Source organism: Halichoerus grypus, chromosome 7 (genome assembly GCF_964656455.1).
Source record: "Halichoerus grypus chromosome 7, mHalGry1.hap1.1, whole genome shotgun sequence".
NCBI classification, from domain to species: Eukaryota; Metazoa; Chordata; class Mammalia; order Carnivora; family Phocidae; genus Halichoerus; species Halichoerus grypus.
In genome coordinates, this window is record NC_135718.1 from 55,807,656 (window position 1) to 55,864,058 (window position 56,403).

General features: G+C 45.2%; 1 protein-coding gene across 1 annotated transcript; it reads right to left on the reverse strand.

The window, feature by feature from the left end:
- Positions 1–2,406: 2,406 nt before the first annotated feature.
- On the reverse strand, positions 2,407–45,417 carry HKDC1 (hexokinase domain containing 1). Its single transcript, XM_078077638.1, has 18 exons — positions 45,056–45,417; positions 40,032–40,194; positions 34,373–34,521; positions 34,145–34,264; positions 30,356–30,451; positions 29,197–29,296; positions 26,569–26,752; positions 23,529–23,684; positions 22,266–22,499; positions 20,912–21,216; positions 18,701–18,846; positions 18,488–18,607; positions 15,296–15,391; positions 15,020–15,119; positions 13,425–13,608; positions 11,262–11,417; positions 6,489–6,722; positions 2,407–3,325 (listed from the first exon to the last, which is right to left on the reverse strand). The coding sequence occupies exons 1-18, from the start codon at positions 45,116–45,118 to the stop codon at positions 3,178–3,180; spliced, it is 2,754 nt and encodes a 917-aa protein (XP_077933764.1). The 5' UTR covers positions 45,119–45,417; the 3' UTR covers positions 2,407–3,177.
- Between the last annotated feature and the right edge of the window lie 10,986 nt (positions 45,418–56,403).

Here is a 56,403-nt window from a genome sequence, read left to right on the forward strand (position 1 = left end):
CCTGCTTGTGCTCTCTCTGTCTCTCTCAAATGAATAAATAAAATCTTTTTTTAAAAAAAAAGATTCTCTCTCCCTCTCCCTCTGCCCCTCCCCCCACCATGCTCACACTCTCTTTCTCTCTAATAAATAAATCTTTAAAAAAAGAAGCATTATGAGAAAGGATCTGTAGGCTCTGCACGATTGCCAAAGGGGTTTATGGTGCACATGTACACACACGCATACACATATATACTCCCACACAGGCTGAGAGTTCCTGATCTAAATGACGAAGCACGTGGTCAGGAATTGTGTTCTCCTCTTGTTCCTGTTTACCATATTGTATTGCAGGTATTTATATGTCTTTCCTTCCTTGCTAGCATGTGAATTCTAATAAAGCAGGAGTGCTACCTTCTATTCCTTTGGGTCCTCGGTGCCTAGAACAGGGCTTGGCATTCACTGAACGATCTTTTATAGAGTATCTCATGTGTATAAGGCTCAGGTCCCATTGGGGGAGGCTAAAGAATGAAGAGATTCAAGGGAGAGCAATAAATTCATTCACATACTTGTTTGAACATTCATTCATTCATTCATTCATTCATCCATTTAGAGAATTATCTAATGGCTATTCAATGCCAGTCACTGTGGTAGGCTTTGGGGAAAATAGGAAAGATGAGATCCAAGTCCTTATTCTCACAGAGCCCCCATTCCAGCTAATGGGAAGAAGAATACACAAGATTTCTGAAGACAGACAAATGGGAATAAGGTCACTTCTTCTGGAGAGTCAGAGTCATGGGGAAAACCTAGTTCTTAAATCTATCAGCTCTTTTTAGCCAAAAGGTTACTGGGAGAAACTAACCACAGGGTAGAAATGTAGACTAAGATGCCCCTCCTAAGAGGAAAAGTCGGGTCCACATGAGGATGATTTACCTTGTTGGTGTGGCTGCTGGTCTTGCCTAGTAAACTTTGAGGAGAAGTTAGCCTTCCATTGCCCCTGGTGTTTCAGGGGCTGGCCTGTCCAAAGACAGCAAGATGAATGTGTGCCCTCTCAGCACTTCCGTTCTGATTCAAAGATTCTATGATGCTCTTAATTAGTCAGAATGTGCAAGGTTGCCTAGATACCTTGGGGGTTCTTTTTCTGGTAAGAGCCGAGAGCTGGATGAGCTCCTCAAACCTGCCAAATATGTGGTGAGGCACCAGATGTGGGACAATGTAATGGTCCAAGTGCCTGCATCTCTGGGCCAGATCACCCATCCAGGCGGGAGGGCGAAGGCAGAGACTCCCATCAGAAGCAGGAGGAAAAGGGATTGGGGGGCTGGGTGTGTCTTACCAAGGAAACAGAGAACTGGGGAGAGATAACAAGGGCAACAAGGTTTGGGGTTGATGAAGACAAAATCAGATAAGGTGGAAGATTTCCCAAAAGTATAACTTCAAAATATAAAAAGATAAATTCAATAAATCCATACAACATCTCCCCAGAGAGGTATAACCTTAAAATACGAAAAAAAAAAAATTCATTTTGGTAAATCTAGGCCCCACCCACAGAAGTATCTCTCTATATGTTCACTGAATGTATGAAAAAATATTTCCTAGGGAACCTCAGCTCCCTCATCTGTCCTCAGCCCCAGCTGGCCTCTCTAACCCTCCTTCAGCCTCCTCCATTCTGTCTGTCTGAACATCCTGCTTCAACAAATGGTGACAATTATCACTAGGAATTAAGTACATAAATCAAAATAAAATCAGCCTGGATGATCTGGGATATTATTCTCTTCAGTCTGTAGCCCATGATAATGGCCTCTACATTTTCCAAAGAAATTTTCTTGGAACACTTCATTTTTCAATCATGCCTCCATCTAGTAAGTGTTTAATAAGAACAGCATCTTCCTGGGTTCACTGGAGCAATACAAAAATGTATTTAACAAAGAGCTTTCAGTCTCCTAGGCTAGATGAGAAACACATACGGGCACCTCTGTGATGAGGTAGGAAGTCACAGGTGGTTCGAATTAATGGGTGGGGGGGAGGTTGAGAAAAAGCAAGGACATCCAGTGGGGAAATGGTCAGGGACAGGTCAACTCCACTTAGTTCTGGAGGCTAGAATGCAGACTAATGGGACTGGTGGGGACGGCTGAGTTCCAGTGAGGTAGAAGTCAGCTTGGAAATCAAAAGGACCTCCAGCCAACTTTAGCTGTTCAAAAGCAAGGGCTGTAGGACCATGTGGTAAATGCCCAGGCACGAGAAGTATTCGTTCAAATGAGATTTGGATAAACTGTTAAAGGTATTATAGAAGATATTCCATATATTTCCCCCTGTTGGGAAGAAGTCTGGGCTAGAGGGATGCTCTCAGAAACTTCAGTGTCCCTTATTCCACCAGCGGAGCATGAAGTTAGCAAGCGAGCCTCCCAAATGAAATATTGATACCTCATGCAAAGATTCTTAGGAAATCAAATATTTTTTATTCATTTACTGGATTTCATATACCTAACAGTCCTTAAAACAACTACCCACAGTAGCAACACAAACCACATGTAAAATGAAAACAGGTGCCCCACACGGCACCCCTCCCCATCACACATGCAATACTGAGCAACAAAATCCTACAGGTGCTGACATAACTCACTTTAAGCATGAAAGGATTTCTGCAGGGCTGCCTGGCAGCCAACCTTCTTCATCCTGGGGCTGATACTCCCAAGTCTTTATTCTCTTTCCATGTTCCAGGTCAGCATGATGAGTTAAGGACAAGTTAGATTAGATCTCCAGTTTATTACATGAATCCCTATCCTTCTCAAATGTGCATCCACAGGTGAGGACCCAATCTACTACAAGCAATGGCTGAAGCTCCCCGGTGGGGAGCCAGCCAGCCAGGCCACATGGGCAACAGCCACAGGACCCAAAGCCATAGAGAACTAGCAGCTCCGGCCTCAACTGAAAATTTGCTAAAAGGGGATCTCAGGCCCAAATGCTTTGATTTTACAAGTTGGCCCATCTCTGGCCCAAATATGCGAATCAGAAATATCATTTAATGCCCCTGAAAAAACACCGAGTAACCAAATGCTAGGAGTACCCGAGAACCCGGGGTTCTCTTTCGGCCATCCAGAATGTGAAGTCAGCTAGAAGCTTGCCTCTGGTCCCTGACCAACGCATCTGCCGGAGGAAAGGCAAGCCAGTATCCAAGGCACATGGGGCCCAAGCCCGAGGGGGGTCCTAGTCCTCCTTCTGGGCCTGCTGTAACCTCTTGGCCACAGCAGTGATCAGAGCGGCTCCCTTTCCACTCCCATCTTCGGACAGCATGAGCGTCACATCACATCGAGGTGCTAGTTCTTTCACAGTTTCCTGTAATATCCGAGAAAAGCTATGAGAGAGAGAAAGAGAAACATCATCAGCACTTACATATGGGATCAACATATTTATGAATGATTCCAATCTAGTTTGTTCCTTCCAGCTTGCTTCTCCAGGCTGTAGAACGGCTTCCTATACTGCTTGCTAACGAGCTGTTTTAATTGTACCTTTTATTGAGCAGCTACTAATGCCAAAGACTATTCTAGGTGTTTTATATACAGAATATACATATAGTCAAAGTGTAATAAATAACAGTTTTTTGGGGGGTTTGGGTTTTTTTTTTTTTTAAAGATTTTATTTATTTGACAGTGAGAGAATGAGCACAAGTAGAGGGAGCGGCCAGCAGATGGAGAGGGAGAAGCAGGGAGTCCGACGCGGGGCTCGATCCCAGGAGCCTGGACTCATGACCTGAGCCAAAGGCAGACGCTTAACGACTGAGCCCCAGGCACCCTTAAGTAACAGTTTAAAAACAATTATTAGGGGGCGCCTGGGTGGCTCAGTCGGTGAAATATCCAACTCTTGATTTCGGCTCAGGTCATGGTCTCAGGTTCATGAGATCAAATCCCACATCCCTCTCCCTCTCCCTCAGCTCCTCCCCCCTGCTGGCTCACTCTCTCTCATAAATAAATAAATAAATAAATAAATAAATAAATAAATAAATAAATAAAATCTTTAAAAAAAGAAAAAGAAAAAGAAATGATCACTTGGTTTTTGTCCCTTGGTCAAGTTTTGGTTCAAGAGAGAGGCTTGTAGGGACCACATCAGAAAGAAGTGATTCTTGGGCGCCTGGGTGGCTCAGTTGGTTAAGCGACTGCCTTCGGCTCAGGTCATGATCCTGGAGTCCTGGGATCGAGTCCCGCATCGGGCTCCCTGCTCAGCAGGGAGTCTGCTTCTCCCTCTGACCCTCCTCCCTCTCATGCTCTCTGTCTCTCATTCTCTCTCTTGCAAATAAATAAAATCTTAAAAAAAAAAAAAAAAAATTAAAAAAAAAAAAAAGAAATAAGTGATTCTTCTGGAACCAAAGTAGTGAAAATATTCTTTAACTAATTTTGCTAGAATTAGAGTTCTTCAACTCTACACTCCATAGTATATATCACTTCATAAACAATCCCAGCACAATGGACCAACTTAAATAAAGATGTTTATCCAGGGGGTCTCATTTGAGAGGACAAGAAGTTCTGTTTCTACATCCATTTTTATTTCTATAATCCCAATTCTCTTATACCTAAAATCTCAACATTAAGCATATACTCTCTTTTGATAAGATTGGCCTATTTCCTTTAATTTTAAAATACAGATAAGCCTTAAAGTGTTAGGGCGCAGATGTGGGTGACAGAGGGAAAGCAGTGTGAAGTGCTGGTTACTAAGTAGGTCCAAAACCCTGCCTTTCGGCACATTGACCTTGGTGGTTAGATTGGCCATGGGATGCTTTCTGGTCAATAAGTTATGAATTAAGATTTTAAAAGTCTATATGATTCTAGGAAAGTAGTTAAGAGTTGACAGAAGACAGCACAGATCAGAAAATTCAGGTTTAAAAAAAAATTTTTAACTGGAGTGGTGGGGGGTGGGATGGTTGGGGTGGCTGGGTGATGGGACACTGGGGAGGGTATGTGCTATGGTGAGCGCTGTGAATTGTGTAAGACTGTTGAATCACAGACCTGTACCTCTGAAACAAATAATACATTATATGTTAAAAAAAAAAAAAGAAGAGAGTAGGAAGAGAAAAATGAAGGGGGGGGAAATCGGAGGGGGAGACGAACCATGAGAGACGATGGACTCTGAGAAACAAACTGAGGGTTCTAGAGGGGCGGGGGGTGGGAGGATGGGTTAGCCTGGTGATGGGTATTAAAGAGGGCACGTTCTGCATGGAGCACTGGGTGTTATGCACAAACAATGAATCATGGAACACTACATGAAAAACTAATGATGTAATGTATGGTGATTAACATAACATAATAAAATAAAAAATTTAATTTCCTTTGTCATTTTTTCATTAATAAAACAAATGAGACAAATGTAAAAATAAATAAATAAATAAGTGATTCTAAGGGGAAAAACAAGAAAAGATACCAGTCCCTTATTTTGGATAAATTAGTCATCATCACAGGAAGAGCTAACGATCCAGGATTACAACAGTATATTCGTGTATATGTTTCAGTGTGATTGGAAATTTTTATGAACTTGTTAATACTTTTCCTCTTCACCAAAACAAAATGTTAAACATTAAATAGGGGCGCCTGGGTGGCTCAGCTTTAATGTTGACTTTTTTGTGACATGCCACGCACTCTACAGATACTGTTTAACTTCGTCCTCACAACAACCTATGAGGTAGGTAAGATTTTTGTCATCATTTTACAGATTAAGAACTGAGGTTCAGGGGTGTCTGGGCGGCTCAGCCGTTAAGCGTCTGCCTTCGGCTCAGGTCGTGATCTCAGGGTCCTGGGATCGAGCCCCACATCGGGCTCCCTGCTCAGCGGGAAGCCTGCTTCTCCCTCTCCCACTCCCCCTGCTTGTGTTCCCTCTCTCGCTGTGTCTCTCTCTGTCAAATAAATAAATAAAATCTTTAAAAAAAAAAAAAAAAGAACTGAGGCTCAGAGAGGGTAAGAAACTGGCCCTAGGCCTTCCAGCTTCTTTTTTTTTTTTAAGATTTTATTTATTTATTTGACAGAGAGAGAGAGAGAGACAGCAAGAGAGGGAACACAAGCAGGGGGAGTGGGAGAGGGAGAAGCAGGCTCCCCGCTGAGCAGGGAGCCCAATGAGGGGCTCGATCCCAGGACCCCGGGATCATGACCCGAGCCGAAGGCAGACGCTTAATGACTGAACCGCCCAGGCTCTAAGTGATGGAGCCAGGATTCAAACTCACATTAATCCTTCTGTCCACTGACTCTGAGCTAAGAAAGTTATAACCAGTTCACACTTGACAAATGCTCTGTGCTGTGCAAAATATTCAGTTCTCATTACCTCCCTGTGAGGTCAGATGGGAGTACTTAGTACTAATCACTTGTATTTGTTGAGCACTTACTCAGCCCTACGAGGTAGAGATGACTACTGCCTTGAGGAGCATGGGGTTCAGAGAGGATGGCGAGCACTCCCACGTCCTACCCACTAGGAAAGAGAGCCACGCGGGCTCCCAGCTCGTCTGTTAGATGCAGTGGGGGCCTCTCTGGGGCACTCACTGCGGGTGTAGCTTGTACAGGGTGCCGTCCACTCCCACGGTGATCTTCAGGTACTCCAGCCCCTGGTCTTGCCTCCTCTTCTCCACGACAGCGGCCAGGCCGGCGCCGTAGAGCTGGGCTGCCCGCCGGGACACGGCTCCGCACACCTCCTTCACCACAATGCTGTCCTCACACGTGCTGTCCAGGCCGAGCTGCTGCAGGATCCTCCTGACCTGGAGGAGGGCCAGCCGATCGCTGCGGGCAAGCAGAGCAGGACGTCAGGACCTGCTTCCTGGGGCCCTGGACCCTGCTCCGCGTGCCTCACAGCCCCCACATCCCTAGATGCCTTAGGCGGAAGGAGGAAAAAAATGATCCAGGCAATGGCTGCGTTAGAGCAGAATGCCACAGCAGCTGGGACTCAAGGAAGCCTGAGACTCCCCCCCCACCCCCAGAAGTCCCACCATCTTTAAAAAATAAAGTGTGGCCCCTCTAGTGTTAGGCGTGTTCAAACCTATTATCTCACTAGAAGCTATTCTTAGATTCAGCAACCAACACATCGGGTGTACGTTTTCAGAAGATGAATCTGAGGTTCAGAGTTGCTAGAGACCTACCCACAGACAGCAGAGAGCAGGGATTCAAGCACATGCCTTCTCACACCAAGTCTATCCTCTCCCCTGTGCATGCCAGCTCCCATTACTCTGGCCCTGTTCACCTGGAGGCCAACTGTCTTTCTACTTAATTTTTCTGATTTTCTGTTTTCTCTTCCCAACTAGACTACATGCTCTTTGAGGGTAAGGCTGTATTCTCAATAGTAACCCGCATAGGGCTGTGTACATTCAATGGGGAAGTGAATAAATTAGTAAACAAAATACAATCAGCACCTCAGTGAACAGGAACCCACACACAGGACCATAAGCACATAAGCACAAAACAGAGAAGCACCTGCCATGGGGACAGGCTGGCCTCGAGTCTAGACCCTGATTATCTCCCAGTGAACTCCTAGAGCTCTGGCTTCCAAGCTAAACAAGGTAAAATTATATCCTTGACTGTCTCAAGGAATACATAGGGAAGAAGAATGTTATTAAGGGAGAAAAACTGAGAAATAACCTGTCTGGCTAAACAGTGGATTCAGCAGGTAAATGGTGGTGTAGTCAGAGAATATAATCCTTTGTAGACCCTAACAATGAGCTTGAGTGACAATGGTTAATGCTATGGCAAATGTTCATGACATATAAGTTAAAAAAATAGATAATAAAATACTATGTGCCATATGATCTTGGTTCGTTTTTGTTTTTGAATGTTTGTCTTTGTGCAGAAAAAAAAAATCAGAGCAGAAGGAAATCTGTTCAGATGCTGGTAGGATTACTGGTAGTTCTTATTTTCTTCCTTTTGCCTTTTTTTTTTTTTTTAATTTAAGTAATCTCTACACCCAGGACACCTGGGTGGCTCAGTAGACTAAGCGTCTGCCTTCAGCTCAGGTCATGATCTCAGGGTTCTGAGATCGAGCCCCGCATCGGGCTCCTTGCTCAGTGGGGAATCTTCTTCTCCCTCTCTCTGTTCATGTTCTCTCTCTCTGTCTCTCTCAAATAAATAAATAAAATCTTAAAAAAAAAATAATCTCTACACCCAACTTGGGGCTTGAACTCACAACTCCGAGATCAAGAGTCATATTCTCTTCCAACTGAGCCAGCCAGGTGCCCCTTCCTTTTGCTTATGAATGAGTAATATTTGTATAGGATGGAAAAAAGTGGATTTTTTTTCAGTATGTAAAATAATAAAACCTGAAATTCCTTCCACAGTCTAGCCCATCACAGTTTACCTAGTTCTTTGACGTACATTCCCCTGCTCGACCCTTGGGTCAATCACTGGGGTTAAACAGTAGAGCATTTATCTTCTATAAGGAAAGAAATTGTCATCCAGGGGTGCCTGGGTGGCTCAGTCGTTAAGCGTCTGCCTTCGGATCAGGTCATGATCCCAGGGTCCTGGGGTCGAGCCCCACATCGGGCTCCCTGCTCAGTGGGAAGCCTGCTTCTCCCTCTCCCTCTGCCCCTGCTTATGTTCCTTCTCACTCTCTCACTGTGTCTCTCCCTGTCAAATAAATAAATAAAATCTTAAAAAAAAAAAAAGAAATTGTCATCCAGAGAGGTAATGCGACTTGCCTCAGGTCACACAGCACAAGCAATCTTAAACTCAGGCTTGGAGACTGTAGAAGCCCAGGATTCCCCCCAGGAATCCCTGTTGCATCCATTGGACAATGTGCTTTGAAATGGGCCACAGTCAGCATAGCACCTCCCATTCCCAACTGGCAGGACATTGGATATGATTTTCTTTTTATTCCATGAAGTTTAAAAATAAAATACCTCGAAACAGGAAATCAAAGCAGCCAAAGCAGACACCTTTTGTGCGGCAGAAGCAAATATTTCTGGAGGCATATAGGTCCTGCTAACTTATTCTTGTCCAAGAACATCTTCCTTTTTATTCAGGCAAAAAAAAAAAAAAAAGGCAAGGCAAAGATAGTCCATTTGAGGAAGAAACCATTTGCTCCCACAGCAAAAGAGGATCCCTCTGGTCATCAAAGGTGATGACTTTTAACTTACACTTTTGAATCTAATGGGTTGAAGCCAGACAAAAAGGATGCTGGACATCTGCTGAACAACATCTCAAAAACACAAAATTGCCGCTGCTGCTACTGATTCGACCACCATCTCCTTAGACGGCAAGATCTGTTCTGCAACAGTCCATCTGACCTCTCTCATTAAGGACACTGCTTTCACTTCTAAAGAGTTTTCCTTTTCTCCCAAAGTGATTTTTGGCTGGCCATAAAGACCAGTAAAATTAACTGAATGAATGCAAATTGACAGAAATTCCAAATACCAAACTTCTGATAGAACCAGTGCTGGTAGGAAAAGCAGTGAAACTGACATGTTTGTACATAACTAGTGGTGGAAACTGGAACTATATTTTTAAAAGTGTGTCCTTAGGGAAATACTTCTTTTAACCAAACGCTTCTACTCCTAAGGAAATAATCTGTGAGATGCGAATGATAACACAAAAAAGAAATACAGTGGTGTTACACAGAATTGCGGAAATCCATAAATTACAAGCTAGATATCTTATACTAAAGGGAAAGTTTAGGGGTGCCTGGGTGGCTCAGTCGTTAAGCACCTGCCTTTGGCTCAGGTCATGATCTCAGGGTCCTGGGATCAAGGCCCATATCGGGCTCCCTGCTCAGCAGGGAGCCTGCTTCTCTCTCTCCCACTCCCCCCTGCTTATGTTCCCTCTCTCGCTGTGTCTCTCTCTGTCAAATAAATAAAGAAAATCTTTAAAATAAATAAATAAGTAAAGGGAAAGTTTAGTAAATTACAGTATAGCAATATAATGTAACATTAGGCAGCCATTTAAAATGATAATTACACCAAAGAGTTGAGATGGGGAAGTTTCTCTTTCTAGAAGTATTCCAGCTAGAAAATGTAGGAGTGTTAGTATTAACTTGTCATCATTTTAGAATCACAGATCTAAGCAATGAGCATCAATGACTGCTAAGATCATAAAAGACAGACAGACAGACAATTCAATGCCACCTATGAAATATTCTTGTCCAAACTTCAATAGTGAATCTAACCAGGCATCTGGGTCTTCCTGTGAGTTTGCAAGAAATACAAGGGAGAGGAAAATGCTAAATGCTGTAATCAGCAAAATCTAGAACACAGGAAACTTCTAGGATACAATGACAGTTTCTTCATCAAATATATTCCAAGGGGAAACAAGAGAAGTCTATACATTAAAAGAGATTTTTAAAAGACATATCAACCAACTGCACTTTATGGACCTTGTTTGGATATGGATGCAAACAAAAACCATTATTTTTAGGCAATTTGGAAAATAGAAACACTGGCAGGATATTTTGAGATTAAGGTTTATCATTAGCTATTTTGGATGTGATGATAGTATATGGTTATGGGTTTTTTATTACTTGTTTTTAAGGATTTTTTGTTTGTTTTGTGTTGTTTCAATTTTTTATTTAAATTCTAGTTAGTTAACATATAGTGTAATATTGGTTTCAGGAGTAGAAGGTTATGGTTTTTTCAAAGAACTAATATTTTAGAAATACATTTTAAAATATTTATAGATAAAGTGACATAAAATGTGAGATTTGTTTCAAATCAATCCAGTTTGGGGGTGGGAAAAGCAGGAGTATATTAACGGACTGAGTTTGGCTGTGAGTTGATCATTGTTGAAGGTGGTGATGCAAATATTAGATTCATTTTACCATTCCCTCTACTCTTATATATTTTTAAAATTTTCGTAATTATTTCAGAATTATAACTGAAAATTGTCATGTACAAACACTAAGTAAATAATATATAGAATGATATGTGTGGTATGATTGCAATTATGTTTACACACATTTAAAAACTTGAAAGGTAATATGCAAAAATCAAAACAGTTATATTTAATCATGACCAAATGGGTGATTTTTTAAAAGAGTTTTCTTTCATATTATGGACACATCATCTTTTCAGAAACAAAAGAGGATCATTTTTTAGCCGAAGCTCACTCCCGTGTAACAGTTTAGGAAGCTCAGGGCTCAGGCACGCGGCTGGCCCTTCAGCTGTGTGCTGTGGTCCCTGATGCAGCTAGAGAGACAGAGCAGCTCTAGGAGGAAACCCCTTGCCCAGCCAGGCTCTTACTGTTTTTATTTCTAAATCCCAAGTCTGCTGGACCCCAGCCTGACAGTAGCACATCCCAGTCAGGGCCTCTCACACTGAGCAGGTGAACGTGATCCCACATCACCTTTCAATCTGGGACAGGAACTTGGTTTCAAAGATGCCCCTGGTCCGGAGACGCTCTGAAATCTGCCCGCGGAAGAGGAGACCCTGCTTGGTCAGGTCAATCAGGATCTGCCGCACAATCTCCCCCAGGTACATCCCACTGGTCATTTTCTCGTATCTGTTTGGAGAATAGGGATAAGGTTGACACAAGCAGGAAAATCAGCACTGGTGAGTGGCTCACAAAAGGACCTTGGGTCTGGGTATGGATGGCATACCACTGGCATCCAACAGCTGCCTGGCTGGAGTGGTTCAGAGTGGGTAGTAGGCCCAGAGAAATGCAATGCAGAAGTCTGTGCGATATGGGACAGCCAGTCTTTGGAGCCCTGTTGACCGGGAAGAAGCCAGGTCCCAGCGATGCCCCGTACTGGACGCATGAGCGAGCACAGTGAGCCATCATTCATAAAACAGAGAGCAAAAGCTTGATCTCACAAGAGTGTCGGGAGGCCAGCATCTGGTACACAGCGGTCACTGAGCAAAAGCGAGTCCCTTTCCAGGTCCCAAAGCCAGTTCTCCTTGGCTTTGTATTATAAATCTGGTTTACTAGATTCCCCTTGGCTTTGTAATTGAAGAAATCTGTTCCATTAGAGATGCTGCTTCATGAAATACTCTACTTAAACCGCACACACCAGGGGTTCTTTAAACATGTTGGAAGGGAGCCAAGCCCCCCTTTCTACCAGGCTGTGAGCTCCACGAGGGAAGGAGCAAGAGGAAAAGGGACTTTGTAACCAGCAGGCACTGAGCAGGCACTGTGCACGGGCATGAGAGACAGCGTTACTAACAGTGATGAGGAGCTGGACCACCAAGGCCTGGAGGTCAAGTGGGAAGCTGTGTCTGAGACTTGTGTGCTGGACCTGTATTCGCTTTACTGCTCAGGACCTCAGCAGTCTAAGGAACCAATACTCAAATAATAGTGACAGCGAAGCAAACTCAAATGTGTTGCCCCCTTAAACTCTCACTCTAAAAATGTGAGCCTCCAATGGATTCAGACACAAAACTAAGTCAGAAGGCACTTACCCCTTGAGAAGAGCCATGATGCTCGAATGCCCCAACTTGGGATTCAGAGATAAGGTCCCTTCTTTTTTGGAGCAACCCCTAGTTCAGCTGGGCTTCCCACAACTCACCTTCCTTCCAGCTATGAAGGCTAGTGTCAAAGGAAGACCAAGGACCATTAAGGCTGGTCCTGGCCTTGCCCAGGTATCTTCCTGTACAGGATTGTTGGTTCCACAGTTACCAAGGCATCTGTGGCCCACATATCCCATTACATTTCCTATCTGTTCAACTTCGCCACTGGGATATCATCATCATGATAAATCTATATTTTCATCTTATTTTATATACTAAGACACTGAGTTTCATTGTGACAAAGACCATATGGCCTGATAGTAAAGCATTTACAATCTGGTCCTTTAAAGAAAAAGTTTGCCAACACCTGCTGTCATGGATGGGCCTGAGTTAATTATCAATTCCTAGCATGCTAACTCTATCTCTACCTACCCCTTTCTCTTTGACTCAAGAAGCTAGATGAGAACACAAGTGAAAATGTACTCAATTTTTTTTTAAAGAATCATTCATTGATTTCAGTATTTTTAGTAGTATGGCTGGTAATTAGAATCCACCTCCCCAGTGACTGTGACCCATGATGGGACATGACATCATGGTTGAGAACCAGTACTCCCATCCACCACCTGCTCACACTTCCCCACCCCCAGAACAACAGAGGTCACCAACCTGGTAGCCAGACCTTGAAAGGCTGAGGATGTTGACCTCTAAACTGGATCTACTAGCAGCCCATCCCGAGAGGGCCCACTAAGTCAGCATGCCCCTGCTCTGTGACACTTGGCCCACAGTGAATAAACTTGGTGACCATGTCTAAATCACTTCCAAAGCCACCACTGGACCTTATGGTACCTTATGGTGATTAGAAAAAGCCACCCCTTCTTTCTACTTCTTGGAAACTTGTCCTGTATTTTGCTTTTGTTCCAATAAGACACTTCACTGACCTCTGATGGGGAATAGTAATAAAAATACAAAGCTATAGCAGCTATGATATGAATATAGTACCCCCCTGATCTGATAAAGTCATACACTGCACAACCACATAAATATACACATCCACCCTCCTCACCTCTGTTTGCCAGGGTTCAAGGACCCCTCATCCACCTTCTTGTCATATCGGGTCCAGATGTCGTCTATGCAGCCGTTATCTCCAAATGCTCCCCACTCCGTGTTAATGCACATCTTCCCTTCGTCCCCTTCCACCAGTTCAATGTTCCTCATCTCCTCCATGTAGCACATGTTGCTGCCTGTTCCTAAAAGGAAGCATGGAGGGACTTTAGACTTCAAAAACATCACCAGGTCCTAAAGAGGCAGAGGGGGGCAGCGGAGAGAAATTTAGGCTTGAAGTCAGGTATGACTGGGTGTGAATTCCAGCTTTACACTCGTAACTAGGGGACCATAGACAAGTATCTCATCTTTTAGAGGTCCAATTTCTTCTTCTGTAAAAAGGAAATAATACCTGCCTTATAGGCTTGTTCTAAAGAAAACAGTGAGATGCTTCCTCCACATAGTAAGTGGTGCCTGAGAGAACACCATCCTCCCCCTCCTCGTCACCACCATCACATTACATCACCATCACATTACATCCTCATCCTCACCATTACTGTTAAGCTACAGGTACACAAGATGGGCTCCCAAGTAGTCACAGTTAGCAACCAGAGCTAGAAGGGACCATGAGGAATTATCTAGTCTTGGAGAGGTAAACATTGGTATCTGTAGGCCACTTTCTTTCTCCTTTGCCCCTGACCTGGTCTCAGAACTATTCTCAGTGCAACAGTCCAGGCAACTATTATATGCAATCAAACAAATCTCACCCCTTTGCCCTCCTAATCCTAGCCCCGCCCCCCCAACAGATGAGGAAACTCAAGCCCAGGCAGAGTAAGTAACCTGTCCATTGTCACAAAGCAGGTAAGAGCTACAGTGAGATGAAACCTCTTAGTTGGCATTGGAGGTGTCTCACTATATCCCCATCTCCTTGTTCTATCCCCTGCTCACCATCGGGAAGCCCAGACAGCCAACTGGAACAACTTTCCCAGATTCTGTCATTACTAACCTGTGCCTGTCCCTTGGAATGCTCATCTCCATCTTCACCTGTTCAAATCCTACCCATCCCCTCACCAATTAGAGAGTCAGCCCCCTGAAATCCACCCTTGCCCTTAATCACTGCCAGAATTCTCCCCAAAGCCCCTTAAATGCCTATATCACGTGTCAGGCCACTCCCTTCCCTTCTAGGTTTCTTTCCAACTCTCCCCCATCCTGCACACCCACAGCCAGAAGAGGTCAGTTAACAGAGGAGGTGTACATTGGAGCTGATGAAAATCAGCCCCAAAACAACAGTGGTCTCTTTCCAGTCTGGATAATCTACCCTAAGGCCCTAATTTGAAAACCCCTCTTTCTACGCTATTCTCCTTCCTCAACAAAAGGACAACGTTGGCTTAGGACCCTTAAGGAGAAAGATATGAAGTAAAAATTTAGAAATTAGGAGACCTGGAATCCTAATCTTAACTTAATCTCTGCCTTGGACAAAACTGGCTTTAGAAGCTCTGTGTAATGGAACAATGCTCCACCCAACCCCACCCCCACCCCCGGCCCCACACTATGTGAAAAGGAAACCATCAAAAGATCAGACAGGAGTAGGCTAATGGGACATGCCTGACCACTTACCTGCAATCAGGCCAATCTCACAATTAGGATCTTCATAGCCACAGGTCATCATGGTCCCCACTGTGTCATTTACAACTGCAACTATGTCCAGGTCAAACTCCTGCAAAGGGAGTAGCCATACTATAAGTAGGATGTGCATGCCAAACAGGCTCAGGCGGGGCATATCAGCCCAAGGGGGGCAGAGACCAGAGCCATAGGAATGGGCACAGGATGGCAGAGCAAAGGGGCCTGGGAGAAGGTGCAAGGTTGGTCATGAGCCTCAACACCATAACATACATTTCTCCTCTTGATGGCTTCCCTGAGCATGTCCACCATGTCTTCCCCTTCACAATCAGTGGCCTTGAAGCCTTTGGTCCACTCAATGAGTGTTCCCTGAAAGAAAGGAGAAATTTATTTGAGCAATAGTTTGCTGGGACCACTACGCTACCTCAACATCAAAGAGATGCAAAGTGCTGTGGTCGGCTGCTAGTCACTGGGCCTGGATCATAGTGATTCTATGTCTAATTCGGCCAAGGACAGATTAAGATGTGATGAAAGATAAAAGCTACAACACGTCCATCAAAGCATGGTTCCACAATGAAAAACTAGAGGCAGCCTATCGTTCCAATGATATAGATCTATTATCTTGTGCATCGATACAGGAAATGTTAAACAGTTATAAAAAATCAGGCTGTCAGGGACGCCTGGGTGGCTCAGTCGGTTAAGCGTCTGCCTTCGGCTCAGGTCATGATCTCAGGGTCTTGGGATCGAGTCCTGCATCGGGCTCCCTGCTCACCAGGAAGTCTGTTTCTCCCTCTCCCTCTGTCTCTTCCCCCTGCTCGTGCTCTCTCTCTCAAATAAATAAATAAAATCTTTAAAAAAAAAAAAATCAGGCTGTCAGAGAACATTGACTCTTAGAGAAAGATGTTCACCATACACTGTAAAGTGAACACAAATTAAACAAATACAGACATTATTCTTTTAAAAACCACACAGACACACGCACACGTGCACACACACACACACACATACACACTCATATGCAGAAAAAGGTGTGCAACAATGCCCACACCAGGAAGTTGACAGGGTTCTTTCTGGGTGCAAGATTATGGGTGCCTTTTAGTCTTTCCTTTTTGTGTGTCCATATTTTCTAGTTTTCCCAAAGTTCACATGTATAATTTTTATAATACTGAGAAAAAGTATTTTTCATTTTTTTTAAAAGAAAGCCCAAGATTACATTCTTAGCCGGAGGCAGGAGTTAGTCTAGCCTCAGAATCCACAGCCTAGGGCCGGGGGTGGGGTGAGGGCTGGTCACGCTGGGGCGTCTAGGCCCGGAGAGCTCCTGGCATAGGGGAGGGGGCTGGCAGTGCCCCCACCCCCGTGGGCTAGATGGCCATCTCACCCTGGGGCCCTCGGCCTTGGTCTCCCTCCTTCTCTCCACAGTCCTTGGGAGGTTTGGCTCCCTCGTTCCTTCCCTGGTGGATGTATGTAGAACATCAGAGATTCACCCCCAGTTGAAAATCTTTCGTCTTAGTTGCAATTACACAAAAATAATATTTTTTGAAAGTCTTTCTTTTTGCTCCCTAGCCATTGTGGCTTTGCTCCCAGCTGTCCGTTTGTCTCCCCCTCCCTCTTAACTGTGTATCCATGAATCTGTCAGAACCCCTGGGAGAGGCCTAGAGACCCGGTGTCCTGGTCAAGAGGAGCGGCTGTGCCTGGGCATGCACGGATCATTCAGGACTGTGGACAGCGGCACACGGCTGTCTGAATGGTGTATTAATTTTCAATGGCAGCAGTCATACAGTGATATGTCGCCCTTGTAAAAAATTAAAGTGTTACTGATAAGGACAAAGTCCCCTTTAACTTACCATCCCCCCAGTCTGAGAGGTAACCTCTACTATCAGGCTGATAGGACTCCCTCCAGACCCTTCTCTCTCCATTTACATGTATTTTAAAATAAATTCACACTGTGTGTGGACTACTGTAATTTGGTTTTCCCACTTAATAATGTATCTTCTAGACCTTTCCGGGTCAGTTAATATGGATCTGCCCCCTCCCTTCACTGAGTGGAATATTCCTCAAATATAACTGCATAGAAATAAAAAATACCGGGCGCCTGGGTGGCTCAGTTGGTTAAGCGACTGCCTTCGGCTCAGGTCATGATCCCGGAGTCCCGGGATCGAGTCCCACATCGGGCTCCCTGCTCGGCGGGGAGTCTGCTTCTCCCTCTAACCCTACCCCCTCTTGCGCTCTCTCTCTCTCTCAAATAAATAAATAAAATCTTTAAAAAAAAAAAAAAAAAAAAAAAAAAAAAAAAAAGAAATAAAAAATACCTATGAAATAAGTACTATTTTATCCCCGTTTTTCAAATGAGGAAACGAAGGTCCAGAGAGGTTAAATAATTTGCCTCCGGTCACACAGTCAGTAAGTGGAGAAGCCAAGATTCGATGAGCTTCCAGACCCAGGCTCTTAACCACCGCGTTCACTCTGCTGCCTCCAGTCAGGTGGGCGGTGTCTGTGAGGCACTTAGAACAGTGTCCGGCACCGAGCACGCACTATGCATGTGCCTGGTAAATGCAGATCAGGTAAGTAATTCCTTATGATTGCTCTACCAGAGTTTCTTTAGCCATCCTCCACTGCCATGTGAGCGATTTCTCATGTTTCCTTATCAAAAAGGGGGTGCTATAGTGAACATCCTTGATCACTCCTTCTCGGCGCACGTTTGAGAAATGGAATCCTAAGAACTGGATCTTCTGGCTCTTAGCATTCTGGCATTTTTAATTTTAAGAGAGCCAGCCATATGACCAGATAATTCAGCCCTTTGAACCCCTCTCTCCCCATTCTCTGAATAATAGGGTGGGAAGGAACTGCTTGCATTTGTGTTTCCATGGTGTTCTCAAAGCCCTGAAGAGATCTGTTCCAGTTCTGATTTTGTACCGACCCATCAGATGAGACCTGCGTGGCTTGAGTTTCTCATATGCAAAATGAAATGGGATAAAAAATAGAGTGTAACGCATACAATAAGAATATTATTTCTTGATTTTGGGGTTTTAATTATATATATGTAGGTGTACTGTGTATTATAGCCAAGATGGTTCCAGGACATTGGTTCTGGGTCCTGGTTTCCCCAAGGGTAAAGTGCAAGAGCCTGGGCTCTCAGGCCGGTGTCCTGGGTTGGAACCTTCCACCACTGTTTATAGGTGTGGCAACTTGGACAACTGACTCAACCTCTCCGTGCCTCTGTTTTTCTTAACTACAACGTGGCAATTAAAGATAGTGTGTATACATACAATGAGCTATTTCATAACAATGAAAATGGAACATAAGAAATAGAAAATATTAAATGGTTCAAATGCTTAGTTATGTTTCCCCAGCTGCCCTGAACCTGAGACCCTTAAATTAGGCAACAAACAGTGACCCAGAGGTACTGCGAGGTTCCTCTGGTGGACAGCGCACCGGGCTGTCTGGAAGGCTGTTGGGCTGTCTTACCTTGTCGATGCTCGTCTGCCTGCAGGGAAATGAGAACGTGAAGCCCAAAGGCAGCTGGGCTCCCTTGAGGCCCATGTAGTCCAGGAAGTCAGCGATGCACTGCACAATGTGGTCGAACAACTGCAGAGAGAGAGTAGCAGTCATCTCAGGCCCGCAGCGATATGGGGGGCAGGCCGGCACCTCAGGCACAGAACTCCCCCGCCCCGCCTGTACCTCCTCGCCGGTGCCCTGCATGATCTCCAAGGGGATGGCAAAGATCTTGTTGTACATTCGCACCGACCTCCGTCCACTTCTGATCTTTACCAGGAGGACTCGGAAGTTGGTTCCCCCCAGATCCAGAGCAAGGAACTTCCCTTTCTCTGTGGTGGAGAAAGTGGGAGCTGCATTCCACCAGCACGCACAGAGCAGGGGCTCATGTGGAGGCACTGAGAGGGAGAGGAGCTGCCAACACAGAGCAGACTCAGAGCCTTCTCCCTTGGGGCTCCCAAGCCAGAGGAGCGTGGGTCACCCAGCACAGCATCCCAATGCTGGACGGGCACTTTGAGCCTGTCTGAGGCCAGCCTGCTTTTCTTGGTATCTGGTAAAGGCTACGTATGATACTGAAGCTCAAGGAGCCTCTGAAGATGAATCCAAGTCAGGATACACTGACCGCAGTGAAATCTGGAGAATGTTTCCATCTTATCTCTATGGCCCACAGGAATTATTCACCATGAGCATGAAATGATTCTTCCTGCCCCATGCTCTTCCCATTTGTGGATTCCCACACCTGCTCCTGACTCATAAGAAGCCATGTCGAGGCTGATGCCCCCCACTATCATCCAGGGCCACCCCAATAGTATCTCTCATTTCTCTGACATAGCAGAGCATCAGAGTCTGTCCTGTATGATCTTTCACCTTGCCCTCTGCCTCTCTCACCCTGTTCTGTCCATAGTGGTTATTCTGCTGTTTCTTGAATTTGCCAAAGACATCACTCCCAGCCAGCTCTCTAACCCCTTCTCCTGCTCTATTTTTCTTTGTAGCACCTGCTGCTACATGGCCTCATATGGCATTTATTGTCTGCCAGCCCAACAGAATGTAAGCTCCACAAGGGTGGGGATTGTGTTTTACTCCCTGCGCTATCACCCTGCCTGGACCAGAGCTTGACATATTGTAGATGCTTAATGGAACTTTGAAAAATGAAGGCAGGGGCGCCTGGGTGGCTCAGTCGGTTAAGCAACTGCCTTCGGCTCAGATCATGATCACGGAGTCCTGGAATTGAGCTCCATGTCAGTCTCTCTGCTCAGCAGGGAGTCTGTCTCTCCCTCTGCTCCTCACCCTGGTCTCGTGCTCTCTCTCACTCTCTCTCTCAAATAAATAAATAAAATATTTTTAAAAAATTAAAATTAAAAAATGAAGGCAGAAGGATGAAAGGAATGAAAGAATAAACACTTGAACAGTGTCTTTTACTGCTCTTAATTTCTTTCCCATGTAGACTCGAAGGATATTGGCTCCGGAAAAGATCTCTGTTGTTGAGAGACCCCAAGTGCGGCTGTGCGACCTTGAGTATGTCATCTGACCTCTCTGAGTCTCAGTTTTGGCAGCAATAAAATGGGAATCATTTTTTCTTTGTGTAACATACAAAGTGGTTGTGAGGATGAGATGAAATTAAACATTCCAAAACAAATTACAAGATATAAAGCATTTTACAAAGGTCATTATTTCCAGGTGAGGCTCCTGAGGTTCAAAGAGGTGAAGTCACTTGTCTAAAGACCTGACCCCGTTGTTTAGTGGCTCCTCTTGGCTGAGCACAGGGAAGAATCAAGGATCAGAAAAGTCAGGGGCAGAAAACAATGAGAGCAGAGAGGAAGAGCCAAGCGCCAGGAGAAGAGAGAGAGGGAAGCAGGCAGGAGACAAGCCAGAGGAGTCCAAGTATCCAGATGGCAGCTCCGGGGGACAACACCTGGGTCTTCTATTTGCCAGCAGCGTGGGGTACACGGCATGTTCTCAACTATGCAGGCACGCGCATGTAACCTCACTTAGGTATTCTTCCATTGCAAATGCCTGGGATCCACCAAGGCAAACAGATTTGGAAGGAATACTGACCTCCTACCTTACTCCCCCTCCCTCCATTACAGAAATGAATCCAAGGCTTTTAAAACTAAAAACCTGGGGTGCCTCTGTGGCTCAGTCAGTGAAGCATCTGCCTTTGGCTCAGGTCATGATCCCGGGGTCCTGGGATCGAGCCCTGTGTCGGGCTCCCTGCTCAGCGGGAAGTCAGCTTCTCTCTCTCCCTCTCCTTCTGCCCCTGCTCGTGCTCTCTCTTTTTCTCTCTCTCTCTCAAAGAAATAAATAAAATCTTCTTTTAAAAAATTAAAAAAAAAAAAATAAAACTAAAAGCCTAACTGGATTGAAGGAGTTTTGATGGGAACTCTGGGCGCGGCCCACCTGTGCCATCCGGCATCCCGCAGACGTAGGTGGGCAGCATCTTGACTGTGGCCATCAGGTGGGTGTCCTTTTTCAGCCCGTACTCAAACTCAGTCCTCATCTTGCTCTGCACATCCATAAGCTGCTCTCGAGTCAGCCGGAACAAAGCCAGCACCTCGTCGATCTGCTTCCGTTGGGCCTGCACACGGGAGGCCACCGCGGTCACCATGGCAGCCCCCTTGGTGCTGCCACTCTCCGACAAGAGGAAGCGGACGTCACAGTTCGGGACCAGTCTCCTCACCACCTTGTGCAGGCGTTTCGGGTATCTGAAGGCAGGGGCGATGGCAAAATATGTAACAATCATAAAGGCCCAGGCCTGGCCCCTGGGAACAGACGCAGGTATAGCAGTGGAATGGGGGTCCTGAGGAGCCTTGCTGGGCTGGGTTTACCCCTTTAGTTGCCGGATGATGATGGGGCAAGGGGCTGACTGGGGGAGGGACTAGGCCAGCTAGGGTAGTGGAAGGGACACTTGGAGGATCAAAGAAGTGGTTATTTTATCACTAATATTTCCATCAGTAGGGCATGTCCACACATAATGTATTGGCTGAGCATCATCTGCGTCCAAAGGGGAAGGGTCTTTTCCCCAGCTCTTTTCATTGTGTACCTGCCTGACTCCCAACACCACCTCTATTAGCTGGAGGGGCTCTCCCACTCCTTCCTTCTGGGAAATTCTCATTTCCCTGCGTTTTCCTACCAGTATCCTTCCTGAGAACTTGGCAACCTCTGCCCTTCAGATTTTTCCCCATCTGTAACTGAGTGTATTTTACTTTCCAATATTAGCAGATATTGAATAGTAATAGACAGATAGCTGGAGGGATAGATGGACAGATGGATAAATACCCGGATGGATGCCCTTCTAGTCAGGCAACTGGGCTTAGCAGAATATCTCTTTAAGAATGATCCCCCCAAAGGGGCGCCTGGGTGGCTCAGTCGTTAAGCGTCTGCCTTCGGCTCAGGTCATGATCCCAGGGTCCTGGGATCGAGCCCCGCATCAGGCTCCCTGCTCCGCGGGAAGCCTGCTTCTCTCTCTCCCACTCCCCCTGCTTGTGTTCCCTCTCTCGCTGTGTCTCTCTCTGTCAAATAAATAAATAAAATCTAAAAAAAAAAAAAAAAAAAAAAAAAAAAAAAAGAATGATCCCCCCAAATAACCCAGCCAGCTAGATGAATACGGTCTCTCTTTGCCCTGTAAACTCAGCACGGAGAGGAGATGGTTGGTTCCAGCCATACAGAGAAGCAGCGGAGTTTGGAGAGAATGCTAGGTCTCTGTCCCAGGGAGACTCGCTGGCGGGGGGTGTGCGCCCCAGGCAGCACTCACTGAGGGTGTATCTTGTAGACCGTGCCATCCATGCCCACTGTGGTCCTGAGCCGCGCCAGCTTCTTGTTCTCCCGGAGGCGTGTGAGGATGGCTGCCAGGGCCGCTGCGCAGAGGTTGGCTGAACGGAAGGAGACAATGGTGCAGACGTGCTGGACCGCGATGCAGTCGGCCTCCGAAGGCTCCAGGCCCAGATCTGTCAGGATCTCTCTTGTATTGGCGAGGCCTTCCTTATACCTGGCCAGGGGACAGGAATGAGAGGGCCACGTTTCTCCATCCCATGGAAGTTCCCTCAGAGAACCAGCTTTCCCACCTCTCATGATTGTGAAAATAAATAAGCTGGCACATCATGATATAATAATGAAAACTGTATCAAAATGATCATAGCAGCCACCGTTTACTGAACACTCACTATGTGCCAGGCACTCGTCTGAAGATTTGACAGGCATAGAGCGGGTTACTTGTCCACACTTACATAGCTAGGAAGTGCAAGGGTCAGGATTTGAACTCAGGCAGTTAGATCATAGAACCCACCCTTTTAACCACCCTGGATTATTCTGCCTTCCACAGAAACTCAGTCCCTGCCATGCTCTGCACAAACAGATTCTAGGAGTCAGATGTCACTCTGCTGAGCTCAGAATCTAAACTGATTACAAAGCTCAGGGCAATGCCAGGGTTTCTAAGCCAGAGGAACAGGACCCTGAGTGGACTGGAGCCAGCTGCCTTCACCAGCCATCTCCCCATTGCAGGGACCTCTGTGTGAGGCCTCAAATCACCAAAGCCAAGGCCAGTCCCCAACAGTACCAGGTAGAGAAGCCTCTTGCCAGAGCAGGAGTTCTTAACTTAGATTCCATGCATGGGCTTTAATGGGTCAAGGTTGTCCTAATATCGTAAGGAATATTGAGTACAAACACGCATTTTTGTGGTAAAGGGTCCAGAACTTGAATTAGATCCTCAAAGGGGTCTGGGACCCTAAAAAAGCTTTAAGTCACCACTTTGGGGAGAAGGAAGGCAGCAAAATATAAGAAAGGAGTAGATCTCCAACTGCGGACTCCCTGGCCAATGAAACCAACAAGAAGCCGCATCAGAGTCACGGAAGGCATTGCTAACCCACCCAAACCTGGGCCCAGGTCTGAAGCTGTCCTGGTGAAGATCGGGATGTATCTGGTCCCTTCTGCTGTGCCACTACCATGAGCATACCACGCCTTGGCTACCCACCCTAACCCTCTGCGGACTCAAGGTGAAGGGACCCAGCCAGCAGCTTACTTCTCCATGGCAGCCACGTGCCGTGTTTCAATCTTGCCCTTAGTGTGGAGAGCAGAAGACTTCTCACCGCTGAACAGGAGACCTGCCTTGGCCATCTTCAGCAAGATGATCCTGACAAGTTCGCCCAGGTACAGGCCGCTGATCATCTTCTCAAACCTATGATTTAGTGAACAGATCAGTAACAGCTATGGTTGTGGTTATGTAGCATCCTTTCCCTATGCCCACCAGCCATGGCCCATCGTCAGGACCATGAGCAATGGAAGGACCACTCCATGGCTCAGGGGGCCTCAGGCCCCATCCCAGCCTGGGGTGCCTTTGGGAGCTCACTTATCTCCTCTGGGCTACACTCCCCTCACCTATAAAAAGAGAGAACTATACTAGAGGAGATCTAAGATTCCGTCCTGCTCATGAAGTGCTTGAATCCAAGAATCTTTATCACAAATCACCCCTGGCCATGGGGGTAGCATTCTCATATTAGGCATAGGAGTCTCGAACTCAGAAAATTCAGGTGATCCCAAGATTGCCAACCATGGCGTGACAAATCCAAATTTCAGATGCTTCCAATGCCTACACCATGCTTCTGGCCAAGAGAGAAAGATGCTGTATCTGGGAGTTGGACTTGAGAGGCTCTACAGCCCCAGAGAGGTTCTATAATAGTATAGATGAAATATCCCTGCTACCTACACCTCGACCCTGAATCTCATCCGAAAAGCAATGACTAACTGTTTCCCAGGCAAACAACTAAATATAATTTTTATTCTCCAAACATAATAGGGCACAAAATCAAGGACAACCTGTTTTCTAACCAACTTAATCTATTTCATTAGAAAAAGTCGTAGAACATCGCAGAAACAGAATACAGTCAAAAGAAATCCAGGTTGGGTTTGGGGAAATGAAGTTCATTTTAAGTGAAATGGAGAGAGTGAGGGTGATAAGGTCCAAAAAATGGTCCTACTTTCTTGGGCCATGACTGCTCTGTGTCACCAGTGAAATGGGTGTGTGTCTGGGGGAGCAGGTATGTCCAAAGCAAAAATTTGCTTTCTGGGTATGCAGTGCTAGTGTTTGAATGGTTTCTAGGAGGTACTTTAAATATTCATTCACCAGAGCTTCTTGGAAAATTGGCCGGGACTAGCAAAATGCACAAGGAGTCTGGAACATTTACTGGGCCAGAAAATAAGGAAGTCCGTAAAGAGTGATGTGAACACATTGAAAGGACACAGGGACCAGCTTGAAGGGGCTTCCATTGGCCAAATGTGAAAATATTTGAGCATCAAAATAAATAATGATAGGAAGAAATGATACCCCATTAAATAAAAGAAAGAATCCCTGTGTTCCTATGAGGATAAACAGATCAATGGGAGAGATAGGAAAGCCGTGATTTACAGGAGGTTCACAACGAATAAACATGATGGATTTAGAAATTTGTCAATGGATGCTCAAAATAAAGAGTGAAAGTTTAATGGGAAAGGGGGTATTTCCATAGTCACAAAGTATCTCTTCACCAGATATGTATTCACAACAGAAGGAATAATAACAACCTTCTGGGAGAGAAACCTGTTGCGCAGTCCCTTGGCCAAGTGATCTGAGGGAGCATCTCAAGTAGTGAACAAACGTCGAGGGCCTCCAGATACGATGCACTGAGGAGGACACACATCCCTTCTGTGATAGTTCTGCCAAAAACACACACCTGAATCTACTCATGAGGAAACGGTGGACAGTTGAGGGACATTCTGTATAATAAACGGCTTGTGTGAAAAACAAAGAGATACTACAGAGGATTTCCAGGCTCAAAGAGGCTGAAGAGAAAGGCCACAAGGGTGCCTGGGTGGCTCAGATGGTTAAGCGTCTGCCTTCGGCTCAGGTCATGATCCCGGGGTCCTGGGATCGAGTCCCGCATCGGGCTCCCTGCTCAGCAGGGAGCCTGCCTCTCTCTCTCTCTGTCTCTTATGAATAAATAAATAAAATCTTTAAAAAAAAAGAGAAAGGCCACAAGATGTCATGTGTGATCCTGAACTGAGCCTGGACCAGGACCATTCTTTTTTTCTTTTTTTATAAAGGACATTAATGGGGCAGCTAGTGAATTTTGAGTAAGGTCTGTAAATTAAATATTAGAACCGATTAAGTGTTAATTTCCTAATTTTGATAATTATACTTTGGTTATATGACAGAATATACTTGTTTGCAGATAATACACTTTGAAGTATTTACTTCAAAGGGATATTATGTTTGTAATTTAGTCTCAAATGATTCAGGAAAGTAATTTTATTCAGACATTTTGTGTATATGTGTATGTATATACATAAACACAGAAACAGAGAGAGAATATTAGTATTTAAGGAATCTAGGTGAAGGGGAATTTTGTACCACTTTTGTAACTTTTCTGTAAGCCTGAAATTATTTAAATTTTTTAAATGCCTTTTCATTCAACAAAAACTTAATGAACTACAATAATGTGTAAGACACTGCGCACAGAAAGGAAAGAAAAATCAGATGTGCAGCTCTGGGGGCTCAGCATGCAGGCAGAGCTGAGGCAGACCCAGAGACTTCTCCTGGTGAGCATGGAATGAGAGCCGAGAAAGACTCCCCAAGACCTAAGCTAGGAAGGCATCACAGCAGGTGCTGTGATTAGGCCTCTGAGAAAGTGGGGTGGCAGGGAGCACTGCAAACACAAACGAGGAGCTTGCCTGAGTCCTGCTCCCTTGGGCTGCACTGGTTTTGTTCTATTTTTGCTCGTCCGAAGGCACCGAGAGGGCAGGACCTGAGTCACCTGGTTCCCAGCTGTATCTCCCCTGCCCCACACATACACGCTCCAGAAATATGGACTGAATTAGAATTGGGGTTATGACCTAGGGGAGATCACTCCATTTCCTTGCCTTCACTTTCACAGGTGCCTGATGAAACTGAAACCCAAGCCTCGCCTCATAAACTCCTTGTGACGGGTAACTGGTCACAACTAGAAAGCCTCCCAGGTTCGAGGTGTACCTGCGTGACTGGGTATTTACTGATGCCAACGCCCAGATGACGGCACAAGGGGACTCACAGCTGCTTCCCGGGGTTGAGAGAACCAAGGTCCAGCTCCCTGTCGAACTCGGTGCGGATGTCCTCCAGAGCCCCGTCGTCCCCGAAGGCCCCCCACTCCGTGTTGATGCACATCCTCCCCTCATCGCCTTCCACCAGGTCGATGTTGCTCATGTCCTCCATGTAACACGCATTGGTGCCGGTGCCTGTGCGAGGGATCAGAGCAGACACGCAAAGACCGAAAGGCTCCCGCTGGGCAAGGACATAGAGAACTCTTAATTGCCCGAGAGCCCTCTGAATGTACCACAGAGTGCTTTCGATCCACTTCCTGGGGCCGGTTCTCACTGAGGGAAGCAGCTTTGGCAAGCCTGGGAGTTCATGAGGAATAAAGCTGACATGTCAAGTCTACGCTTCTCAGATGTTAATGGTTTGCTGTCATGAATGGGGTCGACTGTGAAGAAGTCCCTGATGAATATGTATGAAAGCTGACAAAGCACATTTACAAAGAGGATGAGTTAACCTAACCTTATAAATTAAAAAAAAAAAATCACCAACCCACAGTAATTTTTTTAATCCTTTCCTTAAGCTACTTAGCCTCTTCTCTATTTGATACTAAAAATATGCTTTACTCATTGCCTGCCACAATTTGTTCCTAGCAGAAGCTACATCCTTATCTTTGACAGTTATTAGCTACCACATAAGAAAGCAACATTCCACTATTCAAACACAAAATCACTCCAAGGAAATGCCTCAAACACTAGAATATTGGGGAGTGGCTACAAATTGGGCAGTCTGTGTGGGACCCACCGGGATGATGGAAATGTTCTACAACTGGATTGTGGTGATGGTTAGGAAACTCTACATATACTAAAAATCACTGGATTGTCCCCTGGCCAGACTTATCAAAAAGAAAAGAGAAAGGACTCAAATAAATAAAATCATGAATGAAAGAGGAGAGATCACAACCAACACCAAAGAAATACAAACAATTGTAAGAACATATTATGAGCAACTACATGCCAGCAAATTAGACAATCTGGAAGAAATGGATGCATTCCCAGAGACGTATAAACTACCAAAACTGAACCAGGAAGAAATAGAAAACCTGAACAGACCCATAACCAGTAAGGAAATTGAAGCAGTCATCAAAAATCTCCCAACAAACAAAACCCCGGGGCCAGATGGCTTCCTAGGGGAATTCTAAAAATCATTGGATTGTACACCTTAAATTAGAGAAATTTTTATGGCTCAAAGCTGCTAAAAAATTATTTTTTTTAAGTATCTTCCCCTGTCTAATGCTCTGGTTTGAGGATTTTAAAGCCAACCTAAGAAATTTCTTGAGAAAAGCAGAATGTAATGCAATACCTGGAAAAAGCTTTTCTAAGAAAAGTGTGGACACAATTTAGGCATGTGCAGCCTACCAGACACAGTCACTGAGACACAGTGGACAGTGGCTAGAAGCCATGGCTGGCATGCGCCCATCCCATTGCGAGCTGTGGGGCTCTGGAATTAGGAAGGCAGATCAAGCCCCTCAGGTGTAAAGATCCTGCCCCTTGGAAACTCCAGCTGAGGAGAAGGTTGGAAATTACAAAAAAGCAATTCAGAAAACTCTCTCCAATAGTGGTAAGGGAATGGGGAGATGGTAGGAACTATTCAAGAAGAGCCGATAAATCCAATCCATTTGGCTTTATTGTCTCCCACACTGCCTTCTCACAGACGCCTCTGGCAGAACGCCTCCCAGCTCAGGTGTTGAGGACCATGCAGCAGACACCTCCGCTGTGCTGCAATATCCCTGATCTAGGCCCCATCGTGTCCTACCTGCATAGGGGAATGGCCTCTTGGCTTGCTTCCTCACCTTGCTTCCATTCTTGCCCCCAGTAGTCAAGTCTCTTTGTCTGACACAGCAGCCAAAATGAGCTTCTTAAAAATGCACACCCCATTTATCCATCCCCCACCCAAAGCCCTCCAGTGCCTTCCTTCCTGCCTCCTCTTGGGATAGAAGCCAAAGACCTCACAGTGACTATGTCCTGTGTCCTATGCAATCTGCCCAGCCCTGTCCACTCTCTCTGGCCTGAAAAGCCCACTCCTTTCAGCCTTCAGTCACTTTGGTTCAGCCACTGTTCAGCTTCTTAGGGTTCCTGGAGCATCCCAGACGCAATCCCACCTCAGAGGCCATAGGTCTCCTCTTTACTTTGCCAGGGCCTCTCCATCTCCACTTTGCTCCCTCCTCCTCGTCCCCAAGGTCCCTGCTCAAATGTCTCCCTCAGAGAGACCTGCTGTGACCACCCCACCACACTCACTCTCAGTCACCTCAGCCTGCTTCACTCTTGTCATCACACCAACCACGACCTGACATTACCTGTCTGGACCTTTCAGGCCTTTCACTCACCTCCCCGCTGAAAGCTGCACAAATACAGGAACCTCTAGGTATTAACTCCACTGCAAACCCAATGCAGAGCACAGGGCCTAGCACACAAGACGCACTCAGCAAATACTTGTCAAATGAATGCATTAATTTTCCATTTCCCTACGTTATATCTCATAAACACAAAGTGCCAATACCCTCCCACAGAATGTACTCAATTTGCTAAAACTAAGCCCCAGACTAGCCCCTTTTCCCGACCTGGAAAATCAAGTCAAACTGAATTACCAATGATGACACCAACTTCACAGTAGGGATCATCATAGGCGCACGTCATCATGGTCCCCACGGTGTCATTGACCAAGGCCAGGATGTCCACGTCTATGTCCTGATGGAACACAAGTCCCAGAGGGCATCAGGGAGTGGGAAGGGGGCATCATCCCTTTATCTTTCCCCAGAGAGGAAGCAAGAGCAGTGAAGGTGATGAGACAATCACTAGCTCCTTTCTGGAAGAGACAGGGCCTCTGTCAAGTTCAGGGGTCTAGAAGAGAGAAAGGGCAGTTGGGAACTGAAGAGTGGAACCCAAGCTCCTGCTTTAGGGCTGAAGGCCTCTGTGCAATGGAAAAATGAGGGACAGACCACTAGGAATCCTGCCTTTATTGGAAAGACCCCCAAGGAAAGCATGTTTCTCCTGGGAGCAAAGCCCTCCCTCGCCCATGGGGACAGCTTAACCAGCCTCAGCCAAGTCCTCTCCATGGGCAGCACCAGGGATTTCTCATCTGGGTTTCCCAGATGAGACAAGTCAACTTGGATTATTACCCCAAGGTAATATAGTTCCCCAAGGTTTGGGGGAGCATTCTAAAGTGAAATGAAACAATAAAAGAAAAACACAGGATACAAAAGAGTATGATTGCATCTTTAAGGAGAGAAAAGACCAGAAGGGTATCCATCAAAATATCACTCTTGCTGTCAGGATAACAAATAAGTTGGGTTTACTTGTGTACTTCTCAGCTCAGCAAGGAGCATGTCTTGCTTTTTCAGTTTAGATTATTATAAAATTTAATCAACGAATAGAACTAACCCATGAATAGAGAGTAGAAAATAGGAGAGACAGCCAGACTGGAAAGAAAGCGATATTTTAAGCAAAGAGAAAAGGTGATTAGAGTATTACACATGCACGGGATCTAACGGAGACCCTCTGAGGGGGCTATGGCAGCTGGGGAGATGCCAGGGAAGCATGGGGCCACATTTCAACAGCCACAGGAACAAGCACCATGTACCGAGGCTTACTGGTAGGTTTACCCAAATTGGTCACAACTGGCCACATCTATACCACAATGACACCTGCCCCAAGATCAATTCCTTCTCTGATTCTCCTTCTAGGACAGACACAGTAGGAGACCCCACCTGGAGAGAAAGGGGCTATGACGGGAGGCGAACCCCTCACCTTGTGTTTTCTTATGGCTTTGGTCAGACAACTCACTACATCTGTGCCTTGAACTCCCCGTGCCTTAAACTTCTTGGTCCATGAAAGCAGGATACCCTGGGGGAAGATTTCAGAGCCAGTTAAAATGAAGAAGGCACTCAGTTCTGAAAATGAGTGGCAGAAATTTCATGCGTAAAGTGCATCCCCACGGGCTTCTCCTCTTGAAGCTGAATCACCCCCAATTCTTTCAACATTCCTTCAGCTTTTTCTAAACCAAGTAAATATCTTTATTTCATCTGAGCAGTTTGAGACAATATACGTAATGGCAGAAAGAACAATCACTGAGGACATGGACTCATAAGACATTAGTCAAGTCATTTAACCTCTCTGAGCCTCAGTTTACTCATCTGTGAAATGGAGAAACCTCATTTCCATGCCTCTCTCACAGGAATGCTCTGATGGGAATACCTGGCCTGTGGTAGGTACACATTATGTGCACAGAATGCATGGATTGCCAGGTCCACAGAACAGAACTAACGTGGTATTACCTGGTAGGACTCCCTTGGGAACTTAAGTTCAACTTAGAAAAATGGCTCTCTACCTGCATTATCAACTATGTGCATAAAAGTGGTGTTTCCTGGGGTGCCTGGCTGGCTCAGTCAGTAGAGCATGCAACTCTTGATCTCCGGGTCATGAGTTCGAGCCCCACGTTGGGTGTAGAGATTACTTAAAAATAAAATCTTTTTTGGGGGCGCCTGGGTGGCTCAGATGGTTAAGCGTCTGCCTTCGGCTCAGGTCATGATCCCAGGGTCCTGGGATCGAGTTCCGCATCGGGCTCCCTGCTAGGCAGGGAGCCTGCTTCTCCCTCTGCCTCTGCCTGCCTCCCTCTCTCTCTCTCTGACTCTCATGAATAAAAAAAAAAAAAAAATTAAAATTAAAAATAAATAAATAAATAATTTTTTTTAAATGTTTTTAAAAATTGGTGTTTCTCAAGAGTTTTGTAAAATAGCAAATAATCAGAATGTTTCAGACTGGAAAAGAATTTTGGAGACTAAGAGATTTGCCCAAGGCCACACAGTCAAAAATAGCTGAGCCCAAACTCACAAACTCCCCACCACGCCCTCCCAATCCTCTCAGTTTACGGATAAAGCTGGGAGATTGACAGAGGAAGGAAACTGCTCTAGATCTCAGTGAGTGAAAGACAGAGTCCAGCTGGAATGCAATGGTCTAACTCCTGACCAGGGACCAGGGTTTGTTCCCTGCACCACAGCGCTGCCTACTGGCAGCCCTCCCTAACTTCTGCCTTTGTAGGTCAGGGAAACATCCCTGCTTCATGGGATAGAGGGGTAAGAGACTGCAGGGCGGCATCCCCCAAAAAAGGGTGCTAGGGTCAATGTGGGATGCATTAGGAGCAGGATGTATGGGGGAGTGGAAAATAAATGCTTGTGATATATAGTTAAGTGGAAAATTTTAAAGGACATGCAATTATATTTTTTAAAACTATGCATACAGCATAACTGTAGCTGCAATTTTTCTCAAATATGAAATGGAAATAATAATATCTACTTCCTATGATTGCTTGGGGATTTTAATGAGATAATACACATAAAGAGTTCAGCACAATGCAAGATACACTGTAAAATCTGGGGTACGGTGTTGCTATTATTTTTTTTTTAAGATTTTATTTTATTTATTTGACAGAGAGACACAGCGAGAGAGGGAACAGAAGCAGGGGGAGTGGGAGAGGGAGAAGGAGGCTTCCCGCTGAGCAGGGAGCCCGATGCGGGGCTCGATCCCAGGACCCTGGGATCACGACCCGAGCCGAAGGCAGACGCTCAACAACTAAGCCACCCAGGCGCCCCTATTATTATTACATAAAGATGCTGGTAGAGATTTGGCTTAGAAAAATGCCAAAATCTTGGATAAACAAACCATACATTCACCCCCCAGGTATAAAGAAGATATGTAAGTTTGGTTCTCAAACTCAAATGAATTCCAGCAGAGCTTGAGAAGTCTCTTCCTTCTTCCTGGGGTCTCCATTTCTGAGCTCAGAGAAGATCTGTTTAACTACTCCATGAATCTGATCTCCATCTCGGGGCCTGATTCCCCATGACTCCTCCTCCCACTTCCTCTACAGATTCCGGGACCTCTGCTCCTCCAGCCAACAAAGACGGTGACACCTCACAGCCTGACTCCACCTGGCCTCTTCTCACATTCTCTGAAACCTTCTTCATACTAGCTTTTTCCAATCCTTTTTTTTAAAAATAAAACAATAAAAATGTGAACCTCAGCCCATCCCCTGTCTAGATAGATCACGGCAAGTTCCCACTCAGTGGAATCAATTAAATGATTGATTGTACTTTTAATTGTCAAATAGTTAACAATCACCTATAAAATACAAGACATCATGCTAGAGACCCTGCAGGTGGAGAAAAATATAAAACAGGGGCGCCTGGGTGGCTCAGTCGGTTAAGCGTCTGCCTTCGGCTCAGGTCACGATCCCAGGGTCCTGGGATCAAGTCCCGCATTGGGCTCCATGCTCGGCGGGGAGCCTGCTTCTCCCTCTGCCTCTGCATCTCTCTCTCTGTCTCTCATGAATAAATAAATAAAATCTTTTAAAAAATAAAAAAGAATAATATAAAACAGTGCCTGCCCTCCAGAAACATCTGTTGAGTCAGGGGACAAGGTACAAAAGCACCAAGAGACCAGTGACATAGGGACAATCCTTGTTGTGACCCTGCAGCTACCACTGATGCACCAGGCAGTCTGGGGCCCGTGGCAGAGGTTTGGTCTAAGCTTCCCTTCAACCCGGCAAGGAGCTATTATTAACCCTGTTTTCCGGATGGAAAATCAAGGAGCTTAAGAAGTTATGTAACTTGCCCCGGGGACACAGCTTGTTCTGAGCCATGATTCAAAGACATGTCTGTGGGACGTGATAACCCACTCCTTTTCCACTCTTCCCCACTGATAAATGGCCCACGCCAGCAACAGCAAACACATCCCAGGGCAGTGCATGATATCAAGGTGCTCCATGAACTGACCATCAGGTGGGCGTCATGACCGGCACGTGCAGGAGGAGATCACGGGCTCCCACCCCAGAGGTGTGTGGCCTGGGGACACCTGACTCTTGACCATGACTCGCTGACCCCAGAAAGCTCATTGTCCTTTTCTGTGGCCCCTTACTTATTCTCACAGATCTATATAAGATTGGGTTTGACCTCTCCCTGTTTATTAGTTGAACGTATGAGGCACACAGAGATGAGCCCCCCGCTGGGTAGTGGCCCAGCTGAGACTGTGCATCCCAACATTGTCATTCCAATGACCCCATCTGCATCCTCTTCCTAAGGGCTCACTGGAGACTGAGATTCCTCGAGCCTTCCTCCTCTTATTCTAGTCAGCTATGTCAGGGGTGCTAGGTGTGGTCCCCAGACCACCAGCATCCACATCCATCACCCAGGAAGCTGTTAGAAATGCAAATCTGAGGACCCACTGATTAAGTTACTCTGGGGTGGGGTCCAGCAATCTGTGTCTAACAAGCCCTCCAGTGGATTCCCATGCAACCAAGTCTGAGAACTAAGGGGTAAAAACTGTTCTGCTGCCTTGTGCCGTGCCCACGTCAAGTGCAAAATCAAGGCTGCTGCATTTACGAGTTCTCTGCCTCACGTTTCCACCTCACTGTGCAAAAAAAGAAAAAAACAAAACAAGAAGACTCCTGCTGATCTCTCCTGTTCCCAGCCTGACTCCTTGAACATGCCCCAGCCCCAAACCCAAATCCTGCACAGCTTCTTCCTTCCCCGGCATGAACCTTACCTCTTCCAATTTAGTCTGTCTGCAGGGAAAAGAAAAGGTTAGGCCAAGGGGCAATTTCTTATGCTTCAACCCTTTCGTCTTCATGAAATCTGCCAGACAGTCAGCTACGTAGTCAAATAGCTAGAGAAAAGAGAAAGCACAGGATGCTGCGCTAAGGCATGGTCACTTATAAACTTGATGCCAAGGCCATCCCCCATCCCCTGCTTCATAAGAGCCCCTGCCCGATACCTCTGAGCCATTCCCTCGGATAATTTCATTGGGTGTTGGATAGAACTGACTCTCCATCTGGACATTTCTTTTCCCCTCTTCAGAGACTTGCACCTTCAAGACGCGAAACTTGGACCCTCCAAGATCCAGGGAAAGAAACTCCCCATTTTCTATGAAAAAAGAAACAAACAAAAAAGTTGTCATTTATGGAAGGCTGTTCTATGGCCAGCTTAGCTTTAGAAGTTGGGGCGTGATCCAAATCTGCCCACCAGGCCATGCTGGAGGGCGTAAACGTGGAGAAGGCAAATATAAACCCACTTCAGGCAGGTAGTATCAGACATGGGCCTTGAGGGTGGAGCCGAGTCCAGAATGCCACAACCAGGCTGAAGGAGCTGATACTCCAAGTGTGGGCAAAGTGCCGGTAAGGCAGGAGGAAAAGGCATGGAAGCGTGCAAGGAAGGGAAACCAGCCCCATACAAGCCTCAGTCTCTTGGACAGATGGAAAACACCCCAGGAGGGAAAAGAGACAGGGACCAAAGGATGGACCCTACAGAGCCAAGGATCTTCAGATTTGGGGCCAGACCCAGCCCCGTGCAAGACCAATGCTAATAATAAAAAGGTGGATATGACACATGTGTTAAGGAGAGGCAGCCCACTTCAGTGACTTCAACTCGGGATCCAGCCAGTATTCCTGCCAGGACACCTGCCAGTCTTCTGCATTGGCCACAGATACAGGATAAGAATGCAGGTGTGCATACTCGTGAACCAACAAGCCTTTGTATAGAATTATCTGTCCCTGAAAAGTGGCGACAGGTACCAGGTGTGCTTCATGATATATGCCCAAAGCACATGTGAGTGAAATTCCAGGACCACAAGTCTGGTCCCCCCAGTGGCCTTGTTTTGTACCACATGACCCTAGATACAGCTGCATGCAGATAAGGGACCAGCTGGCCGTTCAGATTTACTCCGTGTAACATGTGAAATAAAACAGTGAGAAATTGCTAGTTCATGGTAAAGACTGAAGTGGAATCATCCCCCAAACCAGAGGTCAGCTGGGTAGCCAAGGTGGCCCCATGCATGTAGGCTGAAACCACAGAGGAAGACCCGAGTCCCACCCAGTCCCCTTGCGGCCTGAGAGGACCGCAGCTCCTGCCCTTGGAGTCCCACAGGACCCTACGTGTCCCCCTTTTTGCTCTCCGTGTCCTTGTACAACAGACCTCCTTTCCTGACCTGGCTTGACTGGGTTCTCTGCTCCTGGCAATCAAAGAGCTAGAGACAGTGCTCTGCAAACTTGAATGTGCATGTGAATCTCCCAAGAATTTTAACATGCAGATTGTGATTCAGTGGAGGTGGGGTCTGAGATTTTGGTGTGTTTTTTTTTTTTAAGTTTATTATTTGTTTATTTGTTTATTTATTTATTTAAGTCCATCTCTACAGGGGCTTGAACTCATGACCCCGAGATCAAGCATGCTAGCAGGGCACCCCGGAGATTTTGTATTTCTAAACAGGTTCCCAGGTACTGCGGCTGCTGGTCTGTGGACCGCAGTCAGAGGAGCACAGGCCTTAGTCATGTCCAGACCCAGCTAGCAGGATCTTTTGTTTTTGTGGAGATTATCTGGAAAGCAAGATTCTTATCTCCCTAGATCTGCCCCCAAGAAGCCTGATGGAGCCATTTATTATTCAGGAAGGGAATCCGGGGACCTAATATTGTGCAACTTTTGTTAGCATTCATCACATACCAAGCAAGAGATGCTTTCACAGATGTTATCTTGTTGAGCAGGAAATAGGGTAGATCACACAGTCCATGTACGAACATTTACTGAGCCAGCTCTGTGCCAAATAGCATGCCAAGTGCTAGGGAAGCACAGGGAGCGCTATCTAAACCCCAGGGGAGGCGGGACAGAGCTGAGTGCAGAAGAACGCAAGGGAGGGAGGCAGCCAGAGCAGGTCCCAGGGAGAGGAACGGAGCCAAGGAAGCAGCTCACATAGGGAGGGCAGGGTCTGCTTTTGAGGAAGGAGGGACGTGTGACAGAAATGAGGCTGGCAGGTAGTCTCTGGATAAACTAGGAAGGATTTGGGAAAACTGGCCCACCCCAAAGAGCTTGAGCTTTCTCCAGAAGGTGAGGGGGAGCCACAGAAAGATTTTAAGCAAGGGAGTGCCAAGTTCTGATTGAGATTTGGGGAAAATGCCTCTGGCACCAATCCAGATGGACGGGAGGATTTTCATAAAAGAGGAGGCTCCTGTGCTGCGATTCAGGTTGGAGGTGATCTGTGAACCCTCGTGCAGCCTAGCACGGAGTCATTCCTTCCTCTGGCCTCCAGGGCCACTGTCAGCGTGCAATCACCTGGCTTCACCAGTGACTCAACACGCCATTTCCTGTAAACCGGGTGGGACCCTTTCTGTGACTTTGACCCCAGAGAACGGACTCATTGGGCCCTGAGGGAGGCAGGACCTGCCCAGCAGAGGCAACAGCGGCAGAAGAGCCGTCAGGATCTCTACAGCAGTTATTAAGATTATTATGACCTTCGTCATGGGGATGGAACGTACAACGTGGTGACTACAGTTAAGAATAACACGCTGCATATTTGAAAATTGCTAAGAGGGTAGATCTTAAAAGTTCTCATCGGATGAAAGAAGAAATTTGTAACTATGTGTGTTGCCAAACGTTATTGTGGTGACCACTTCGTGATATGCACAAACATCAAATCATGTTTACACCTGAAACTAATATAATGTTATGTCAATTATATCTCCATAAAAAATTTTTTTTAAATAATAAAAAGATAACGATCCGCCTCTGTAGATAATCCTCCTGTGACCTTTCAGGGGCTCCAAGGTTTCCTTCTCCTCATCCGTCCCCAGGGCAAATGCCCCTGCTCCTTCCCATTCCCTAGTGCAGCGTCTCCCAAAGATGCACAGTGACTGACTGTGTCGATTCCTGGAGATTCAGGAAACCATATGTTTAGGAATTGCTCCAAGTGAGTCTTATACTAGGGGGAGAGCAGGGGACCCCTGTCCTAGGGCAGACCCCGGGGCCCATCAGCCGACCACATCAGGGCTCCCTGGGCTCCCCTTCAAGGCCCCCCCCCCTCAGTAGGAGCAGCTGGAGTTGGGCCTCCAGAACCAGAGTGCCCCTCACAAGCATGCGATGGGCACCTCCGGTCCCCCTTCCCTTGTGGCTGCTAGAGGGGAAGGCACACTTCTCAGGCACTTTGTAAGAACAGTCGATTGCAGCTCCCTGACAGAAAGGCTAGGGGGAACCTCATCTCATAGGTTTGGATGAGAGGACAGAGAGGAGGTGAACTCAGTATTTCTCTGGAAACTGCATACATTTTTGAAATGGAAGCCCCAACAGATTAGTAGCATTTGTTTGCTTTTGTTAGTGACCATGAAATTACACCACTAGCTCACAGGAACTACGGAAGACTTGGGGCAATATTTTGGAAATTTTAAAGTACTCCTTCCACATGACTTCATCTGATCCTAACAGCCCTGATCTTTTTACTGATGCGGACAGGAGGGCAGTTGTCCTGGGACTTACCAAGGCCCCCTGGCTGCAGGGACTCTGGGCTCCAAGACCTCACTGCAACTGGCTCACTGGTGAGATTTATTATGTGATGAGATGTGAGATATTATGTGATGAGATTTATTACGTGAGGAGACAGTGAGGAAAGGAGGTGGTGCCTCCTGGCCTGAGGAGGGTTCTTCTAAAATTTGGTCCCTTTCACTTCCAAACCTTCCTGAAGCAGCCAGGGCCGGGAAGACTCATCCAGTCCAGCATTCTCCAGACCCTCACAGTCACTTTCCCTTGCTCCTGGGGACACACCTCTGCAGGAGGAGCCAAAGCACAGGAAGCCAGGAGGACTTCGCCCTGGTGCCCCCTCCCCCCGACACACCCATGACTCAGGTGCTTACTCTGAATGGCCCTGGATGACCTGTCAAGGACCACAGTCCCTCGGCACTCTCATAGAGCAGTGTCTGGAACTCAAGCAGATTTCAACTCAAGCAGATTTCAAAGCAAGACTGTCTCTGTCCAAAGCTTATGTCCCTCCAGGGTGGACATAGCCCACCCTGTCACGCACCCACCAGTGAGGGAAGAGGCTTCCCCTATCACAGTTCCCGGGGACCTCTTGAATGGTAGAAGCTATTTTGACCCCGTCATTGGCCCAGAGGGGCCCAGAACCTGGCTGATCTAATCAAAGTCCCTGAGAGCTCCCCAGACTTCAGCCCCTGCTCCTTCAAGGGCCCCAAAGCCCCCACTGGAGCTTGGTCAGAGCACTGGGACCCTGACATTGGTCCTCCATGCTCTTATCTGACCTGGGCATAACAGTTACACCTCAGGGTTCTTATGGGGATTATGTTAGAAAGTGAGTTCCTAACACCCCTGACCACAGAAGGTGCCTTGCAGATTCCACTTCCTGTCCCTCCTCTGGCTCTGCCCAGAGGCTGAGAATGGAGGAGTTGGATGGAACCTCCTGGATTCCATCCATAAAGGTCTCTAGGCTGTGGTCAGCAAAGTAATAGTTCCCCAAAGATGTCCACATCCTAATCCCCAGATCCATGAATATGTTAGTTAACATGGCAAGGAAAATTAGGTTACAGATGGAATTGAAATTGCTCATCAGTTGACCCTGACGTTAAGAGATTATCCTGGATTATTTGGGTATGCCTAATGCACTCACAAAGTCTTTAAATGTGAAAGAGGGAAGCAGAAGGGTCAGAGTCAGAGGGAAATTTAAAGATGCTATCTGGCTGGTTTGGAGATAAAAAGGGGCATGAGCCAAGGAATACAGGTGGCCTCTGGAAGCTGGAAAACACAAGGCAAGAGATTCTACCCTAGAGCTTCCAGAAGGAATGCAGCCCTGCTGACACCGTGATTATAGCCCCGTGAGACCCATTTCAACCTTCTGACCTTCAGGACTGTGAGAGAATAAATTTGTGTGGTTTTAAGCTGCTAAGTTTATGGTAACTTATTACAGCAACAATAGAAAACAAATACAGAGGCCAACTCTCATTTCACAGATAAAGAAACTAAAGCTAAACATTCTGCCAAAGGTCACTGAGAAATGTCAGAGCTGGGCGTAGAGCCCAGGTTTCTTGAATTATCGTTTACTCTTCCTTCCACCACATCATGTTGTCTTCCCTTACTTACTACCTTGGGCCTAGAATCTAGGAACTTAGGCATGAAATACCATTTATTATCCACTTGGCAAATATTTCAGGGCCTAGTAGGCATCGGGCACCATGCTAGGTGCTCAGAACACCGTGGTGAAGAAGACACAGGCCCCGTCCTCATGGAGCATCAGCCCAGTAGGGAAACTCGCACACAGCAGGTGTCAGGAGAAGCACCTAACCCAGCATGGGAAAGCCTCCTACATGGAGGTGGTGACCTGAGATTGAAAAGCTAAGTTGGTGTTCATGAGGGGAAGAATGTTGGGATGCTCCAGCAAGTAAACAGACAAAATGTGTGGGGCCAAGGCGCACAGAGAAAAAGCAGGGTACATTTGAACTTTGGTTCAAAACTTTTGGTACTGAATGGACGGAAGCATAGAGAGTTCGGGAAGAGTATGCATAGAAGGTGGGAGTGGTAAGCCAGGGTATAGGAGCAGACTCCAGGTACCCATCAGCCAAAAGAAAGCAGGGAGATCAGGGTCCCTGGCAGCCCCTAGCCCCACTCACCTGAGCCATCTGGAATGGCCCTGACAAAGGTGGGCAGCATCTTCACAGATGCTGTGGGGTTGGTGTCCTTCCCCAGGCCCTTCTGCATTTCAGCCTGGAAGCGAGCCATGATGTCCAAAAGGGTCTCATCGGAGAGCCGCATGTGATACAGGAACCTGTCCACCTGCAACAGACACCAGGGTGACCAGGGACGCCTGCTGTGGGGTTGGCGGGGGGGGGGGGGGTTGTGCTCCAGTCAAGGTTGTAAATTCCCACTCCCATCACAAAGCTATTTTTCTGACTCTGGGGATAGCTTCATGATGTAGAATCCCAAAGATTCCTCACCTGACTCCTCACCAAGCTGGAGACAAGGTGGGGAGTTGGAAGAATAGAATGGAATGGAAGGTTGGGAGGTAGGAATTTATTCCTCTGAAGGGCAAGCTCTCAGGAAGAAAGGATTCTCCCATTTTTCTGATGGGGCAATAGAGGGGGCAAAAGCGACAAGGATTCAGGGTTTCTAATTCCTAGTTCAGGGACTGCACCATTGTCCCATTGCCTCTCCACTGCAAAAGACTAGCTAGAGCTTGAACCTTAAATTCCTAAGCATAGAACCTTTCTTTTCCAACGATGACCGTATATACCCCAAATTGTTTCCCTTTGTTTATGGGCTGCTAGGAAGCTCAGAGCTAAATACAGTTCCCAACAGCAATCTGTAAATTCTAGTTCTTTAAATTTTCATTCTGTTTTTAACTGAGGTTGTTTTAATTAAGATGAAGTTTAATTTTTAAAGCCAGCTCAATTGCTGCTGGAAATGGGTGGATGGACACTCAAGTAACCAGGAAATTGGGGCAAAGGACCACTGCCCTAATGGAGGGAATTTATAAAAATCACTATGGCTAGATGAACCATGAGAGACGATGGACTCTGAAAAACAAACTGAGGGTTCTAGAGGGAAGGGGGGTGGGGGGGATGGGTTAGCCTGGTGATGGGTATTGAGGAGGGCACGTTCTGCATGGAGCACTGGGTGTTATATGCAAACAATGAATCATGGAACACTACATCAAAAACTAATGATGTAATGTATGGTGATTAACATAACAAAAAAATTTTAAAAAAATAAAAGCAGATACATTAATAAATAAATAAATAAATAAATAAAAATAAATAAATAAATATCACTATGGCTATGCTCAGTCCACTTGAAGGTAGTGTGTCATATCAGAAATGGCAGAACAGCATCCTCCTCATGCTAATGCTAATCATTTGGAGTGGCAGCCTGGATTCCCAGGGCTCATTGGAATGGATTATTGATGGGGACAGGAGTAGGGACAGTGGCATAGATGCCCTGTATTTGCCCCTCCTGCTTTATACACATACTGAGCAGCCTCTCTACCCATCCAGGTCACAAGAAGACTTGATCCCAGCACATTCCTGGAGGAATCACTCTCCCACACTTTTCTCTAAAGCTAAGAACATCTGCGGAAGTCTACAGAGTGCTTTCACATACGTCACCTCATTTAATCTCCCTGCCATTGCTTTGAGGAAGCCCGGTGAGGCCAGAGTTCTTGCTTCTGACTGAGAGGTAAGGACCCCGAGGCTCAGAGCCATGACGCAGCAGTGGGACAGCTGGGGGTGAGGGGCGCCCTGGGCCTGGAATGCCGTCTCCATACTTCTTGCCCCACCGCCTGGTTTTGCTTCACAACTGCATGCAGGACGCAGGAGTCCAACAGAGACATTACACCAAAAGGGCTAGGGTTACATGACCTATATCACAGGACAGGTGCCTAGCCATCAGCCAGGCCCAGTGGGCAGGCATCCCAGCTCAATCTAGGGCCAGTCTGGAGACCCAAGGCAGTGAAATGACCCATGGCTCCAGGGATTCAGGGGCCAGAGAGAGTCCAGAAAACCGTCAGAGAGCCATTAACAAAAAAAGGACAATTGGGCTTTCAGTGCATTTGAAGAGATAGGAGGGAACCAGGTCATGCTTCATTAAGGGCTTCCTGTTCACCCTGAGTCTGTTTACGACTAATTGGTTGGCACAGCTACAAACACGGAGAAACCCGACGGAAGGGACGTGACCCAAGTAATTGGGACTTGGGGAAGGGTGAGATGTGCTACACAGCCCCAGAGCATAAAGAACTTCTCCAGCATCCCCAGTGTCATCCCTCCCGTAGAAGGCATGGTTTTGAGGCCCTGCTCGGGTCGTTTGTCAGCTATAGTTTAACAGAGTCATTCAGAACTTTGGGTTCCTGCTCCCGCTGTTTCACTAAGTTAAAGTCATGACAGACAGAATGTCCACCTAGCAAGTTTCTTGTTTATTCTCCGTACCTCCCACAGGCCCCGGTACAGTAGCTAGAAGGGAAGAATGAAACACATGTTGGGGCAAAAAAAAGCTCTATTTTAAATCCAAACAGGTGATCTGGGGTCTGTGTAGCCAGGCACATTCTTTGCAGACACTAAGGGAGGTCTTTGAGCTGCAGAAAACCAAGCACACTTTTGGAAAGACTCTGAAACCATAAAACAGGACATCTTCTAAACAAAAGAGCCAACGAGCAGCACATTTAACATAGGAAGAACAAATTCAAAACTGTAAGCTGAGACCTGCTGAATGACAGAATGTGGGGGCCAGAAGTGACTTTGGAGATCGCTTAGTCCAAAGGTCCCATATGAATTGAGAGTCATAAAAAGTTTCACCTCTTTGACCCAGTGATTTCAGTTCTGGGAATCTAACCTTATAATAATCCCAAAGATGGAGAACATTAAACACATTCCTATGTTTTTCAAAGCAATATCTTAATTGTTAAAAAATTTTTTTGAAAGTAGCCGAGTTATGATGAGCACTGGATGCTGTATGTAAGTGATGAATCCCTGAATTCTACTCCTAAAACCAATATTGCACTATATGTTAACTGACTAGAATTTAAATAAAAATTTGGGGGGAAAAAGGTAGCCGAAGAGAGAAAAGTTTGAATTATAGTATATCCAACTGGATTGCATATTGGAAGACATTAGAATGATAATTATGAAGAAATGGGAGAAATGTACATAAGTGGTTACAATATAATAATAAGTGAAGGAGACAAGATTTAGAATTGTAGGTATGATATAACTGTAGAAACATACTATAAGGGCTTCCACAGGGCAAATCTGACAGTGTTTGTGAGGGGGGTGGGATTAAAGGTAACATTTCCCCTTTTCGTAATGTTGACTTACTCAACTGTAAAAAGTACACATTGAAAACCTAGCCAGTCCTTCTCTTATGAGTGAACAATCTGTAGGTCAGTGACCAGACTCAGCCCAATGTTATCAATAGGTCAAATAATGTCAATATACTGAATTGGAAAAGAAGCTACCAGAGTGGTTTCTCCTTTCTTCTTCCTTCCTTCCTTCCTCCCTCCCCACCGCTTTCTTCCCGTTTTATTTTCTTTTGTCTTTGTTTGAATGTTGGTGTAGGGAAATGTAAAAAAAAAAATTTTCCAGGGTCTGAATAGTAACCCTCACGGCAAATATGGCCCAGGATCCTGACAACTCTGGAAGCAGGAAGCATGGAAACTAAGGAGGGGTGGGCTACCTGACCCGGGAGAGAGAAAGGTTTGTTGTGCCTTTTGACCAGGTGTGCTTTCACCACATGAAGGAGTGCATGAACCCGTGTTCTCAGAACCTGTGAGTCATCTAGCAGCCCGTAAACCAGACGCCCATCCTATCTCAGTCACCTGTTGCTTCAAGTGGCTACGTGGTGCTCCTGGCTATCCCGACTCCGCTCATTCTTTAGCTTTCTTGAAGGGGTGAGGGAAGGGTCAACTTCAGGCCTTGAAAAAGGCTGACCCTCCTCCCAGACAACCTGGAACGAATCAGTGGAGGTTGCATAACCTCCCTCCTGAGCCTGCCCCCTTCCTGATTCTAGGATGTAACAAAAGGCCTAAGAAAATGAAACGAATTTGCAGAACCAAATGTAAAGGTTCCAAAGGCTCCCCTTTGGGGTTTGGACAGACACCGTGCAGGTTTCCTCCTTACTAAGCAGGTAAGAACAGAAAGTGAATCCTTCAGCAGTGCTGTGTAGGACTTTTCTACCTCCTTAAGAAGCCAGGAGAGGACTCTGTGAATCTAATCAATAAATGAAAATTAAGACAGCTTAAATCAGATTGCTTTATAATATTTTAAGATTTGCTATAACTTCTAACCCAAATCTCTAATGAACAGAATTCCGTGGAGGTTTCTCCCAGCAAGCACATGAGGGCTGTTACGGGGCCACGCTCTCTGTTCGAAAAGCCAGGAGGCATTGTGGCACAATGGAAAGAATGCTAGGGGAGTCAGAGACTTGGGTTTAATCTTCACTCCACTTGCAATACTTGGGTGACCTTGGCTAAGTCTGCCTGCTGAGAGGGCTTCTATTATCTATAAGTTGAGAGACACCAGCACCCAGGGAGTGGCTAGCGGGGCAGGCTGGGCTCATGCCAGGCCTCCCCGAGACAATGCCGATGGGCTCCAGTTGAGGCTTGGCAACTGTTAAGCAGCCCACCTTGGAACGTATTTTGTGCAGAGGTTTCTTGAGCAAAGTGACTAACGCACACCACTAACAGCACATCTCTGGCAAACAGCACGTGCCAATAATAAATAGCTCAATTACTGTACATTAAGACCCACACCCCTCTTAGTTCCCATGCTTATATTCCTTCAAGCACATGAAGAATCACGTGAATTACTTTAAAAGTTCTCAAAAGTTCTCTCCCCTCCTTTGTAGCCTCTCCTCCCAAATACCCCTTATATCAAACACAATCATCCTCAACGTTTCTGAAGACTCTCATCCCCTCCCACCCGTATCTACCAGGAAGTGCCAAGTGAAATGCAAGGCTCGGGACAATGTGTAATGTCCAGCCGGTGGAGGATTCACTTCCTCCCCCACTCCCATGAGCTCTTTACTGGTCCTTTGCTCCCTGTGTCTTTTCTAATAAGCTTTCTTAAATCCTTCTGGATGCAGGCACAGTATCAATTAGTTCTGTCAGTGAAGAATGAATCGGGTATCTCTCAGCTTTGTGAGTCCTTACCTTCTTGATCTGATCCTCCTTTAGCTTGCTGCAGTAAAATGCCATCAAGTGTACCGCAAACATTTTTTCCAAGTTTGGTTTCTCTTGAGATGGGCAGAGATTTCTGTGCAGTGTTTACTCCTGCGTCTCCAGAGAGCTGCCCACTTCCAGTTCAGGCTGGAGGCCTCCAGGAACTAGGTGCTACAGATTAAATACTACCAGGCTGCTGAGAGTTCAATGATTAAACTTCACCCCCTTTCTCTGGTCCCTCCCTCCAGCGTACACTTGATTGTCTAATAGGAGGCTTGGGATGGTAGCTGAAAGTTGGTGGAGGGGAGGCAGGGGATGGGTCGCTTGACTCTTTGAGAATTGGGTGCCACAAGATCTCGTTGCCAAGCAACACTCTCAAGCCAGGGCTCCACCAAGCCCACTCAGCCGAGGAAAATCTCCTGAGAAGCTGGGCATTAAACAAAGCCAACTTTCAACCAGCTGAGCTGCTCTGCAAATGTCTGGTCTCGGCCTTTTCTCTCCAATCCTTTTCTTCTCAACGCAGGGATGGAACTCCGGACTCCCTGCCCCTCTGCAGCGCTGTCTTAATTAAGACTAAACACTGCCCTGGTCAGGGAGACTTCAAGAATGTTGGGGCAAATCCCTCCCCTTGTGACAGAGCAGATCTCTTGCCTAACAGCCCATGGTAACGGAAAATAACTGATAAAAATTTATCTATTCCACAATGATAAGCCGGAAAACCTTGACTGCACAGGTGGGGACCCAGGAAAAAATATCCATGAGAGAGGATGAACTGAAGTCACGGGTGCTCACCGGAAAGCTGCTGCTGGAGAGAAAGACTGAAGTCACAGACAGGAAATGTCTCACGCCATGAAGATATCTGGTTTACTCACGCATCTCATGCATCATACTTGACGTGGGAAGGACACAGAAAGGGGCCGATGTGTGAGTACAGTACCTTGCACTCTTCCCACAGTCATTGGTCAGCTAACAAAATCAATAACAATTACAGTGTTAACAAGAGCAGCTAGCAAGGATAGAGCACGTACTGTTCCCATTTCATAGATGGCGAAACTGAGGCCCAAAAAGGAAAAGGGACATACTGAAAATCACAAAGCCTATAAACGGTACAGTGAGGAATCAAACCCAGGAGTTTCATTCCAGGGCCCAGCTCTTAACCGATATATAATATTGCCTCTCTTCTTCCTCTGTGCAATAGATAATCAACTGACAATTACTAATAGCAGCAGCCTTCTGTTGGGGACTGTCAAGAATTCCAATTACTTGGATAGCTAAATACAGAGATATCATTCCAAGAGGGTCCTCCCAGTGAGGGGAAATAACAAATGAAGGCATCCCTGACCATAACTTCCCAGATATTAATCAACTGCTCCTAAAATCAGCAACTGACCAGATGTGAATGCAGGTCTGCTGGGCACCCCAATGTTTCTCGCTCCTTCATAGCACCTGTTCCTCAATACAAGGGAAGAAACGTGTGTTCCCCGCCGGCTTAGCAGCCTCAGCTTTGTTTGCTTCTCTACTACACAGTCTCGTGAATCCAGTGATTACCAAGCACTTGCCTCGTCAGAGAACCTTCAACTGCAGCCTCTTCAGAAGCCAGTGATTCTCCAGTCAGCGCCCTTTCCCCATCCACCATATGTATGAGCCACAGCAAGTCTAGCATAAGCACTGTGTTCGATTAAAATTACTCCAGATACTTCCCTCAGACTGCTATAAAACTGTCTCCCAGATTGAGAAACCCTATCCTTTCCAATCTGTTTACCCCTCAGACTATGAACTCTCTTTTAGCTCCTTTACTTTGTCTATTATACAAGCAAACAAAGGTTAACCTTCAGCTGCTAGAACTATTCAGTTCCCCAAACCATGTGGAACTGTTGGTATTCTGAAACAGACGAGCTCTGCCTGTGTCCCTACAGGGCTGCGGATAACATCCGGGGGCAGGTCACCTGCCCATAGGTGGTAACAAGACCTGTCTTAATTCCTCCTTTTAAAAAGTAACCTCTGCAGTGCAGTGTGGCACCAACTGTCATTGATTTAGTCACACTTGGGACGAGAGGGTACAATGGCCAGGGGACGAAAAGACCCAGAGCCATAACCAAAGGTCTCTACAATGTCATGGCTACTTGTGCACACCAGAGAGGCAGCCTTGGGAATCTTAATCAGGCAGAGGATATCAGAGGATGTTCATGTGTTACATCATTCCGTTTCTAATGTCAGCACATCAGCATCTCCGTTCCAGGTCTGAGTGAGCCAACAAGACTGAGAAGCTTCACAATTATAAGGATCACATACATTTGGAGTCATCTGGCTCAGATTTATAAAGACAAAATAATTTGCTTATTTTACCATTCCTCATCTGATTATTCCAGTCCAACCCTTGGAATTTTTCATTCTTATTAAATTTCTATGTAGCCATTCAAGGATATCTGGGTGCGAGTCTTATAAGCACTTAGATTTTATTTAAGAATACTCATTTGAGGGTTGGCACTGCTGAGTGAGATTTTGGTTAAAGGATAGTACCAGTCTGACTCAAATCTTCCATGTAAGAAGGCAAACTCTCTATACACACCTGTTTCCCTAGAACTCTCCCTTATGGCAAGGCCTAAAGATATTATCTGCTTTCTTTAAAGCACTGAGCATGGTAGGAGGACTAGAAGTATAATAGAATTTATCCACTTATTTAGTAAACACCTGTGTAATATATACTAAGTGTCTTCAATATTAATTTTCCCAGAGCAACTATCATTTCATTCTCTCCAATTTACAGATGGAGAAACTGAGGCATGAGGCCCAACTGGTACATGGTGGAATAAATATTTGAGTGCAGGTAGTATGGCTTCAGAGTCCATGTGTTACACTGGCTCTCACCAACCTGGAAGGAAAGTACAAGGGAACATGGGACCTAAGCTGGGAAAAGCAGCCCAAAGCCCCAGGCAACACAGTGGAGAGTGCCCATGCCCTGGGATCCCACTTTGGCTCTGCCCTCACTGAAGACAAATGCTCCAGGCTCCTATATGTAAAGGGTTCATAGCTACCCCAGCGGTCATTTTGAGAATAAAAGTAAATGAGATCACGTAAGAGAATCTATGTGGCCCACAGTGGGCACATTAAAAGCATTTCTTTAATCTAAGCCTTCACCTGGGGGGATCCCTTCTTAAAATTGCTCTTTCATCTCATCCCATTTGGTCCCTTCAAATAAGAAAATGTATGCAGCCCTTTCAGTACATTCAGTAAAACAACTGCAAACCATTAGAAGGTACCAGTTCCATTTACTGGAATTACTGGAATAATTAGGAATTTTATAAATATTCTATTACTGTTACTAAAGAAAATAATCTTGAATTCTGTTCCATATTCTTTTTCATGATAAATCCAAAACTAAGTTGTCCAAAATATAAATCAGTCTAACCTGCTGGCATTCCGCTTGCTGCGAAAGAGTGAGAGAGTGTGTAAGAGAGCAAACTTCCACACAAGAAAGTCAATGTAGAAACTTCCAAACCCTGCCAACAGTTACAGTTACTATGGTGTCTCTATGGGAGCAACCACAAATGAAGCAGAAATGTTAACTTCAGCAAGTTTCAAAAGAATGCTACTGATCATTTTTTATACGTTTATTCCTGACCAAGAGAGGACTGGGAATGCTCATGAAGAAATTAATTGCACACAATTATTTTTATCACAGCTACATTAAGAGCTGTATTTGCAAAATACATATCAAGGAGAAACAAGTCATACAAGGAAATGCAATTCATGTGGCTTTAACATTTTTCACAGTAGTTACAATCTCAATTGCACAAAATAGCAAACTTCTAAAAGCAAACAGGACTCTGGTTAAACATGGGGTAAACCCCAAGGCAAAGAGAAATGAAATAGTGAGTAATAAGAGATCTTAACATAATTTTGGAAGACAGAAAGCTGACAGAGACTAGCTTAGCAGAGGAAACACTGAAACACTGCAGAGAGTGATTTTGCTGAGAAATGAGCAATGACATTTTTAACTTTAGAAATGCTCAGGAATGGGAGGCCCTGGTTCCTTGGAAGAGCAAGAGGCAAGACACAGAACCAAAAATGGGAGATTGGCCACAAGTGTATATAAAAAAAGCAGACACCAGGTGTGCTACTCCACCTAGAGTAATGGGTGACCGACCAACCACCAGCCTTACCAGAGAGCTGGGGCTTTTATTCTCTGGAGAGATTGAACCCCAAAGCCTCTGGACTTGGGACCACCAGGCACCATGAGCAGTGGGAGTGAGGCACAAGACTGAAAATATGGCCACGAAGTGAAACCCTCAAACTGAGCAAGGAGACCCCAAACCACTTTTTTTTCTGTCCAGTTTCTGCCAGCAGACATCTATCTGTAAACATCCCTTTCTTCCTCACTGGGAGGAGTCGGGGGATTCAGCTTTTCCTCTGGTAACACTAAATGGCCTTAGATGTGGAAAAGGCAAAACTATAGAGACAGTGAGCAGATCAGTGGTTGTCAGGGGGTTGAAGAAGAGGATTAAGTAAGTGAAGCACAGGGGAGTTTTTAGGGCAAGGAAACTGTTCTGCATGATGCTGTAATAGGAAATACATAACACAATATGTCTGCCAAAACCCACAGAACTTTATAGCACAAAGAATGAATTTAATGTATGTGAATTTAAGAAAATACTTAGGAGATCATGGGTGCAATGTAGACTGACAAAAGACTCTAACTGTATTAGAAATATGTGAGATAGCCTTACTGAAGGGAATGGGGAGAAAAGATGCTGACCTGACCAACAGCAAAAGCAACTATACCCAAGTAACTGGAGCCTGGGAAGAGTGAGATGTACTACACACACGGGAACTAAACTTGCTCCTTTTTTTTACTGCAGGGCCCCTGAGACCTGCCCCTGAACCTATTGCTCATGTTTGCTCAGCCCCAGAGCACAGAGAACTTCTCCAGCATCCCCAGTGTCATCCCTCCCGTAGAAGGATGGTTTTGAGGCCCTGCTCGGGTCATTTGCCAGCTACAGTTTAAGAGAGTCATTCAGAACTTTGGGTTCCTGCTCCTGCTGTTTCACTAAGTTAAAGTCATGACAGAAAGAATGTCCACCTAGCAAGTTTCTTGTTTATTCTCTGTACCTCCCACAGGCCCTGGTACAGTAGCTAGAGAAGTAAGGGTGCTGTGCTCTGGTTGCTAAAGCTGTTTCCCCTGGGAGCACGGCTGAACTATTCTGAAGCCACTATACCTGGACACTGGAATCGGATCATTAAATGGAGGCAGGTTGGCAGGAGGTGGTTTTCTCACTGTTGTAGTGGGAGGTTACTGACAAGCAAGGGAGAAGGCTACTGTGATCCATATTACTGGAGTACAATTGAAGAAATCAGTATAAACTCATGATTAGCTTAATATAGATACATATGGATATATACATATGTGGATGTATAAATAATTATAAATATATGTACCTGGGTTAGTGTACTCATCTGTTTCCTTGCTCTGTCAGCTGAAAGACCCTAGAAGCAATGATACTCAGTAGCAACAAGCACATCTGGTACCCAGATCTTAGTTTCTAATATCATTCTACACACACACACACAGGAACTTGGGATCCTTGGGAAAATGTCTGGTTCTAGAGCTGGGGCAAGGTATATACAAAATGAGCCTGGAGCATCTTGTGCCAGAAAATAAGTAAATGCTTAAAAAAAAAAGTTAGGGACATGTCAAAGGGATAAAGGACCAACTAAAAGACCTCAAAATAACCAAAGCTAGGACAATTTGAGCAATAAAAGTATTATTGGATTATAACTCAAAGTGTAAAATAAATATCCATGAATCCATACTGATACAGAGAATTGAATAAATAAATAAATGGGGGAGAAAAGACAAATCTCCCATGCAGAAGAATTCCAAATAATTTATGTAGATAATTCCCCCTCAAGGAAGTGGAGCATAACACCCCCCTTCTTAAGTGTGGGCTATGACACAGTGACTTCCTTCCAAAGAATACAATATGAAAGGGGGAGAGAAGGGACTAACTTTGCAAGAGAATCTGCTAAAACTCTGTCAGATAATCAAGGTCAACATCATCAGGGATGTCATGTTGATAGTATGTACCTTTGATATGATATGATTAGAATAGCACTTTACCTTCACTTTACCCTCAAACAGCAAAACTCCAGTCTAATCATAAAAAAAATATCAGACAAATCCCAAATGAGAGACATTCTATAGAATATGTGACTAGTCCAGTTCAAAGCTGTTGAGGTCATCAAAAGCAAGAAAAGTCTGAGAAACTGTCATGGCCAAGAGGAGCCCAAGGACACATGATAGCTAAATGTGAAAATGTCTCCTGGATGGGATCCTGGTACAGAAAAAGGACATCAGGTTAAGAACTAAGGAACTCTAAACAATTTGTGGACTTTAGTTAATTACAACAAACGTAGCACACTGATGTAAGATGTTAACAACAGGCGGAACTGGGTATAGGCTATATGAGAGCTCTGTACTATCTCTGCAACTTCCGGCACATCTAAAACTATTCTAAATGTTTTAAGTTTATTTTTTTTAAACCCTATAGATCCTGATATTTGGGGAATACACTAAAAAAGCCAGCTAATAACCCAGTGGCCAAAGTAATCCTGAGAAAGAACAGGTATCATATCTGATTTCAAGCTATGTTACAAAGCTATACTCGAGCGCCTGGGTGGCTCAGTCGGTTAAGCGTCTGCCTTCGGCTCAGGTCATGATCCCAGGGTCCTGGTTTCAAGTCCTGCATTGGGCACCCTGCTCCGTGGGGAGTCTGCTTCTCCCTCTACCCTTCCCCCCTGCTCATGATCGTTCTCTCTCTCAAATAAATAAATAAAATCTGAAAAAAAAAAAGTATACTAACCCAATTGTGGTATGGGCATTAAAAACAGGCTGATAGATCAGTAGAACAGTAGAGAGCCCACACATAAACCCCCACATATATAGTTAACTAATTTTTGACAAGGGTGCCAAGAACACACAATGGGAAAAGGATGGTCTCTTCAATAAATGGTGCTGGGAAAACTGGATGTCCACAAGCAAAAGAATAAAACTGGACCCTTAACCTTACACCCCTCACAAAAGTAACTCAAAAATGATCAAAGATTAAATGTAAGACCTGAAATCATAAAACTCCTAAAAGAAAACATAGGAAAAACAACCTTTGACATTGGTCTAGGCAATGACTTCTTAGATAAGTCATCGAAAGCACTGGCAACAGAAACAAAAATAAACAAGTGGGACTACATTAAACTAAAGAGCTTCTGCACAGCAAAGGAAACAATCAATAAAAGACAATCTACAGAATAGTAGAAAATATTTGCAAACCACGTCTGCTAAGGGACTAATATTTAAAATATATTTAAAATATATAGGGCGCCTGGGTGGCTCAGTTGTTAAGCAACTGCCTTCGGCTCAGGTCATGATCCCAGGGTCCTGGGATCGAGTCCCATATCGGGCTCTCTGCTCCGCGGGAAGCCTGCTTCTCCCTCTCCCACTCCCCCTGCTTGTGTTCCCTCTCTCACTGTGTCTCTCTCTGTCAAATAAATAAATAAAATCTTTAAAAAAAAAAAAAAAAAAAAAAAAAAAAAAAAAATATATATTTAAAATATATAAAGAACTCATATAATAGCAAAAAAGAAAACAATCCAATTTAAAAATGAATGAAGGACCTGAATAGACATTTTTCCAAAGAAGACATACAAATGGCCAAGAATATGAAAAGGTGTTCAACATCACTAATCATCAGGGAAATGCAAATCAAAACCACAATGAGATATCACCTTGCACCTGTTTGGATGGCTTTTATCAAAAAGACAAGAGATAGCAAATGTTGGCAAGAATGTGGAGAAAAGGGGGCGCCTGGGTGGCTCAGTTGGTTAGGCGTCTGCCCTCAGCTCAGGTCATGATCCCAGGGTCCCGGGATCAAGCCCCACATCGGGCTCGCTGCTAGGCGGGACGCCTGCTTCTCCCACTCCCACTCCCCCTACTTGTGTTCTTGCTCTCACTATCTCTCTGTCAAATAAATAAAATCTTTAAAAAAAAAAAAAAGAATGTGGAGAAAAGGGAACCCCGATATACTGTTGGTGAGGGTGTAAATTGGTAGTTATTATGGAAAATAGTACGGCAGTTCCTCAAAAAATTAAAAACTGAACCACATGTTGCAGAAATCCCACTCCTGGGTATATATCCAAAGGAACTGAAATCAATATCACGAAGGGGTATCTGCACACATATTTTCACTGCAGCACTATTCACAAATAACCAAAATATGGAAATAATCTGAGTGTCGGGGTGCCAGTCAGTTAAGCATCTGACTCTTGATCTCAGGTCAGGTCTTTTTTTTTTTTAAGATTTTATTTATTTGACAGAGAGAGACACAGCGAGAGAGGGAACACAAGCAGGGGGAGTGGGAGAGGGAGAAGCAGGCTTCCCGCTGAGCAGGGAGCCTGACACGGGGCTCGATCTCAGGCCCCTGGGATCATGACCTGAGCCAAAGGCAGACGCCTAACGACTGAGCCACCCAGGCGCCCCTCAGGTCAGGTCTTGATCTCAGGGTCATGAGTTCAGGCCCCGCACTGGACTCCACCCTGGGCATGGAGCCTACTTAAAAAAAAAATTTTTTTTTTTTAATTAACTTTGGAGCACCTGGGTGGCTCAGTCAGTTGGACATCCAACTCTTGATTTCAGCTCAGGTTATGGTCTCAGGGTCCTGAGATCAAGCCTTGTGTCGGGCTCCACACTCTACAGGGAGTCTCCTTGAGATTCTCTCTCTCCCTCTCCCTTTGCCCCTCCCCCCCATCTCACACACTCACTCTCTCTAAAATAAATAAATAAATCTTAAAAAAGAAGATGGAATATCATTCAGCCATGAGAAACAAGGAAATCCTGCCATTTGTGACAACATGGATGGGCTCTGAATGCATTATGCTAAGTGAGATAAGTCAGACAGAAAAGAACAAATATTGTATGGTATCACTTATAGGTGGAATCTAAAAAGAAATTGAATTTGTAAAAACAGAAAGTAGAATGGCAGTTACCAGGGACTAGGGAATAAGGAATTTGGGGATATGTTGTTTAAGGGTGCAAACTTATAACAAGTAGATAAATAAGTTCTAGAGATCTCAGGTAGAACAAAGTGATTATAGTCAACAGTACTATATTATAAACTTCAAAGTTACTAAGAGATTAAATCTCAACTGTTCTCAATACAAAAAAGAAATGATAAATATGTGACATGATAACATATGTTAGCTAATGTTACTGTAGTAATCATAGTGCAATATATAAATGTATCAAACCAACACCTTGTACAGCTTAAACTTATACAATGTTATACGTCAATTATTTAATTTAAAAAAAAGCCAGCTTATGATCCAATCAACCTATATCAAAACCCTGAAGTTAATAAGCCCTATCCATGTCAACAGAGCTTAGCTTAATTCCTCACTTTTAAATATGAACATAGCGAAAGATTACTAGACACTCAAGAAAAGTTACCAAAAGTAAAGGCAGAAATCAAACCAGGGGCACCTGGGTGTCTCAGTCAGTTACGCATCTGACTTTTGGTTTCAGCTCAGGTCACGATCTTGCAGGCATGGGACCAAACCCCACATCGGGCTCTGTGCTCAGTGTGGAGTCTGCTTCAGATTCTCTCTCCCTCTCCCCTTCCCTCCCCTCTCTCTCTCTCAAATAAATAAAACCTTTTAAAAAAAGTCAAACCAAACAAGAAAAAAATATATGTATATAGAAAACAGAAGAGAAGTTTTAAAAAAACCTGAAGTATCTTTAGGGAAATAAGATATTGCATCCATGAAACAAGAATAAGGTAACTAAAAAGAATGGAACTGAAGGGAGGGGGTGGAAGAGCTTTATGACACTCAAAAAAAATTCAGTACTTTCTTCCTAGCAGAAGTTTTAAGTTCAAAAAGAGAAATTTAACTTTGGGCTAATTAGGAAAAGTCATAATTGATAAAAAGCTTATATGAATCTCTAAGGAATTTCCTAATAAGACTTTCTGGGAATGATTTAAAGGTGTACTTTCTGACACATTTTCCAATATTTTTTATTTTGATAGTATTAAACGTTTATATTCTCTGATTACATTTTACAACATTCTTTTTTTTTTTTTTTAAGATTTTATTTATTTGACAGAGAGAGACACAGCGAGAGGGAACACAAGCAGGGGGAGTGGGAGAGGGAGAAGCAGGCTTCCGGTGGAGCAGGGAGCCCGATGTGGGGCTCGATCCCAGGACCCCGGGATCATGACCTAAGCTGAAAGCAGATGCTTGACTGAGCCACCCAGGCGCCCCACATTTTACAACATTCTTAATTAGCTTCAGGCAGTTTAAATTCAGCTAAGAAGATGACCGCCTCTAAGAAATACTATACCAGGACTGTCAGTAAATGAAGTAATGTATGCATATACATTGTAAACTTTGCTGTAACAATACAAGATATGACGTATTACATTAGTAAGGGAAGAAGAGCATTAGCCTAGGAAAAGGGGCAAGATAAGCTTTAAGATCAGGGCAAGATTTAGTCAAAAAAATGTGAAAATACATGAATTCTAATATTACTAAAAATTAACAGCAGGCAGAATTGGTAATTCAGCTGGAAATCATTTATATGAATTTGTATAGATATCTGAGTAAAGTCACGGTATATGGACCAGGTGGTGATGAGATTAAATCACTGTGCAGAATTTAGAAGACCGAAGTCATGGGAAGTATTTCTTCCATCATCTCTCAAGGTAGAGATTCCTCTTCTAATGGACAAAAGTCTCCATAAGAAGCCCAGCACTGAACGCATCTATTTTCTTAGAGCTGGGGACTGTCAGCTATTAGAATGCCAATATTCTCGTGTGAAGCAACGAAACCTTTACCTTTTTTATCCCTCAATGCCATCCTCCCCTTTATTCTTCTGAATGCCGTGATTCAGATGTGTATCTAAATCTTTCTTTTCCAATGTGTATCTAAAATCTTTTTTTTTTCCTCAAGACATAGACATTATATTGTTACTTACTCTCAAAAGGAAAAAAGGAACTATCAAATAATAATAAAGAGCTCTAAGAAACACTATGATAAACTAAGATTTTGATAGGTTAGAAAATGAAGTTAGAGAAATGACCTATGAAGTAGTACAAAAGTCATGAGCATAATCTCTAAATACTGATTTAACAACCCCAAAAAAGTAAAAAAACAAAAAAAAAGGAGTAACAGTTGTATCAAAAGGGAAATGGAGGGGCACCTGGGTCAGTCGGTTAAGCATCTGCCTTGGGCTCAGGTCATGATCTCAGGGTCCTGGGATCTAGCCCCACGTCGGGCTCTCTACTCAGCGGGGA

Excerpts from the sequence above, each read along its gene's own strand:
- HKDC1 (XM_078077638.1), bottom strand. The coding sequence starts at position 45,118 with ATGTTTGCGGTACACTTGATGGCATTTTACTGCAGCAAGCTAAAGGAG. Across the intron at positions 18,608-18,700 it reads TGCAGGGCACCGGCGAGGAG|TTGTTCGACCACATTGTGCA; the intron begins GTACAGGCGGGG and ends CTCTCTCTGCAG. Across the intron at positions 6,723-11,261 it reads TTCCTGTCCCAGATTGAAAG|CGATCGGCTGGCCCTCCTCC; the intron begins GTGATGTGGGAT and ends GCTTGCCCGCAG.